Genomic DNA, 70,116 nt, shown 5'->3' on the forward strand with positions numbered 1-70,116 from the left:
GTGTGGGATGGGGGTCAGATTGTTTTGTGACAAAGAACAAAAACACAAATGTTAAAATGAAATCGTATACCTATGTCATGCACATACATTGTATATTTTCAGACTAAATTAAAAGCAGGTCATATCCTGTCTCTGCTTGCTGTTACTAGTCGGCTAGTAAACGTGTTGAAATGACCCCAAATGCTAATGTTCAATTGAATGCTTAGGTCTTCAGGATTGTCCCCTTTGTCTCCCAATTGGGAATGCCCAAATGTATCCATTAACACTCATTGCTGCTCAACTACTGAGAGAGGAGGCGAGCGTCTGCTCTTCACCAGAGCCAATGCGTGTTATCACACGGGGGGGTTTGCATTTTGGGATGGCATACACACAGGAAGGCACGCTATACGCATGTCAATAGGAAGATGTGGGCATCTGATCGACCAGTGCACAGGGATCGCTGGTGCACAATCAGACGCTGTTGTCCTTGGAATGAAACCCCTACCCTGGGCAAAGGCTAGCGCTCACTGCGCATGGCTGTGTTCTCATGTGTGGACGGGCCCCAGTCTGGTATCCATTCTAGACTGGCAGTGTGGACTGTGGCCAGCAAACCCCGCATGGCTAGTGTATAATTTGTACAACAGGTCATTTGCTAATGGTTCATTAGAAATGTTAGAAAGGGCAAAATGTCACCAATAAGATTTTCAGTAAATAGGCAAAATTCATAATACCTGTCAAATTACTTGAATCAGAACAGACACAGTTAAAAGCCCCTGAGAGCCATTAGCGTTGTTTGCATTGGTAAACCCAAGTGGAGTTAAGAGAACTGAAAGACAAATTGTAAACCAAAATCTCCCATAGAAATGCAGTCCATTTACCATTAGCAAGCAGATATCATATGCAATGACAGATGAAATCCAGAAGGGGGCAAATACTGTGGGGGAAAAAGACTTAAGACTCATCAGACCATTTCACTTTTTTAATATTGCTCCAGGGTCCAGGTGTTATGCTCCTTACATGCATGCATCTTTGCCACCGCAAATGATCTTTAAGAAAGTATAATAGCATTGCACATTGCACAATGGACACACCATGAAAATAAAAACAAGCAACGCTATTCTTAGTTGTTTTCCTGCCCCAATAAATTAATGAAGTTTATTGACCTTGGGTATTCGATAAGGGCATTCAGTAATGTCAGTATACAACAACAAATAGGAAATGTTCTGCAAACCTATAAAACATACAAATTAAGCACCATAATTCATTGGACAGTTAAACATATTTTGGTTCGGTACACTAGCACTATTTTACAGTTTAACATTACATTACATTACATTATTGGCATTTGGCTGACGCTCTTATCCAGAGCAACGTACAGTTGATTAGACTAAGCAGGAGACAATCCTCCTCTGGAGCAGTGCAGGGTTAAGGGCCTTGCTCAAGGGCCCAAAGGCTGTGCGGGTCTCATTGCGGCTGCACTGGGATTCGAACCACCGACCTTGTGGGTCCCAGTCATGTACCTTAACCACTATGCTACAGGCCGCCCCGAACTGTCAAATGAATTATGGTGCTCACTGTATTTTTGATGTGGATCATGCATATTTTGTACACCCCTGCAGTAGCACAGCCAGAGCGTACACAATATGCCGTTGCTCATCTTACGAGTTTGAGGTCAAACACGCAAGATGTTTTGTCAAGACACCGAGACTCTTCCTCATCCCGGCATTAGTGTGTCAGGCTTTCCTGTGAGTTTTAAGGTGTTGTTTCAGGTTGAAGGATTTCGTGAAGCACTTGCCGCACTGGGAGCAGAGGAACGGGCGCTTCCCCGTGTGAGTCCGCAGATGATGAGTCAGAGTACTTGACCGACTGTAGCTCTTCCCGCACTGCGTGCAGGGGAAGCGGCGGTCCCCGGAATGGCTCTGCAAGTGCTGTATGAGGTTGCTCGACTGATTGAAGCTCTTCCCGCACTGGTAGCAAAGGTAAGGGCGCTCCCCGGAGTGAATGCGCTTGTGTCTCGTCAGGTCTGAGGACGACTTGAAGCTTTTTTCGCACTGGGAGCACTGGTACGGGCTTTCGCCCGTGTGAGTTCGCTCGTGTCGAGTCAGCTGGACCTCTCGCCTGAAACTCTTCCCGCAATAGCAGCACTGGAACGGGCATTCCCCCGAGTGGATCGACTGGTGTTGCCTCAACGTAAACGCCAGGGTGAAGCTCATGCCACACTGGGAGCAGACGTACGGCCTTTCCCCCGTGTGGACATACCGGTGTCTCTTCAGGTCCGACTGAGACGCAAAGGTCTTCCCGCAGAGGGAGCAGGAATACAACTGCTCTCCGTGGCAGGACTGCAGATGCTCCGCCAGCTGGGATTCCAGCTGGAAGCTCTTCCCACAGTGGACGCAAAGGTGCAGGGGCTCACCTTTGTGAATTTGCATGTGGTTTTTCAGGAGTGACGGATACCTGAAACTGCCGGCGCACAGGAAGCAATTGTAGTTCCCCGGTTTGCCTGTACGGGAAAGCAATATTGAGGGGTGCCGATCCGTTCTGTCGGGAGGCAGTGGGTTCCTGTCCAGAGTCCTGCTGTGCTCCTCTGGGTGAGCCTCCTTAATGTGCTGCCGAAGGTTCTCTTCTTCCTCGTGAACAAATGGGCAATGGGAGCAGGCAAAGACCTGAGATGCCAGCTCACCAGTTGGTCCTGAGAGATACAGGAGACAAACGTGTATGAGGGGTATATGGATAACGACAAAATCAATGAGTGAAACATACAAGATAGTAAAAATAGTAACACACAATGACACTGGTTATAGAACCAGTGTCCAAGGTCATTCCGTGAAAAAAAAAAAAAAGTTAAATCAACCAGAGGTGTGGGAGTAGACCACTCCAATTTTCTCAAACTTTGTGTGAATATTCATTATATATTCCATGAAGAAGCCTCATTGGATTTGTCATTATAGAAATATTGGCTCTTAAAGAAGGGGGGGGGGGGGGTCAATCGCGTCAATTGTGGAGCATCATATCTTTGGCATTAAAGCAGGGAAGAACCTGAAAAAGAGTAGTCTAATTTCTGTCTAGTTTCAGATTATGCAATCTCATTTTCAGGCGAGTGACTTCTGGGATACCCAGCCCCCACACTCCCACATCTCTGGTTAATTTTTCACAGAATTACCCCTCTGACAAGAACCGACAGTCGACAGGAATACTCTAAACATCCATACATGTTAATAAAGTACCATGCGATTTCACTGAAAATATAGATCACCAGTGCACCTTGGACAACGGAGTACTTGCAAGTTTTATGAAAGGTATTAACAGTGCTTTGAGAGCCTGGGACAAAAGGCGCTACGTGACTGCAACTGTTTATTAGTCAATCAAATAATGTTGCATACAAAGGTGCATATATACAAATACAGTAAGAACTAGTCTATAGTTGAGAAATGCTAGCAAAAAATTATAACATTGCATTCTTAAAAACATAGCCGGAAAATTATGTAACCAATGTGTCTTGAATGGCTATCCATATAGTATTTCTCTGTTTGCAAGTTATGTGATGTTTTTTGGTTTAGGAAAAACACACAACTAGATGCAGAAAAGGGCAGCTGAAAATAACAAATGTTTATTGCTATAGTGAGGTGAACCTCCCACCCCCACCAACACAAAAAAAGCTCATACACACCTACGGAATGCCGTTTGCTGTCCGGCGACTCCTCCACCTGCCCCTCGGTCGTCCCGCCAGGCGGGTGGCTGGGGTTCGGGTCCTGTCCTCGGGCCGCCCCGGCTGGGGCGCAGGCAGGTTTGGGAGCGCCCCGCGCGTCCAAGCACCTGTCCCAGCTCCCGCAGATCCCCTCTTTGTCGGCGGGGCTCAGCAGCAGTGAGCCGGGGTGCTTCTGCCGGACGTGCCGTTTGATGGTACTGAGCTGTAGGGTGGCCAGCGAGCTGTGGCACACCATGCAGGTCATCTTGTTCTGCTGCGGGTCAAAGGCCATCAGATACTCCCTCAGCCAGTGTGGCTGGTAGGTGCGTCTGCGTTTCGGGCCCCCGTCCGTCTGCGAGTCCTCGTGGGGCGGGGGGCGATCGGAGCTGGAGGGCGGGGTGGGAGAACTGCTGGAGGGCTCGCAGAGGGGCGTGGTCCTGTCCCCTTGGGTACAACACACAGATTCAGAGATTCTACCAAACTTTTACCACAAAGTACAATTCATGCTAATGGCCCATGAAATGCATTGAATCTCAGCAGCTTCTGTACAATACAGGCTTGACGCAGGCTTATTCTACTCTTGCTTGGCTCTTGTTGGCCAAGTCAGAATGTCTGAACTTAGGAAGGATAGCAATAATTCGTATTCTTTTAAGAATTATTAATGATAGTAACCTGGCCACTATCCATCATCTTAAAACCGTTTAGCTGCACACCAATATCACATTAATATTTGATATTGAATTGTTAATTTAGGAATGGTTACCATTAAAAAACCATTTGGAATTCAGAATAAACCAATATGAGCCATCCTCATTAATAGTCAGACATTGCAGATCAACCAATGTTTTGTAGATTTTTCTCCTTCTCCATGTTTTGAAAAGGACCCACTGAGGCATTTTCTGATTAAATTGTAACATTTACCTCCATTCTGAGATCCACTGGAGGGTTCAGGAGAGGCACTGTAAGAGAATGACAAAGGCACAAAATTACAGTCAACCCAAGCAGGAGAAACCACTGCAGTCTACCACTGAATTTCTTACTCTTTCTTTGATGATTCCGAAAGTGATTTCTTTCTCTTTCGGGTCTTCACCTTTCTCTTCGGTTTCCGTGACCTCTTTTTCTTCACTGGTAAGCGCTCTTCCCGTTTCCATGTACCTACGAACGTCTGGGCCCCAACATTGGTATTGGGGTGGGGAGGTGCAACCAAAGAGTCTGTTATTTTGAGTTGGTGAACTAGTTCTCTAGGCTCATTCAGCAGACAGGTAGTGACTTGAAGTGACAGGTCTTCCTCTTCCTGTTTCACACAGCCTACTTTTTCACTATGTCCTCTGTCTGTTTGGAGCCGTTTTCCAGTTATATCTGCCTCACCCGTCTCTTGTTTTAGCTCCATCCACAGTCCACTGGCTTCTTCATTTCTCATACCATCCTCACTCTGCCACTCCCATTCTTGCTCCTCTTTTTTTACTTCGGATAGCACGTCATTTTCCTGCCTGCCCACTCCTGAGTCGTAGGAATTTTGTCCATCCTGCAGAAATTCTTCCTTCATGTCTACACTCAAAGAGGTGTGGCTATAATCTGCTATTACAATCAGTCAGCTCCACCACGCGTCTGATGACATTTAGTGGAGGAGTTTCTGGAGTTGGAGAGACAGAGGGAGACGTTTATTCAAAATAATCCAAATTAATCCCTGTTGAAGTTCTAGAATGAATATCTAGAAAATCCTACATACAGTATCTACTGCAAGTATACAGGACAAAACAATGAATTCATTTTCAGACCAAAACATTTAATATTATTAACTGTACGACGCTTACAGAACATTTAACGTTAGTGATAGCGGACCTATGGGCTTTTCTTAGCATTGAATCCACAAAACAAAACTAACGTTATACCTAAAATTTCGTTTTGATAAATAACCTTCCATGTCAAGCATTTTTCTTATTCCGAGAGAGCATATAACAACTATTATACTCACCTCGTCGCTAAATTCGCGGATAAAACAGAATGGAACAACTCGTATCGCTTCAATAAATAAACAGCGATAGTTTGACTAACGTTACCGATTGTAGTTAGTTAAATTATGACCGAAACAAAGCTAGCTTTCCACGGCTGTAAGCAACTCATTTCGAGCACGCTTTGATATTTCCGGTTAGCGTTTTTCAAAGTAAAAGTATATGTTACTCTGGTTTAACAACATTTTATAGATTTTATTACACTGTAATAATAATATGTACAATAATATAGGCCTATATGTCACATTATATAATTTAATAATACAGTCTACATTTATTTTAGCTGACGTAGTACATATAAATCATGTTGTTAATTTGCAACATTAAAAACAAAGCCATATGTAAATATATTATAAAGCCAGCATGTATAGTATATATTTCCTGGAAACACCACACATATTGTATCAATGAAAGGGAAGGAAAACTGGTAGCTTCTCCTATTACACTCGTATAACATTTACACCATACGAAGTATTAATAGCTTTTTCTGTGGCATAAAATGCTATATTTCAGAATATTTGCAAACGGTCATTGTCCTGACTGGATGCATGTGACTGTTTAATTCATAAATGAAAGAGTGGCTTCAATGAAAACAAGTATACACGGGGGGACACTGCTCAACCAGTTGTATTTTGGTGGGAAAATTTTAAATCAACTTGGAAGTGTTTACCGGAAATGGTCCCGGAAGTGTAGTTGTTACTGGATATGCTATCCGTCTTCAAGTTCGTGGATTTCAGGACTACTAACTACAAAATTAGTATCGGAATAACTTTTTTAAAAAGAGCGTTTTCTGAGCCTTGTAGTTTTACATACCTTTATATTAATACATATCTCCCGAACAGCTGGACAGACTGTACAATGGGACTACCAAAACTAGTATGGGGTAAAGTATAAGTACATTGGTAACTTAGCTGGTTTTCTACGTTATATTAGCTAGCTAGCTGTAGTGAGGATATAGCTGTTGCTAAGCAAATTCCACCACGCACACTTCAACCCAATCCTCAAATTAAGATAACGTTATGCCTCCCAGTAAACGCTCGCGTAGAGAAGATGCCACGGTGGAGCTTGTTTGCGAATGGGGATCGTGTCAAGCTGCGTTCAGTAGGATGCAGGAATTCTGCGAACATGTGGAAAAACATCTTCAATCCCTGCGACTGGAGGACGAGGAGCTGGAAACCCTGGGTGAGAATGATGGGCACAGTTACCCGTGGCATAATGCTTAATCTCTGCAGGATGGCACAAATTCTCACGATTTAATGCCAACAATATATTTAAATGTATTCGTGTGCGTATTCATTGTTTGTCTCATGACAGTTCGGAAGACAATGGCGTTGCTTATTGAATTAAATTGTAGCTAACCCGCAAGTTGTTGAAAACACAACTCAACCTGCCTTTGTGTGTTAATAGAGGGTAGATTGCGTTCAATGCCATGCATTGGCCGTATTTCATGTTACACAATGCTACAGTTTATAAAGGTGTTAATGGTAGCACACTGTTTTTTTTAAGTATAAGTATAACACCTGAACGGTTGAATGGCTAAGGTGTGGATGGTTCACACTGCTGCTGCGTAGGCTGATGCCCCCTGCGTGCGTGCGTGCGCATGTTTGTGTGCAGCCGAGGAGCAGAGCTGCTTGTGGCGGGAGTGCGGCTTCTGCTCGGTGGAGAGTCCAGGGGAGCTCTTGAGGCACGTGTACTTCCACTGCTACCACACCAAGCTGAAACAGTGGGGGCGGAACGTGCTGCAGAGTCAGCCCGAGCTGGGCTCTTGTGTGCTGGGCCTCCAGAATCGAAACATCGTCCCGGACATCACCGACAACTTCGTCTGTCAGTGGGAGAACTGCGAGGTGAGCGAGAGGGAGGGCGTTCTGCCTGCAGAACCCTCACACCGTTGGTCATATTTGAATATTTAATTACTCATTTTGCTTTTGTCTCATGCCTGATTTGCTTGCCATTTACAGTCAGGTCCATAAATATTGGGACATCGACACAATTCTCCTCTTTTTGGCTCTATACACCACCACAATGGATTTGCAATGAGACGAACAAGATATGCTTTAACTGCAGACTTTCAGCTTTAATTTGAGGGTATTTACATCCAAATCAGGTGAACGGTGTAGGAATTACAACAGTTTCTATATGTGCCTCCCACTTTTTAAGGGACCAAAAGTAATGGGACAATTGGCTGCTCAGCTGTTCCATGGCCAAGTGTGTGTTATTCCCTCATTATCTCATTTACAAGGAGCAGATAAAAGGTCTAGAGTTCATTTCAAGTGTGCTAATTGCATTTGGAATCTGTTGCTGTCAACTCTCAATATGAGATCCAAAGAGCTGTCACTATCAGTGAAGCAAGCCATCATTAGGCTGAAAAATCAAAACAAACCCATCAGAGAGATAGCAAAAACATTAGGTGTGGCCAAATCAACTGTTTGGAACATTCTTAAAAAGAAAGAATGCACCGGTGAGCTCAGCAACACCAAAAGACCCGGAAGACCACGGAAAACAACTGTGGTGGATGACAGAATAATTATTTCCCTGGTGAAGAACAACAGTTGGCCAGATCAAGAACACTCTCCAAGAGGTAGGTGTATGTGTGTCAAAGTCCACAATCAAGAGAAGACTTCACCAGAGTGAATACAAGAGGGTTCACCACAAGATGTAAACCATTGGTGAGCCTCAAAAACAGGAAGACCAGATTAGAGTTTGCCAAACAACATCTAAAAAAGCCTTTACAGTTCTGGAACAACATCCTATGGACAGATGAGATAAAGATCAACTTGTACCAGAATGATGGGAAGAGAAGAGTATGGAGAAGGAAAGGAACTGCTCATGATCCAAAACATACCACCTCATCAGTGAAGCATGGTGGTGGTAGTGTCATGGCGTGGGCATGTATGGCTGCCAATGTAACTGGTTCCCTTGTATTAATTGATGTTGTGACTGCTGACAAAAGCAGCAGGATGAATTCTGAAGTGTTTCGGGCAATATTATCTGCTCATATTCAGCCAAATGCTTCAGAACTCATTGGACAGCGCTTCACAGTGCAGATGGACAATGACCCGAAGCATACTGCGAAAGCAACCAAAGAGTTTTTTAAGGCAAAGAAGTGGAATGTTATGCAATGGCCAAGTCAATCACCTGACCTGAATCTGATTGAACATGCATTTCACTTGCTGAAGACAAAACTGAAGGGAAAATGCCCCAAGAACTAGCAGGAACTGAAGACAGTTGCAGTAGAGGCCTGGCAGAGCATCACCAAGGATGAAACCCAGCGTCTGGTGATGTCTATGCGTTCCAGACTTCAGGCTGTAATTGACTGCAAAGGATTTGCAACCAAGTATTAAAAAGTGAAAGTTTGATTTATGATTGTTAGTTTGTCCCTTAAAAAGTGGGAGGCACATATACAAACTGTTGTAATTCCTACACCGTTCACCTGATTTGGATGTAAATACCCTCAAATTAAAGCTGAAAGTCTGCAGTTAAAGCACATCTTGTTCGTCTCATTGCAAATCCATTGTGGTGGTGTATAGAGCCAAAAAGAGGAGAATTGTGTCGATGTCCCAATATTTATGGACCTGACTGTATGTCACCAATATTGTGTCAAAAAAAATAAAAATAAAATAAAAATAAAATAAAATAAAAAAAATCTGTCAGACTGTCCCATTGTCTTCACAATTCCCTGGCAGCATAGTAAACTGACAATTCCTTACACCATAATCTGTAATAATTTGGGTGTTCAGTCATGCCCTCTGTGCCACAGACATCCCTGGATAACCCGGAGTGGTTTTACCGGCACGTGGAGATGCACGGCATGTGCATGGATATGAAGTCCAACGGCAAAGAGGAGAGTGTGGTGCGCTGTGGGTGGAAGGGTAAGGCTGGAGGGGTCTGGTGCTCCGTATGTGGGTGAGGGGCAGGGCAGGGGGGTGGCTAGAGGGTGCTGTTTTGCGTCTGAGTGGTGGTGGGGGCGTGGAACGTAGTGGTTAAGGTACATGACTGGGACCCGCAAGGTCGGTGGTTTGATCCCCGGTGTAGATCCGCACAGCCGTTGGGCCCCTGAGCAAGGCCCTTAACCCTGCATTGCTCCAGGGGAGGATTGTCTCCTCCTGCTTAGTCTAATCAACTGTAAGTCGCTTTGGTTAAAAGCGTCTGCCAAATGACATGACATGTAATGTAATGTAATGTAATGGAACACCGTGGCTGAGGAGTTGGGGGTAATGGGGCTGAGTGCTGTGTACTCTTGTGAGTGAGATTTGGTAGGCAGGTAGGAAGTTATGAAGTAAGTTACTGAGAGAGCCTTGTTGAGAAACAAATGAGTTGACTGTTTCCAATACCGTTCGTCGTAATCGTTCAGTGTAAAACTTTGATGTGGAGCGGGCATCAAAGGCCCAACATTTCGGCACAGATTATGAGTGAAGCAGGAAAAAGGAACCACGGGCTCACTCTGCCATATAAATTATTTACACTACATTACATGTCATTTGGCTGACGCTTTTATCCAAAGCAACTAACTGTTGAATTGGGCCCAATGGCTGTGCGGATCTTATTGTGGCTACACCGGGGACCGAACCACCGACCTTGCGGGTCCCAGTCACGTCCCTTAACCACTACGCTGCAGGCCGCCCTGTTATTGATGGCGCTGACACTGACAGGCTGATTCCGCTGTGTGCCCTAGACTGCGAGGCGACCTTCAAGGCCCGGTTCAAGCTGCGTGAGCATCTGCGCAGTCACACGCAGGAGAAGGTGGTGGCCTGCCCGGTCTGCGGGGGCATGTTTGCCAACAACACCAAGTTCTTCGACCACATCCGCCGGCAGACCACCATCGAGGGTGAGACGGGGTCTGAGGCCGAATGTGTGCTGGGGAGAGGGCTTCTGCCTGTGTGCGGTCATGGCTTATGATGCCATAAAGGCAGGTTTTACTTTTCATGCTAGAGGTGGCTATATAGGCTGTGGCTGGTGCCTATTAAATGTTTGGCGTTTAGACTGAAAACCATTCAAACAAATTAAACAGGAAGGTCAGTAGACGCTTTATTTCCAAATGAAAATAAATAATGTTTTGGGTAATAAATAACGACTGATGCAGTAGTGTTTGTTAAGCTTTGGCTGACACCTCTCATTAGCCCCACTCTCTAATGTACTTTGCCTGTTGAATGTGCCTTGCTTGTTTGCTTTGCGCCTCTCTGTTTCACTCACCGTCTCGGTGTGTGTCTCTGTGTGTGTCTCTGTGTGTGTCTTTGTGTGTGTGTGCCTGTGTCTGTGCGCGTGTGCCCGTCCGTGTGTGTGTGTCTGTGTGTGCGTGCGTGTGTTTGTGCGTGTGTCTGTGTGTGTGTGTCTGTGTGTGCGTGTGTGTATGTCTGTGTGTGCGTGCGTGCGTGCGTGCGTGCGTGTGTGCGTGTCTGTGTGTGTCTGTGCGCATGTGCCCGTGTGTGTCTTTATGCGCGTGTGTGTCTGTCTGTGTGTGTGTGCGTGTGTGTCTATCTGTGTGTGTGTGTGTGTGTGTGTGTGTGCGTGTGCGTGTGTCTGTGTGTGTGTGTGTCTGTGTGTGCGTGTGTGTGTGTGTGTCTGTGTGTGCGTGCGTGCGTGTGTGCGTGTCTGTGTGTGTCTGTGTCTGTGCGCATGTGCCCGTGTGTGTCTTTATGCGCGTGCTTGCGTGTGTGTGTGTGTGTGTCTGTCTGTGTGTGTGTGTGTGTGTCTGTGTGTGTGTGTGTGTGTCTGTCTGTGTGTGTGTGTCTGTGTGTGTGTGTGTGCGTGCGTGCGTGCGTGTGTGTGTGTGTCTGTGTGTGTGTGTGTGTCTGTCTGTGTGTGTGTGCGTGTGTGTGTGTGTGTCTGTGTGTGTGTGTGTGTGTCTGTCTGTGTGTGTGTGCGTGTGTGTGTGTCTGTGTGTGCGTGCATGCGTGCGTGCGTGTGTGTGTGTGTCTGTGTGTGCGTGCTTGTGTGTCAGGCCAGCGGTTCCAGTGCTCTCACTGTTCCAAGCGATTCGCCACAGAGCGGCTACTGCGGGACCACATGAGGAACCACGGTCAGTGCCCGTTCTCCCCCTCCATTTCCCCTCTATACGCCCCGACCTTACCACCCTGAAACCTCTACACATGAACATAAGCAAATGTGTTTACATGGAGGGATGGAAAATGAATATTGAAGTTACAGTTACATTTACTTTTCTTACATTTGCGTTATGTCCATTCAGAACCGGCAAACCTTCAGTTCCCTAGTTTTATGTTTAGTTGAAAGTGACTTTCTTAAAAGTGGTCCCCCGAGAAAAGTGTTCATTGCATGGACCATGCAGAATAGTCTGGGTCGATTTATGAATGCTTTGTACTTGTCCCCTGTATCTCTCAGGACTGGTTGTTCGTATAAATGCCCTGTGTGCCTTTTAAAAGGTGATTGCTTGCAGCATGTTGAATACTAATTGGTTCACGTAGCTCTCCCTCTCTCTCCTGCTCAGTGAACCATTATAAATGTCCGCTGTGTGACATGACCTGTCCCTCTCCATCCTCTCTGCGCAACCACATCAAGTTCCGCCACAGCAATGAGAAGCCATACAGCTGTGAATACTGCGAGTACAGGTAGGGCTACTGCGGGGCACCTGTACTGTTGTGAGTACACGTAGGGCTACTGTGGGGCACCTGTACTGTTGTGAGTACACGTAGGGCTACTGCGGGGCACCTGTACTGTTGTGAGTACAAGTAGGGCTACTGTGGGGCAGCTGTACTGTTGTGAGTACACGTAGGGCTACTGTGGGGCACCTGTACTGTTGTGAGTACACGTAGGGCTACTGCGGGGCACCTGTACTGTTGTGAGTACAAGTAGGGCTACTGTGGGGCAGCTGTACTGTTGTGCGTATACGTAGGGCTACTGTGGGGCAGCTGTACTGTTGTGAATACAGGTAGGGCTACTGTGGGGCACCTGTACTGTTGTGAATACAGGTAGGGCTACTGTGGGGCAGCTGTACTGTTGTGAGTACACGTAGGGCTACTGCGGGGCAGCTGTACTGTTGTGAGTACACGTAGGGCTACTGTGGGGCAGCTGTACTGTTGTGAATACAGGTAGGGCTACTGTGGGGCACCTGTACTGTTGTGAATACAGGTAGGGCTACTGTGGGGCAGCTGTACTGTTGTGAGTACACGTAGGGCTACTGCGGGGCAGCTGTACTGTTGTGAGTACAGGTAGGGCTACTGTGGGGCACCTGTACTGTTGTGAGTACAGGTAGGGTTACTGTGGGGAATTTGTACAGGTAAGGCTACTGTTGGGCATTTGTAAAGTTGTAAGTATAGTTAGGTCTACTATGGGGCATTTGTACAGCTGTTAGTATAGTGTTAGGGTTACTGTGGAGCATTTGTACAGCTGTGTGTATAGTTATGGTTACTGTTGAGCATTTGTACAGCTGTTTGTATAGATATGGATACTGTGGGGCATTTGTCCAGGTGTTATTACAGGTAGGGTATGACAGTATGGTTAGGGTTGCTGCGAAGCCTCAATACACCAGCTCATTCAGGTAAATTTGGTTAACTGCAGGGTAGGACTGTCTGTGTTAATGTTGTCAGTACAGGTTAGCCTGTTGTGGGGTGCGGTGTACAGTTTGAAGAAATTTCCCATTGCTTCATGCAGTTACGGCAAAAATAAATCCTACATCTATCTGTACAATGCAATGGAAAATTCCAGTCGGTTTCGTAAGGTGAGCTTCAAAACTTTCATTTCTTTGCATCAAAGCGCATTGACCTCCATTCGTGTGTCTCTTCAGCTGCAAGAACCTGATCGACCTGCGCAAACACCTGGACACGCACAGCAGCGAGCCAACCTACCGCTGTGACATCTCGGAGTGTGACTACTCCACACGCTCCCTCCACTCCATCAAGAACCACTACAAGAAGGCCCACGAGGTGGGAGAGGAGGGGGCTTCAACTACAAACACACGCTAACTAAGTCAAATAGATTTTTAAAAGGGCTGAGGTTTTGTCATATTTGCAAGTTGGCCATTGTTAAGGTATCCAGATTGATGAAGCACACACCCCTGTCACCACAGGTGACTTGAGTCAACATGCTTCATATCAGTGGATGAGATCGACCTGTTTAATGGCTAGATTAAATTCATTTAATTATTTTAAAATGTAATTCATGCTATTCTCATTTTCTTTTTAGTATAAGTTTTAGTATAAATACATTTTTATTGACAATAATGTATTATTATTAATATTTCTCCAGGGAGATTTCATTCCCCGTTACAAGTGCCATGTGTGTGACCAGTGCTTTACCAGGGGCAACAATCTCACCTCTCACCTCCGTAAGAAGCACCACTTTAAATGGCCCTCAGGGCACCCCAGATTCAGGTACTCTCTTACTGAGCATTTCATTTCAAATTAAAAATGACCCTCTGACCGCAGTATATTAATGTATTTTCGAAAGCTTTTGAGGGAGGGCTCTTCCCAGTTTTGCAGGTTGGCATCCCAGAGAAACGGGTCTGTGGTCCCGACTTATATTATCTTCCCCCCTTCCTCTCTTCCCCTTTCCTCTCTTCCCCTTCTTCCCCCCTTCCTCTCTTCCCCTCTTCCCCCCTTCCCCTCTTTCTTCTACTCTCTCTCTCTCTCTCTCTCTCAGGTACAAGGAACACGAGGACGGTTTCATGCGGCTGCAGCTGATTCGCTACGAGAGCGTGGAGCTGACGGAGCAGCTAATGGAGAGGCAGGAGGGCGGGGACAGGGGCGGGGCTGGGGACAAAGGCCTGGGCGGGGACACGGACTCCCAGACGGAGTCCCAGGCAGAGTCCCAGGCGGACTGCCCCACGCCGGGGGCGGGAGGTGACGCGGGCGTGGCGGAGCTGAGGGGCATCGTGCTGGACGGCGTGCAGGCGGACGGGAGTGGCCTGGGGCCCGTCCTCCACGTGGAGAGCGGGACCAACGAGCAGGGCGAGAACGTGTTCTACGTGCTGGCCAGCGCCAGCCCCACCCAGGCGCTCCTCCTCCCGCCCTCCGGCCCTGAGGACGCGGGGCCCAGGGCGGACAGCGTCATGATGCAGCTCCAGGACACTGCGCAGGAGCTGGGCATGGAGGTGGTTTAACCCCGCCGGGATGCCCACGCCCACGCCACGCCCTTCCCTGAGACTGGGTGGAGCCGGGAGGAAACGGGCGAGCGCGCCCCGGAGGTTTTGTCGGGTTTGCACAGACGAGCGTACCTCCCGCACGAGCGTAACTGTGGCACTGAGGGAGTGGTGGAGTCAGTGGTGTTTCTCTCTCTCTCTCTGCTTCGGCCGTCAATGAAGACCCCGACATTCTGGACCAGAAATGTGTTTATTTATTTATTCCTCTCCAGGCCAACACAAGCTTTGCATAGAGGCCGTTTTCCACATTTTTTTATGCAGCTACCATGGTGTCTTGATTGTACTCGGTCATGAACATGGTACGGCACGAGAGATGTGACTGAGATGAGCACAGACATGACTGAGCCACTGGCCTTACAGAAATAAAGCAAGGGAACGTTTGCTTTCTATTTAAATGCGACCTTTTTAAAAAAGATAAATGGCTGTATTTTGTGTGTAAATATTTATTTTTGTGAGGAATTATGTGGCTAAATACTGGCCTGTCGGTGTGTCCAAAAAATGCAGAATGGACGTCAAACAGGCCTCCTACAGGACACAAAGTGCGGTAAAATGTTTATTTTTCAAGTCTAACTTGAATCTTATGTAAAGCTGACGGTTTATTCTGATGTATTTTAAGCAGCCTTTGAAATGGTATCCCTCAGAGTAAATGAATGAAGAAATGCTATGTAATGGTGAAATAAGTTTTACCACTAAATGGCAAAAGGGGGCATTATTAATTGTGCTTAACAATGCCTGGTCTTTGGTTTTGTGTTGTTGTTTTTAAGGGTGCCCATACGCTAATAATTATGTTTTCGGTTAACTTGGTTTCAACTTCAACGAAAGAGCCGACGATGATGGATGCTGCGGTTGTGTCGGAATGAGAACCTGAGCTGTGATCGGTGACCTCTGCTGGCTGGAGTTTGACACTGCAGTTACTCGTCAGCCCTGTGAAGGCAGGCGCACGGGCCGTTTTTCCCTGCCAGCCTTGAGCATTCTGCCATTCCTTTGCAGTGTACTGTGAATTTGATACAATAAATTATTGCTCTGAAAAACTTTATGGACTTTTTTTTAGTGATTTATTTATCTTTTCGAAAAATCATTCGCATTTTTAAAGAGGCTGAGTTTCCATTTATTTCGTTACAAAGGCACCTGTGTCTGTTCTGCACTCTCATCACTGACAAAAAGGAATTTGCATGGAGCTCGCGTTACATTTCTTGACAACAGAAAAGCTCTCCATGTAATAAAAGGTGGATCTGCATGTAATATGCACATTGTTCACCAGACTTGTCATTGTTCTGTAAACGCCTCCAGTCCTGCTTTGGGCCGGGTGGTGCGCCTGAGGATGATGTGGTCATTGGCTTTTGGGACATGACACCCGATTCCTGCATCCAGGGGGAAGAATATTATTCGCCAGCCACAGGTAATCTCAACGCTGTTATGCACACAATAAAACGGCCACTACTGGCTAATGGCAGTGTAACCTTATGAACTTTAGGGCCCTTCCCCCATCACACTGTGTATGTATGATGCCTGATATTACTGTATTTCAACAGGCATTTCCTTCATTATAAAGGGTAACTCATATTCCAGCCATAGGATTCATATTTCACTTAAAAACTACCGGTTTGTTTTAGATCAGGGATCATCAACTCTGGCCCTGAAATCCAAATCCAGCTGTGGTTCACTTTTCTCTCGGGCCATTAGTACTACTGATTGGCCAGACACTTCACATCCGACTCCCCAGTAAAAGGAGGGTGGAAAACCAGCAGTTCTCCACCCTAGAGGACCGTGAGTTGCTCATCCCTGTTAGATTATGGTAAAATGCGATTTGTATTTATACTGACCCGTGCTTATTCTAACCGTGGTGCCGGAAGACTCCAGCAGCACTTCCCAGTAGGTCTGGTCAGAAGCCGTGCCTCCCACACCGTTCACACTCTCGAGGAAGAGTCCAAAGTCTGGGTCCTCTCTGACTGTAAACCTGCGGAGACACGTGATTACGCCAAGCAAAGGCTGTGCGATACTGTTTACCTTTAACTGCAAGCGTGCGCCTTTCACCACATCCCTGTGTCTACATTCCACACAGACAGATTTAATCCACGATGCGATTACTTACAATTTCTGACAGTTGTGTCGTCAGGTAGTTCTCACAACACCTAACCCTATATACGATTGACTGAATTTGCCAATAAGTAGGATGATAAAGGGATCTGACAGGTAAGGGACAAAAGGGGGTGGGCCAAAAGGGTGGATTCACTCATTCCAGAGGGAGAACTTAGGAATGAATAAAGGCAGTACATATGGAATAATGTGCAATGCAATTGTAGACTGTTGATATGTCAAATATTTCCATTATCGCCGTACGATTATCTACCAAATTGTTTATTCTAAATACGGTATATCCAGGTGCCTCCAAAAGTATGGTAATGGTAGTTACCATAGTTATGGTAGAGTAACATTTGTTATCATTGCTATACACTTATGGCATTTGGATTTGAGATCAAAAGATCAATTGCCTGCACTTTTGTCTCAAATTCATCTTTTCATTTCAAATCCAAATTCTGTAAGTATACAACAAAACTTTTACTCTACTGTTACCATACTTTTTGAGGGCACTGTATTATTTTGTATCATCCTGTATAAATCAGCACAAACATTTTCTCTTTTTTTTTGCAAAGGATTATTGCTGGAGAAAAGCAGACAACTCTCCCCTTTAGTGCCCCAGAGGGTTTTGCACAACAAGATAACCTGTCAAACTGAAGAACCAAGAAACGAATCAACTACGCCTTTTGTCCCAGTACCGAACGCAGAACGCAATGCACTTATATCAAGTGGCACGAACTTGAAGTGGTCCTGGGTCTGCTGCAGTCTTCGCATGGCGCCTAGCAGGACGCCTCCCTCCACCACAGCGGTGTGATATGTCAGTACGGGAATGTTGGAGATGCTGTCTACCACAGAAAGCCTGATGGGCAATGCCCTGAGAGCATCTGCACAGAATACCAAAATCAGTCGAAGGGCACATGGTGGAGCAGCTCGATACAATATTACCTTTTTTCACATTTCAAAAACCAGTGTACACCGCGCATAAATTAAATCTCATAACTGATCTCAGGAACCATATATTTTACTTTGCTGAAACCTACGCTTGAAGGGGCACTCAATAAAAGTACAGATCTTGTTGAAAACATTTTCATCCAAGACACTTAACACTTCTCTCAGGAGCTTATTATGAGCTTATTCTGTGACATAAATTCTTTGCTGATGTGCACACAATGCCTACTTCTACATGAATACAACACAAGAAAGTGATATTGCGCCTGGGAACCCAGGAAAAAAAAAGAATAAAATGTCAAGGTGAGACATTTAGTTACCTCCATCTGCCGGGAGTCCTGAATCCAGCAGCAACAGCATCACAGAGAGGAGAATGGTCTCTCTTACAGTCATTCTGCCTGTGCTTTCAGGCCAAAACCTCTGCTTTCTGTAGTGTGTATAATAACACTCCTTCTTATCTCAGAACGTTAAATAAGACGTGTGCACTGCCTCTCAAAGATCTCAGTCACCCTTTCACTGCCTTTTATACCTGAATGACACAATGGCTTTGACGACATGCATTCCAGTGCTGGCTTCAAGGAGCCGTTGCTCTGTTCCGTCTGTTACATCACTGAATCAACAAGACATTTTTCTTCATGCATTATGTGAGAGGCTTTCTCACTGTCCTCCGTGTGAGGAATGTTGAAATCATGAAATGCTCGTTGTGCTCCTTTTCAGAAGTACTTCAGCCTGTTTAAAGGAAATATGGATGTCACATTTAACATGAAATAAAAAAAGACGGATCACATGCCATGAGTTCTGAGAGACCCAGGCCCCCTGTAGAGATGTGACATGGCAAATAAAAAATAATGGTCTCCTTATCCTTGTATAAACATCTTGAAAGGGGTCATTTATGTAATGAATACATTGAAAAAAAGAATTGTTCCAAGGAAAATTAATGGCAGTTTTTTTTTCCATTTGTCCTAACTTATGCGTCTTTTTATTCTAAAGTTTGGTTATGATTTCCTCACATGTTATCGAGACAAATGTATTCAATGTGGAGGCACGCTACAATAAATCATTTGTTTTTTCCTCATTTGTTTTTTCTCAATAGTTTTTGAATGAATCTGCAAAATGATACGTTAACTTTTTTTATATCAGAAGTCAGTGACAGACCCTTTAGGAACAAAACTTTTGAGCAATACAAAAGTTTCACTACTACACTAAAGTGCAATTTTATGCTCGTAATTATACAGGTAGGCCGGCCAACCATTTAAAAGTTGGAATGACCTATAGTAGCCTACGTTTTGTTTACATCAAACAGCCACGTGGGGTCGTTAGAGTGCTATCTTGCAGATACAGCACCCGTAGCTTTCGAACCATTATGGGCACTGGTAAAACGGACATCGATATAGGAATACAAAACGCAGAAGTCCTCTCCACTATTCCGTCCTCGGAGTCTTGGGCTTGCCTATTCACAGGTTTTCCTCCTCCAAAATCGATGAGAGCAAATACTGCTGTGTAATACTATCCTAATAGGTTTCACTGCAGATCTCTGCATTTTCCGGCGCACTGGCTGTTCTTTCCGTGCCTACACTATCACGCTTTGGCTGAACATGAATAAAAATAGACTCAACTCTCAATCAACCGGCGGGAAAGCCCGCTCTTCAATTTACGTCTGTGCTCAAGCAATACGTATGACCTAAGGCCACGCAGTGATGGGTCTCTACTGTTTTAGAAAAGACCGTCCTACCTAGAGTGAATCTTCGACGGGAAGTGTCTACTGTTTATGCAGACATCGTCTGCGTTGACTAGAGAACAGTTTCACGGACGTGAATTACGTTCGTTGCTAAATTATTTATCACTGCATGTTCTAATTATATGCCGTATACTGTAACCGGTTTTTTTTTTTTTTTTTTTACCCATCAAACTGTTTGTAGCTGCTTACCCTCACCGCCAAAGTATCCATTACAAAAGCCAAAGGTTTTTTTTTTGCATAATTTTTGCAGTTTCCTCGCTTTATGAATTTGACCGACGTAAAATTAACATTATTCCCGGAAAGTGTAATACTCCAAAATGTACCGTTATTACGGTTAAAAGGGCGGCCTTTTTCAACTCCTAGTCATTTACACCGCAAGTGGCCATCGAATACGCATAGCTGTCTTGCCCTATGGACAGCGAGGCACGACCGGTCTTCGGTAGCTTTCTGTGATTCACACCAAACATGCTTGTTTAACTATGCAACTACAGTCCTTTCTCAGTGTCATCATAAAATATCAGATTGGTTTTAGAAGGTCCAGGAATGTTTGGGGATCTGTTCACAAGTGATGCAGGGCGTCGGTTGAACGCTAGTAACCCCGAATGTTTCACCGAAAATAACCCTGCCACTGCAGCATCAGCATCAGCATCAGCGCGGAGGAGCGCGCGACACAGGTGCAGGCCTTAAAGTGAACGTGCACTTTAAAACGAGCAAGCTTGGAGAACAAGCACGACTCTGTTTAAAAATGTTATTCATATTCCTTGTCGCAATCATCTAGATGCACCACGTCGTACCTTATAGAATGCGTTTTGAATAAGTCATGATAATTTCGGCGAATTGCAATGACCTGTCACAGTGCTTTAGCCATGTTTGCATAGCACGTAACATGACATAATAATGAATACGGGAAAATAGATATTGGCTTGAATATTAAGAGCTATAAAGCTACGAAGTTCTCTGCGCCTCTTTCTCGACTCTCACAGTGCAGATACATCTAATTGTTGCGGTACGACGAGACATTTTTCCATTGGCACCGTGCCATTACTGATAAAAAGCAAGCAGTCTTCATTTGCGCGCCTCAGCGTGCGTGCGCGTACTATAGCCTATAGCCTACAAAGTAGCATACATCTCTTCCTTTGGGTCACGTTGTTTGTTTTCCTCATACCCAATGTGTCCAGCTCCGAATCACCATATTGATCCCGGGGGTTCAATCTGTAGTAATACTTTTTTTTAATAAACTTTGACTGATGGTGCAGACTGCTTGATCGTTTCATTCACCCCAAGCCCTGATTAAATCGAGCGCACGTGCAGGGTGGTGCAAAGGCGAGGCCCGCTCCACAATACACACTGTAAAAACCTGTCACTTATCCTCCGGAAGCCAGCATCCTCTTACACCAGCCTATGGGCAATTGCCTTTCTTCTTTTACGAATGGCAGTGACGAATGACCTCGTGCAAAAGCTCGGCTTTCGGCAAAACCCCTCTGCCCCCCCATGTTTATATCGGCATGTATAAACTGGAAGAGAACTGCGTTAACTCTTTAATCTCTGTCTAACACTGCAGTGTTCTGCGGTGAGGCGTGTGTGGGACAGTTTCAAGCATCGATGGGTGAAGCGAGAGGGGGAGCGCGGGGAATATCTATATTTGCATTAACTTTTTTTATTTGAATTTATTTCTTATTGTTGGACAGTGTTTCTGCATTGTTCGCGGTCGGTTGAACGCCAAGCCAAAGGTTTCGCCTGAATGCAGGGACGATAAATAAAAACAAGCACGGGCTCTTTAACGTCCACATTCAGAATGTGCCTCCTGCAGACATATCTTCAAAAAACCGACCAGTTACGCCCTGTACCGGAGACGGACTGGCGCGTGAGATGTAACTGCGAGTAACCAACAGCCTATAACGCGACTGAGTACAAAATAGGTCTAATCAGGGAAATCGAATGCTGACTGGCACATACACTGTGTTGTTGAAAAGTGAATGAATCGACTGTAATACAGCTGTTTTTTTTTTCATTACTGAAAGTAAAGCAACCTGCCTGCTTTTATGTACTCGCCCTGATTTACTGGGAACGGAATGAACTATCCGGATGTCATCAACATGCTGCATTTGTTGAATTATTAATTACAGAAAATTCTTCTTCTTCTTCTTCTCGGTCTGAGATTTAACATTTTCCCCAAACTACCGTATGTCGGCGGACAGGGATATGCAGCGTATGCCGGGAGACCGACGGGAGGACGAGCGTACGCTTTCCCCATTATTCTCACGCGGCGCCCCATAGACATGGATCCCCGAGCGCAGTGAATACCTCGACCTCTCACAGGACCCGTGCAGTTCCACTTTTTTTTTTTTTTTTTTGCGCCTTCAGTGTAATCTACTGTTTCTTTCTGTCAAGCGCGGAGGAATGAATCGGACTTGGCAGTAAAAGGGGGGCACAGCTGACGCATACGGGGTATCTCGGTTGCTCACCGCTAAAACAATCAAAGGTAGGCTATGCTAGTCTTTGTGTGTTTTTGTTTTATTTTTTTATTTTTTTTTACAAACATGGTATCTTTAACTCTTTATTTAGAAAAACATTGGAAATTGAAATATATGTTGTGAAATAGTGTGGTCCTTTAATGGCCGATGTAAAGAGTAAGGTCAGTTCTCGATAAAAAAAAAAGATGTTAGTTTCTTGCCTAAACATTATTGTAACCTGTTATGAATGCACCATTGCTACTTTTACAGCATTCAAATCACGCCAAGGACATTGCTTTACCGTAACAAGTGTTGCCGGTGCAAATAAATTGGATTTTATTTGCACTTCATAAGCAATGCTAGCGTACCAGAGGGCTTGGATTGGATAATTGCAGGGGCGGGAGTTGATTTATTTCCTTACGGCCACTCCTGGCGCGTGTGATTAAATAATTAGATTGAGATTCTTTGCCTTGTATGTATTGCGCGTGCTGAAATTGAAGGACCACCGTGATCTCTTAACTGTTTGATTTCAATTGTTTGTTTTTCTAGGCTTCTGTGGAGTCCGTCCTTTTATACCGGGTTGGCTTAATGCATTGGGTGGTCACGTTATTCTTCAGAACAAAGGCAGTGCATTTTGCAATGTGTTACAAGTATTAGACGTTGGTAGATTTTTGTATTGTTATACAGATGGTCATGGTCATCTGGGTTATTAGTGTTTTAGTTATTTTCAGTGTAACTATAACCCCCATTGATGCAAATTAATTATAACCCCCGAATTACGCAGAGTATACATGACATATATTTTTATGATACATATGATAATGTGTATGAAATAATGCGTCTGCCCTAAAAGGATCCTCTAATGGAAAATGCGTCTATAAAATCCAAATAACTTGATGGCTGGGAAGATGGAGTTGTGTGAAACAGAAATGATGTCATGGTTTTTTTCTAGTGGCCAATGTGTGGATTGATGACTATCCTGTGGAGATTGATTTACCCCTCTGTTTTCCTTCCTGCAATGCACATTGCACCGCTTAGGCCCTTATGCAGTTTTAAGTTTTCTCATGGAGATGAAGAACCCACTTAACTGTGGTTTGTGTGTGTGAGAGTGCACTCCCATCCCCTCCCTCACCTCTCCGAGTCTGTAGGTGTAGGTTCTTACTCAAGTCTTCCTGAGTAAAGATTCAGTCCTTGCATCCTTTGCTGAAAGGCGCTTTGTTTGACCGGGGGAAAAGGTGTGTGGTTTCCGTTGGACTGCTGTTTCATTTTCACTTAAATGAAGAAGCTTACAGTCAACAAGGCCTGTTTATCGAGGTCTGTGTGGGTGAGCTAGGGGGATTCACGCTGTTTTTATATAATGTTGCATGCTACACCACCCAGAGACGATCTAGTTCTGGGTGTAGAACGGGTCTGCAGTACAATCAAAATATTTTCTGTTTCTGGGCAGTTTGTTTGATGGCATGCAACTACTGGGCTCCTAACATAATGCAGTTGTAGCACCTATCAATTCCGGTGTACGTCACACAAGTGGCACGGGTTGCTGTCTGTTTGAAACAAAGGAAATAAGATTGAATGGGGGAAATGAGATTGAACTGATTGCGTTCTATTCATAAATATTATACAGAAATGTGTTCAAACTGTACATAATTTTACAACGACTTCCGTGGTGTTGTTTCTAACAAGTTCTGTGTCACAGCAAGTGAAGGCATTGTCACTGAGTTCTCGAGAGCAGCCGGTCGGGCGGCGTGTGACATTCCATCCCTATGCATGGGCAGAATTGTGAATCACATTGTAGCGACAGTGGAAACCAGAGGCTTGGACACTGGGAGGCGGCTACGCTAACCGAGCCCGTCCCTTCTTGCTGGCTCCGTGCTGCACGCAGACCTGACTACACAGCCAGGGGGGGTTAGTGCACCTGTTTCAGTGTGGCTTCCCCTCCAGCTAGATCAATTTTGTAATCTTAACAAAATAGGTGAAGTAAATTTGCCTTTGGTTGCCCGTAGAGGACTTGTTTCAGGAAATGTTTTAATTTTTCTTGACAAAAAGTCAAGAGTGTCGGTGTTGTTTTTTTCCTGTATGTGTGTCTTGTTTAACCAACTCAACTGCAAATAGTTCACATTGTATCTTCTCAACTCTAACTGTATGGCCTTCCATTCGCACGTCTCTCAGATCAACCACAGTTTGTCTCATTATTCTCTCACCATCACCCTTGAGTCACTTTTTCCTCTCCTGCTGAATAAGCATTGGTCTTCCTGGCTTTAACACCCCACATGAAATTTACATATTTAAATGTTTATACTCTTTGCATTGGAAAATTGTGTGATTGATGGATGAATTATTGGTGCCGTGCCAGTATTCCTCCTGGCCGGACTGGGCCCAGGCCCTGGCCTTCTGTAATAGTTGTGACGGTATTACAGGGGTTTTGGTCGGGGCGGGTGGGGAAGAGAAAAGGTTGTGTGAGACGCCTGCTGTTATCCTCCTCGTGTTTCCTCCTCCTGCAGTAGCTTGTGTGGCTCCCTTCCCTTCTGGCTCAGGGGGATTCTCTGCTATCCAGACGTTTCTCTGATTCAGCACAATGGCGCATCTCAGATGAAACGGGATCTGCCTCAGAAACAACGGGCAGAGACCGCAGACAGTGCAGCGCATATTCCCACCGTTCTGTAGATCTGCATTGTGCATATGTATTTGCATTTTTGCATTGACATTTTGTAAAAAAAAAAACCTTGTGTTCACGCTAAAAGGGTGTATCACATGTTTTGATTAATCCCATTAAGAAATGGCTCAAGGAAGCGGAAAAAGGTGCAGGTTTGAATAGTGTAAAAGGCATTTCCAACACATCCTTGCGCGTCAAAAATGTTTCTGTGAATATTCAGCTGTAGAAATGGTTGTGTAATCTGTGCCAGTATTATTTCGACAGCTATTATTTCTGACGTTTAATAATAATGAACAATAATATAATACTGCTTGTCAGGCCACTGCACAGACTTTTAATGGGGCAGGTGCTCAAAAAGGAGAAATGGAACCCCCCTTTCTTTCCGTAAGAAGAAAGCCGCAGCCAGCTAGCAGCGGCTAGCAAAAGTTCCACGCCACGACGCTAAGTGAAAGCGCCCCTGCATGCAACTGCATACATTTGCTGCAATAGAGGCTAAGTAAAAATGCAAAAGAAAACAACGCAATACAATTGATAGATATCCTGTCAGGATACAAGAATTCAGATAGTACTCTTGTGAGCTCATGATGGTGTCTGTCGAGAACGGGCAAGTTCAAAATGGGAGCAATGATATTTATACAGGGGACTCGAGGGAGGGACCATGGTTGTGTCTAGTCCACAGGGTGTGCTGGCTTTCGTTGTTACCCAGCACGTAATTGATCAATGAAAGCAGTTCATTGCATAGTTAACTCACCTCACCGTGTGTCTTGGGTCTGAATCAGTTTTTATGAGAAAAAATCCCCAGCAATCCCTGCATCAGGGATGCGGACCCCTGGTCTAGTCATTGCAGCTTTAAGATCCTGTTTGTTTCAGCAATGAGCAGATTCAGTTAAAATACACAATATATTTTCTGACCTTTCTGCATGGAGTTTCTTCCGAATAGTTTCCTCCCACAGTCCAGAGACATGCAGGTTAGAGACCGCAGATGAAAACGAGCTCATTAGCTAACTCTGGCACATTTACATTGATGTGGAAACTGAAAATGTTGATTAATGTGTACTGTCCCCAGGAAATGGAAAATAAACATAATTCATTATAAACAACATCTAACTGCGGCTCACCCACCCCTAAACGTTAGTATAGCTAACTAGCTAGCTTCTAAGCTGCCTGGCATGCCTGCTATCTAATCGGCTAAAACTTCATGATCAGACATCAAAAAGCCAGCAAGAATGACAGTCGGTGTCTACTACTATTGTTGATTTTACTTGACAGACTTCATCTCAACAACTCTCTTCCTGTATTTTGCCTCTCGTCCTGCAGTCTTTTGCAGATGACCACTCTTTTGTCAGTTAGTCAGGAGGACGTAGCGTGGGGAGAGGACGTCATGATGAAGTAAAAAACAACGGAGCATGCGCTGTTACCATAACAGGGGAAGGTGCCCTCCACATGTAGAGCAGGGCAGAGAGCGACTGCTTTGGTTTGGCAAGAGAGAAATAACTGAGAGAAATTATGTAGGCAGAAGGCGCTTTCTCCAATTAAGGCAATTGGGCAGGTGCTTTGGCACTGGCTGGCCCCTATGTGTGCATGTGCCTGCTGCTTATATTATACTATATACTACGTAGTAAGGTCCTCTAAAAATCTGAATTGATCAAATCTGTCGGGGCATAGAAAATGTGTTCACAGCTTCCACATGACCCAGAGTAACAGTTTCTCAAAACATGCTGTTTCAATACAATTTTTAACCAAATGTGAACCAATATTACATTACATTACATTACATTACATTATTGGCATTTGGCAGACGCTCTTAACCAGAGCGACATACAGTTGATTAGACTGAGCAGGAGACAATCCTCCCCTGGAGCAATGCAGGGTTAAGGGCCTTGCTCAAGGGCCCAACGGCTGTGCGGATCACATTGTGGCTACACCGGGATTAGAACCACCGACCTTGAGGGTCCCAGTCATTTACCTTAACCACTACACTACAGGCCGCCCAATATGTTAGGACCAGCGGATACAAAGAATTAGTATTTATAATTAGAGTCTGGTATGCTGGGCCAACCTTCAGAGCACCTTTTGTACTTGTGTACTTTTTGATGTAGAAATGTGGTTGTTGTGTAGGATTTTGTTTTAGAGCCAAATGGGCTATCTGTTGGGCCTTGTCTTGTATGACTGATTGGCCACTATAATAGAGGCAGGGAGGCAAAAAGAGGGAATAATAAGGATTATTCAGATCACCTTACAAAAGAGGTGTTGTCTGGGATCAGGTGTTGTGCTGTGTGGTGCGAAAGGAAGAAGTGACCCGTCACTGGTCTGAGTAAATATTGTACTGAGCCATAGCTCACTGGGAGTGAGAGAGGGGGGGGGGGGGGGGTGGAGAGAGAGAGAGAGAGAGCGGGAGAGAGCAGGAGAGAGAGAGATCAATTTGAGACAAAAGTGCAGACAATTAGTCTTTATATTATGGTATTTACATGCACATATGCTTTACCATTTTTACCTGTGTAGTACACAAAGCTATATAGACCTTCAGTGTTGGCCATTGTTTGGCTTTTTCTGGAGGGTTTTGCCAACATTCTAATGGTAAGAATAGTTGCGATCTAAAAATTGAAGTGACATTAAGTAAAGCATGGTGCAACGCAATAGGGGAGTGCAGGTGGTGTGTTTCTGAAATGAGACGTCGTTTCAGAAAAGCTTTTAAGACCCATCCACACCAAGAAAGATAACTATACCTATAACAATAACAATCTGAACATCCACAATGACGAACGTCCTGTTGTACTTACAGTTGTCTCTCAGCGATGTCAACTGCCATTTTGCATTTGCCGCTCCGTAAATCTGGTTGGATTTTGATTGCCTATCAGTGTTTTATCGTTCTTGCAGCTGGAAAAAATTGCCGTGATCCCAAAAACATCCTTCCTTACTTGTCATTGTCATTATAGTTGTAGTGCGGACTCCACTTGTTATAGTTATTGTTATGGTTATCATTCACGGTGTGGAGGGGTCGTCACCTGGGCAGGGCTACAGCCAGGATGTGCTGACATGCAGTGTGAACATGGCACCAGTTGTGTGTGTGTGTCTGTCAATGTGTGTGTGTGTATGTGTGTGTGTGAGTGTGTTGACTTTGATTTGTCGGGATTCCACACCTGACTTCATGATCCTTGGAAACACTGAGAAACACTTCTTTAGCAGGATGCTCCATTGGACAGACACTTCCGCAAGATATGTGAGACATGCCTGTTTTTATCTGCTGAACTTTACCAGGGATACATTTTGTATTCCAAAGCGAGGTGTCCTAAATATGAGATATGAGTCAAATTTCGGTTCCCACTGTCTGTTTTTATGGCTCCTGCAGTGACCTCGTATTGTCAGCTGCAGTTCAATACATTACATTGCATTAATGGCATTTGGCAGATGCTCTTATCCAGAGCGACGTACAATAAAGTGCATACCCATAACCAGGGATAAGTGCGCTGAAAGACCCTAGAGGGAAGTACAATTTCAACTGCTACCTGCACAACAAAGATTTTTTAACATAAGAGCATAAGAATTTTTTTGCATTTTTTTTTAAACAAACAAATAAACAAACAAACAACAAAGCAAAAGTGACCAAACTTAACTATCCAAACACTGCTTACCTAGCCAACTAAAAATACCGATACACAAAGTAAATCACAGAAAGACAACAATTAAGGTTCACAGGGAGGTAGGGAGGGAAGGGGAGAGGTGCTGCTTGAAGAGGTGCGTCATCAGTTTGCGCTTGAAGGTGGGGAGAGATTCTACAGTTCTGACCTCAACGGGGAGTTCATTCCACCACCGTGGAGCCAGAACAGACAGTAGTCGTGAGCGTGAGGTGGAGGTTCGGAGAGGGGGAGGTGCCAAGCGGCCTGTGGAGGCTGAACGAAGAGGTCTGGCAGGGGTGTAGGGTCTGATGATTTTTTGTAGGTAAGCTGGGGAATACCCCTTAACTGCTTGGAAGGCTAGCACCAATGTTTTGAATTTGATGCGAGCCATGACAGGCAGCCAGTGGAGGGAAGTAAGCAGGGGGGTGACGTGAGTATTAGGGTAGGTTGAAGACCAGACAAGCTGCTGCATTCTGGATAAATTGGAGGGGCCTGATGGCGGACTCTGGGATGCCCAACTCTATTTTTTTAGTGGATCAGATTAAATGTTGCTGTATTGCTAAAACTAATAATAATAATACGTGTGAACAGACAATAATATAGACGGCCATAACATGAAGAGAGCTGTAAACACGACAAAACACGTTCTAGCCGGCTGCACTGGGCGACAGCACCCACAGGGCACTTTTAACGCGCTCCCTTACTGCATCACACAAGGGGCTGAGCAGGCTGCTGTGTGAAGCGGTTACGCGTGCTCGATATAGTGTCCCCACAGTCTGTAGATGTGATGGGCCGGCCTGTGACTTCCCCTTGGAGCGTAATGACGGTTGACCGCAGCGGAGCGTTTCTGCCCCCCCCCCCCCCCCCGTCCTGCCTGCGTCTGTGCCCTTGGTGCTTGTCTGAAACGCCCAGACAGAGCCTGGTTCTGGAACGCTGTTCCTCGTTTCGATCATCGGCGAGATAACCAAAGCGTTTTAGCCAAATTGGAATGCTCCTGCCATCTAAAATTAGCCTCTGTGTTTTTAAGTGTGAGATGTAGTGTGGATGTTTTTGTGATTGTTTTGTCGATGCTGTGATTATTGTGTGTAGGTGCTTTCTGGGTGATGTATGGAGTCTAGGGACATAAGGCCTTATATGAAACTGGAAGGGGGATTGTAATCATTTTAGTTCTGAATTAATATTCACTCCATCGTGTCTTTTTCCAGGTATGCTTATTCCATTTATGCTTATAGAAGAACAATCTATAACTTAGGTCTCAATTAAATAAAATACTTCAACACTATCATTGCTACTACAGGACTGACAGTGTTGGCAGGATTAAAAATGACTACAGCCACGCATAATTACCGTGTCCCATGTACTCATTGGTCACACAGAACCCTGTAGAAAAGTAGAAAATAAAATGGCCTCTGTATAAAGACCACTCCCTGTGTGTCACTCTTGCATTGTGACTTTAGACTCTTATCTGGGGACTGTTTTCCTTTATCTTGATGCTCCATCACTGATGTGCAGCTCCCTGTTCTGTAGCAATGCTCTGGTTTTGGCATCTCTTGTGCTCTGGCCTGTCAGATATACGTATCCAGCCTTACAGCTTTGTAAGAAACTCTGGATAAGTGCATCTGGCAAATAGATAAATTATAATGTTATCCACCAGAAGCAGGGGAAACATAAGAGCATAAAATCAGGTTGTAGCTTTGCTTATTGTACAGATTGTCTTTTCTGTCCACCCACACTCTGCCAGATAGGACTATATTGCTAGAATTAGGCAAATTCTTAAGGCTTAACATGAACATCCATGCACATCCCTTAGAATAAAGGTAATATGTGACAATATTAATTTTTTATATACTGTAACAAATGGTCACATTTGTCATAGAAGGAATTAACATGAACTAATTTAGTTGTTAGCATTAATTAATTGATGTACAAATACCTTAAGCATTAAAGTAAATAAATTAACTTTTCATTAGTTAATATATTTGTTAACTACTAACTAATATATTAGTTAAATTAGAGACTTTATATTTGTAAACCAAAAAATGAATTGTAGTTTAAAGGTAAAAAATGCATGTTGAAACTGAAAAATAACTTGTTAAACCAAAAAATATGAAAACATGTCATGTTTGACCGTATTTTAAACTATTTTGTATTAATTTTAGAATTTTCTTTGATAAAAAATTTTCATTTTCGGTTTTTGTCACGCCCTTACAATGTTTTTTCACACTTCATCAAGTCAACTTTTCTTTCGATCGAAGTTTTGTCTCTCTTCTTGAGGGGAGGGTGGTATTTAGAGGAGAGGGGCACTCCTGCCTCTAAACACGCATCTCTAAAAACATTTGTCTTATTAGTGACAAACATACAGTTACTAATCTGGTGGATAGCCTGCTGGCAAACGTGATTAAATAAACTCTATAGCTTCATAGCTAGCAGGCTAGCTAGCCCACCGATATCCAATTTCATCAGAATATATAGAATAGTTCAGTGAGACACAATGAATTGAGCAATATTTATTGAGGTTTAATGTAATGCAAACTTTGGTGTCAAGGCTCTCCCTATTGTAAGCCAGCCAGAACTACAGAGAGTGATTATAAGCCCGCCCTCTCATTGGGGTTTTGAGAAACAGAGCCCACAGGTAGATGCTCGAGTTGTCTGCCCGGACTACCTCCACAGACTTCACATCATTTGCTTTGCTAGGAAACACCTGGGGGCTTTAAGAACTGCATTTATGAACTGTGCCAGCAGGATACCAGAGGCTTCTGGCACGCCCTTACTGCAGTCACTTTTGTTTGTAAACAACAATTTGGTGAAAACAGAGGCCATAAACAGGATCTGAGCTGCTGATTTTCTCCGATAGCTGGACATCTATCACGATTGTTTTGTTAGCGACTTGTAGCTTCAAAATTGAAATGGTGAGAACTTTTGAAAAGATATACTATATTCATCACTCGGTGTTAAAGACAAAGGGTTCCTTTGAATCCAGGCCATTGATCTGCTGGCGTTGTCCTGCTTACAGGTTCAGATGTGTATTTCTACTATAAGCTTTGTTTGCAGTAGCATCCATAAAAAAAACATACATGGTCGTCTTTTTCAGTTATTTAAAAAAGAACGCAAAATTAAAAAGTTGTCCCTCCCCCCCCCCCCCCCCCCCCTCTTTTTAAGCACGCTGGTATGGCCGAGAAGTCGTTGGAACCCGGAGCGGTCAGCATCCCCATGGAGGAGACCATTCGCAACGGGGGTGCACCGGAGCCGCCCCTGCTGACGCACCTGAAGAAGGTGGAGAATCACATCACGGAGGCCCAGCGCTTCTCCCACCTCCCGCGACGCTCCACCGTGGACCTGGAGTTCACCGAGCTCTCCTACTCCATCCGCGAGGGTCCCTGCTGGCGCCGGAGAGGTAGGGCGTCCATCTTGTCACGTTCTCCTCTTCCTCTCCACTTCCTTTTCCGCCTCTCTCCTGGCCTCCTTCAGTTTCCCTCTGCCTCGTCCTTGCCACCCCATCTTGTGAGAAACCCTACGACAAGTAGGGAGGGCAAAAATGGGGGGCGACATGGCTCAGGCAGTAAGCGCAGTTGTCTGGCAGTCGGAGGGTTGCCGGTTCGATCCCCCGCCCGGACTGTGTCGAAGTGTCTGAGCAAGACACCTAACCCCCAAATGCTCCTGACGAGCTGGTCGGCGCCTTGCATGGCAGCCAATCGCCGTCGGTGTGTGTTTGGATAAAGGCGCTATATAAATGCCAACCATTTACCAAAAATGGAGCTTTAGAATCTGGACTGCGGTGTGTGCACGTGAACTCAACGGTGCGTTTCTCACAAAACAACATAGTTCATCCACTTTTTTCACACTTACACAGCAGTAGTGATAAAAGTGAGTCGTGCTAGGGAGTTGTTAACCATTATCGAGCCCTGTGTGACGTTAGCATGATGTAGCTAACACAAGCCAACAGCACTAACCAGTGTCCAGTGAAAATATTGACCTGGCTATTAGTGAGAATTCTGTGAGTTCGAACTGGCACCAACTGCCATAAATGTGCACGTGAAATCAACCTGTTTGAGCCCTTATTATTTCACCATTCCTGATCCCCATTCCCGTGTAAACAATGGAAATGTTCTGTGAGATCTGTCTGTTTTGGGTGCTATGGGGGTCCTGCTCTTATCATTTATAAAATGGCGAGAGAAAGCCACAAAAGCGGTCAGTTTGTCATATTATTTCCACATAATTTTTTGTTTGTGTTCCCTGCAATAAGTGCTGCTAGTTTAGGAGTGGCTCTCTCGGGGGTGTTTGAAGCAAGGCTTGATGGATCCGGCAGCACGTCAGGCAAATAAACTAATTATAGAAGGCTAGCTTCATGAGCTTTTAATAAAGCACTTTTAGTTAAAATGAAGGAAGGTTTTCAGCTAGACACAGGCAAACACACACACACACAAACATGCATAACCAGAGGTAGTTTGAAGTGGTAATAAAGAAATAAGGCTTATAGAGCATAGATCATGTCATTGTCGCTGTGCATCCGTCTGTCTCACTCGCTATGATTTATGAAATGATTCATGGATGGATTTGCGTGATATCTATGGGGCAATGGAGTCATGTTGAGTTTTTAGGGCATTTTAGGGTGATGGAGCTATACACCCCATTTGTGTTTTGCTAGTTTTTTTTGTTTCCCCTTTCTGAGTATAATCAACACATACAGGACTCTGGAGCGTTCCATGTTTTCATGTTGTTTGGGTGCCGTAGAAGTGTCTGGATCTGGTGACAAAATAGAAAAGTTTTTGAGCCCTGTTTGGTCCCCATCTCTGCCCCACCCCACAAGCTGCAGCCTCAGTAAGCTACCTCGTTCTGCTGTGGCTCAGAGACTGGGCAGCCACGTGCCACGTGATTTATTGCCCCACTATATGCAGGAGCAGGGACCCTTCCTGGAGCGCATACGTCATCTGAAACTCGTCATCTTAATTAAAAAAGGAGACTCGATGTCTCTCTTCAGTTCCTTCCCTCTTTCTCAATCATGATATCTGCCTTTCTTCCAGTTTTCTACCAGATTACATTTCTCCCTTGGGGCGAGTTTAAAAAAAATGTAATCCATGATATATTTTATCTTTTTGCTCATCATGATCTCACACAACACAGAATGCACTCACAGAAGCATACAGGCATTATACAATACACATATAGGACATTACGAATAATATGTGTAAGTATGAATAGTCTTCTGTATTTTATTTTGATTGCTTATAAACACTTTGTTCAGCACTTTTTGTTATGTCATGTGTGATACATTGCAGAATATTAAAAGTGTGATTCTTTTCGTAGAGTATATTACGTTATGTACAGTACATACAGTGAGCTCCATAAGTCTGTACTCCACAATTTACACAACAATTTGTAATTAAACAATTCACGTCATGGTTAAAGTGCAGATTCTCAGCTTTTTATTAATATTAATTTTTTATACATTTTGGTTTCACTTTATAGAAAATACAGCACTTTTTTAAATGCAGTCTCCCCGGTTCATGCACCATAATATTTGGGACAAATAGCTTTTCGATTAATCGGGTGTGTTCAATCACTTACGTATATAAGAGCTTCCAATATCTAGCCTTGATTCTAGGATTTTGATTGCCTTTGGAGTTATTGCCATTTCTCAATCGAGGACCAGAGTTGTACCAATGAATGTCTCAAGGAAGCCATTATCAGGCTGAGAAATGAGAAAAAAGACATAGGCCAAAGAGTAGGCTTACCAATCCCCCCAGAAACACCTGTCCAAAAGATCAGAAACACTCTCCAGGAGGCGGGCAGGGATGTGTCAGTGACAATTGTCCGCAGAAGAATTAACACAAACAAACAAGATTACACTGCAAGATGCAAACTAGTTAGCCACAAACACCGGATGATCAAGTTACAGTTACAGATACTGTGGAGATGAGACCAAGATGGCGAGAGCAAAGTGTGGAAGCCAAAAGGAACTCCCAAGATCCAAAGCACCCCCGTCCCCCCACATATGTGAAGCATTATGGTTGGGGGTGTTATAGTTTGGGCATGTATGGCTGCCATGGGAGCTGGTTCATTTGTTTTCATTGATAATTTAACTGCTGATAGAATTTTGAAGCTCTGAAGTGTACAGAAGCATCTTGTCTGCTCAAATTCAACCAAACGCTTCCAAACAGTTTATTTTGGTACGTTTGTTCTTTTGCCGATATCTATATCTATTTTTCTTATTTCTCAGCCTCATAATGGCTTCCTTGACCCTTCATCCTTGGTCGTAATGTTGACAAATGACTCCAAAGGCAATCACAAGCCTAGAATCACGACTGAAAGCCATCTTGCACTTGCACTAAGGAAATGATTGAACATACCCGACAAATCAAAAGCACATATGAAGCTATTTGTCCCAAATATTATGGACTATGTACTGGAGGTGAAACCAAAATGTAATCTGCACTTTAACCAAAATCTGTTTGATTACAAATCTAAAATTGGCTACAGAGTAAAAAAAAAAAAGGTCTTTGTCCCAAGACTTATGGATCTCACATCAAATAAGACGATTCAAAATATACTTAAAATGTCTGCCTCCGTGTACCTCATTTTTCCTCTGACTCGTAGTAACCCCTTGGAGCCCCGCCCCCTTCGCCACTGCACCTGCTTTGCTTTGTGACATCATCATAACCTTGTGCCACGACCAGAGGCCTGTTCCGGGGAAACACTACATCACCACCTGCCTCTCCTCTAGCTAGCGCCTCGCTGCTGAGGCCAGGCGATGAAAAGTGGAGCGCGTTCCCTCTGCAGACGTTATAGTCGTTGCAGGAGTGCGCTCCGTCGACGCGTTCTCCAGAGTGCCCGAGCCCCCCCTGCTTCCCGCTCCAGTGGGGGGGGGCGGGGGGGGGGGGCTATGTAGGTGGGTGGACTGTGGAGCTCTGAGGACCAGATCTTATAAGCTCGGGCTTCCTTTCATCTGCAAAGTGGGGGAAAGGAATAAACACTCTCCGGTTCTACTTAAAGGGAAAAATAGCAACGGGAGGCATTCTAGCTCCCCCTCCCCCTTCTCAGTGCTGCAACCACTTCTCTCTATCGTTCCCTCTTTCCCCTCCTCATATTCTCACACTCCCCGTCGTTCATCGTTTGTTCATCCCCTCGCTCGCCGTGCCTCTCTCTTCGACGTAGACGCGAGCTCACGTTCGATCGTAGTGTGAGAGTCCCCCCTGTTAGCACGCAGAGCCCTCTCTGTCTCTGGCCTTTGAGGTCACCTTGACGGCTTGGTGGCACGTGCAGTTTTTTTAACCCTTCTTTGGCTCTCTGCCTGTAGGCGCGCGAGCAGCAGACTTTGGGGGCTGCTGCCTCAGCATAGCGGATCCACATTGGACAGTTACCAGGGGTTTCGTTCTCCATCGGACACACTCCCCAGCCGCTGAACGTTTCTCCTGCCACCGCGTGAAAGCAGGCTGTCTCTTTCACTCTAGTGGAGGAGGAACATTATATTTGACACACAGTAGTTGCATACATCTGTAGTTGAAAGCAATAGAAGTATCAGGCATGTAGAACAGGGGACCCAGATGCAAGACCAAGACAGAGGATTCTTTATAATAAGAGTCTTTATTATTAAGCAGCAGGTCAGACAGGTGAAGGTCAAACAGCAAACAGATACAACAGGGATCAGGCAGCTCGTAATAGATAGTCCAGGCAATAGGTCAGAATTCCAGCAAACAGGTGTATCAGGGATAATCCAAAACGTTATCGTGGTCACAGGCGAAGGGTCGAAAAACTAAATCCAGAAACAAAAGTCGAGGTGCAGAAACAGGTCGAAAAGCTCCGGTTCAGAATCAGACAGAAGGGAGAAACAAAACACAGAAGTCGGGGGCGAAACAGGTCGTAACGGGTATCAATCAGGAAACGGTGCAAGGTATGATGAAGACACATAACAATATGCCGATGAGACATCTGCATACCGCTGTTGTAATGTGTGGTTATTTGGTTACTGTCACATTCCTGTCAGCTTCGACCAGTTAACAAGGCGTTTTTGCCTGCAGAACTGCTGCTCACTGGATGTTTTTTTGTTTTTTGCACCATTCTCTGCTAAATCTAGAGATACGCAAACCACCCTGTCTGGCACCGACAATCATTGCACAGTTGCAAAGTCACTTAGATCACATTTCTTCCCAATTTTGAAATTTGGTCTGAACAACAGCTGAACCTCTTGACCACACCTGCATGCTTTTATGCATTCAGTTGCTGCCACGTAATTATCTGATTAAATATTTACATTAACAATCTGGTGTACAGGTCTACCTAGTGTATGAGTACAGAACAGTATACATCTGTGCCAGAATTATGGGATTTGAACACTATGAGTGAAGTGGGTGAGGCCACAGGAGTACAGTGCAGTAAATACTCTTTAAATCCTCAGAGTTTGTGCTTAAGGTAAATAACTGGGACCCGCAAGGTCGGTGGTTCGATCCCCAGTGTAGCCACAATAAGATCCGCACAGCCGTTGGGCCCTTGAGCAATGGCCCTTAACCCTGCATTGCTCCAGGGGAGGATTGTCTCCTGCTTGTCTAATCAACTACAAGTCGCTTTGGATAAAAGCGTCAGCCAAATGACATGTATTGTAATGTAATATAAACATCATGCAATGATACTTAAGGCCCCATTGTACTGTAACACAGATTGAACCTTCCCTTTGAGATGTGAAGAGGTCATCGTACTGATGGTAATCCGTAAATGTATGTTGATTTCAGAAGGAAGATCAGTCGGCCACAGGAACCGATGGGCCGGGCCAAATGGCCCAATCTTTAGTTTTGCAGATATCGAACCGCTCTTAGTGCCGCCGTCAATATAACTCAGACTGATAATGCCCTTCACTCACACGTGGCATTAATGCATCTCTATCGCTTGTGTTCAAGCGGTGCAGTTTGTGCCTTTTGAAAGTACAGATCTTGAGTCCTGATCTCCTCTTTACCTGGGATGAGTTGGAAGTGCTGCGGTGGAAGAAAAGAAGCATTTTCTTTTGAAACAAAAAGCACAATATGTGCTGCATTGCATATGACAACTATGCGTCAAAACCTGCATTACAGTTCATGAATTTAATAATTGACACTTTCATTCATGTGCAGACTTCATAATATAAGTGTATTTTTTGGGGTCATTTCAAAATGCAGTGTACCCCCACATAACCAACCTCATTGTGACCACAGAGGCGGTGGAAGCTGGAAAAAAATTAGCCCAATAGCTGCACTTATTCTACTAAAAATGTATTCATTCATCAAACCCAATTTGTTCATTTTCTTCTTGTTTTTACAAAATGATGAACGTAGGCAGTCAAATTCATTCAGTGTAGGAGGTACAGTAGTTGTATGTTGCACTGGGAAATCGAGTATGAACGTACTGGTAATGCACTGCTCCTGTCAAAGTTGGGTCTTTGCCAGCCTGTCAATCTTGATGTTAAGATTAAAATGAGGTCGTCAAAATATCCGATAGGTTGTTTATGTGTGAGGTGGCTTTGCCGGAGTTTAATGTACATGTATATTTCCAAATTTATAGTTTAACATGTTGTGCTTTTTATCCGTATTTAAGCAGCCAGCACATGGAGAAGAACACTGACACTTGGCAGACTGCCCTTCAAAGTTGTAAACACATGCTCTCCCTTCTCTTTGCCCAATTGGGAGTCACTGCTTATGCCTTTTGCATCTTTGCTGGGATCTTTGCTGGGCTCCTGTGCACCTGTGCCGGGGCCACTACAGTTGAAATGTGAGCATTCCTACAATGTAGTCTAATACTAATGTGAAGTCTGTAGTAAAATCTGAGAACGAGTACCGGTTGGAGGAGATGCGTTTGTCTCGCCGAGGACAACCGGTGAGCTAGCCTGTGGCTGCTTGGTGCATTGAGACCGTTAGCTGTCCAGGCTGCATTGACATCAAAGAGCTAATGCAGCAGTAACCTGAAGAGTCCTGGATGACTTAAATCCAGCCTATTCCCAGTGGGACAAAACTAATTATATCCTGTCACTACAGACTTCCCTTTATAGTTGACTAACGATATAGCCTATGTCTGAACCTGCTGTGTCCGTGCTACAGGGCCACGGGGTTAGCAAGCGAGTTGCTGAAAGGTGCTTTTTTTTTAGACAGGACTCACACCAGGAACAGATTGGAGACTATCCATGCGGAAACATAGTTTATTACCTTTTCCATTCCATTGTTGCCCTTTCTGTATTGTAAACAATTTCTTATACCTACTGTACTATACGTCCAATACATTGTAGTAAATATTGTAGTTCACTTCTGTAGGTAAACACTTCATCCACCCGCTGCACGCTGCTATTGATCTCAGCGAATAATTTCCAGTGCAAAAAGGTGTAACATTTAATTTCAGAGGGACAGTGGGCGATGTATCACAGAGATGAGATAAGGTTTCCTTTTATCCGTGTACTATAGATTTCAGGCGGGGATATAGTCATGTCCCGATGCGTTCGTATTCGTGACAGCACGTACGCTGGAAAGGTTCTGCACCCGGCTCCTGTGCAAAGTCAGAACTTTTTGTTCTTTTTGTGTTCGGCTTCCCTCGTAGCTCTCGTGGGCGGTGACGCTCAACCTGTCACTGGACTATAGAATATCCCACTCACGGCCTGAGGGTGGCGCTGGGAGTTGGGGGCGGAGGGTACGGAGGGAGCCGGCCTCCGGCGGGGAACCGGACGGGGGGCCGTCGGGCCGCCCGACTTCCCAAGGCCGTGGCAGCCTGCACGCTGCCAGGAAATGCGAGGAGGAGATGGCTGAGGTCATCAATAATGGAAGAGATAAAATGAAACGTACAGGAAAAAGGGCTTAATGGAGGGGCGGGGCGTCCGCGCGCCCTGGCCGCCGCGCGGCACGGCCGCCGAGCGTGGGCGCGACCGCACGCGGGCGTCCTTTTACAAAACACGGGCGTTCATCAAGAGCGCTCTGTGTGCTTAAGGCCTGGGGAAAGGCTCCCGTTTTCTCGCAGTTCTCAGTTCGTGTATTTATCGTGCGTGGGGCCATCGGGCGAAGTCGTGACGCAGAGCCGTCTGCAATGCAGGAGAAATTCTTTTCGGGGCGGCGTTAATTACGTAATACTTAAAGTGTGGCTTGAGAGGGGGCCTTAAGTGGGAGAAACAGGAAAGGGAGGTCTCAGCAGTTATTGGGGTATGGGAGTTAGAGTCGGCGCTGCGGTTGGCTCTTAGAACGTACTCGACACGACGGCCGGCAGCAACACGGCGGGACAGAGGGGGGGTTGCGGGGGCGAAGGTCAAAGTCCGCCCGCTTCCGTCAGTCTGTGTGGAGGGACCTCTGTTTGGAACGCAGTGTCTCAAATGTGCCGTATAAGATCTTACAACTTGAAATTTAGAACACGTAGACATTATATTGTACTTTTCCGGGCAAACAAAGAAAAGGCTCCCTTGGTGGCTGGGCCAGATTTTCCGTCTAATGCACGCCGCTCTGTCATGCTCCAGTTTAATCAACTAAGACGCCTCCGTCATCAACTGCGCTCGTGTGTGTGGGGTGTATTCTCGTGCAAAGATGGCTGCCAGGCCATCACCCTGTGTTACACACTGCTGTACCACCCATGTATTGCATGTAGCACACTCCCTCTCTCTGCTATATATATATTAAATACACTGAGTGTGAGGTCGGTGCTAATAGGTCCGCAGGAGGCTATAGGTTGGATCTCTAAATCGGGCGTATGCTGTTTTTGGACCGTCTCTGTCTCAGAGTTTCTCTCATTTGAGCCTTTGTTTGAAGTCACCAGGTGTTCCAGGTGTAAATCAGCCCCTAATTGGAAGGTAAACAGCAGGACTTTGAGCCTCCCGGCCTGGGAGTGAGCTTCCTGTTCTGGGCAGAAATGTAGACTTGGCCCTTAGATTTGGGAAGGCTGGTTAGAATGCACAGGGCTATAGGGCACACGTGGGAAGCTTCCCCCAAAGATGGCCAGAAGGGGAGTGGAGTCATGCAGGGTGTAGACTCACCTCTCATTTAGCCACTGAATTACACCCGACAAAAACAAGCTCAGCTAATGTACAATCTATGTCTGCCCTCACAATGTTTGTAACTACTCACAACATAAGCACACCGTGTATTTACTCACATTCTCGTACAGTATCGTCTGAAAGGTGGATCATTAAACTGTGTTCAATTAAACTTTTGTCTTCCAAACCTGATTGATTGTTCCCTCAGCATATCTGTGCCGTGACATGCGCCTCACAGTCTCTGCCAGCAAAATATTCAGTGAAACAGTCGAGAGAGACATCGTCACCTGCAATTTTAATGGAAACTGCTGTGAGTGGTGGCAGGATCTGATTGGTTAATGGTCATTTGGGAAAGGGGCCGAGCTAGAGGAAAGCAATAAATGGGAGGAGCCATTTGGTTTCACTTCTGTTTCAACACATGCTCCTCTTGCATAATTTACATCAAACAAGTCTCACCGGATACTCCAACAATGGACCTCCTTAACTGTTGAACAGTGCATTACATTATTGGCATTATTGGCAGACGCTCTTATCCAGAGCTACGTACAGTTGATTAGACTAAGCAGGAGACAATCCTCCCCTGGAGCAATGCAGGGTTAAGGGCCTTGCTCAAGGGCTGTGCAGCTTATTGTGGCTACACCTGGATTACAACCACCGACCTTGCGTGTCCCAGTCATTTACCTTAACCACCACGCTACAGGCCACCCTGCATCTGACACAGAGAACATCTTTAAGGAACAGAAAGGAACACAGAGTACTTTGTCCCCGTGGTGATTAACGATGGGTGCGGTTCTTCAGTGCAGGGATCGTGCCATGCTCTCTCGGACTATTTGGTCACTCTGGAGGCAGGAATTGTGCTCAGGGGTGATAAATCTTCCCTGCCGGGAGTGCTACTGACATCACTGAAGTGATTCATACCTACGCCAGCGTTCCCACTGGCATTTGTTCTCACAGCCCTTGGGACCTGTTGGTGTGGGGTGGGCCTGTTCATCAGAAGATCTGACAGAATATATGACTAAATATGCCCTCGTTCATTTTTATTCAAAGAGCTACAATGCTTCTAATGTAAACATACATTTTTGCTTATAATATTATGTCATGTAATATAGCTCTTCATACACCCAGTAAGCACTTTGTTAGGTATTTATTAGACTTATTTTTTAGACTTAAGTCTTCTGCTGCTGTAGCCTATCCACTTAGAGGTTTGATGCATTGTGTGTTCAGAGATGCTCTTCTGCATACTATTGTTGTAGTGTGTTGTTATTTGCGTTACTGTCACTTGGATATAATACAAGATCAATGGAGCATCTTATATTACTTACATTTCTTCCCCATTCTGATATTTCATCTGAATAACAGCTGAACCTCTTGACCATGTCTGCATGCTTTTATGCATTTAGTTGCTGCCACATGATTGGCTGATTAAAATATTTGCATTAAGAAGCTGGTGTACAGGTCTACCTAATAAAGTGCTCACTGAATGTACACATGTGCACACATGCACACTCACACATACACACATACGTAATTTTGACCTAACAATTTGTAGCAAAAGTAAATACCAAAAGACACATAACCGATCTTACAGGGATAAACTTTTTATAATTTTCCTAAAAGCAAATACAAAGAAAGAATGGGTAGCTAAAAGGGGTCATGATGGAGTCTGAAAAAAGTGCATGTTCTGTCTGCGTCAGAAAATGAGTAAGCTCATCCCACCACTAGGGGGCCAGAGCAGACAGGAGACAGTCTGACGATCTTTTACAGATATAACAGAACGTCCCTTTAGCTGCAAGATAGGCTCACACCCAGGTTTCGGTGCGGTTTGATGCCGGCTGATATAGGTAGCCAGCGGAGGGAGATAAGAAGGAGAGTGACTTGCTGGGTTCTGGGAGGCTGTAGATCAGACATAGCAGCAGGGTTCTGGTTGACCTGCGCGGGGAGACCAGCTAGCACTGATTAACAGTAGTCCAGACGGGAGATGACCAGTGTCTGGACTGAGAGCCGGGTTGAGTAGGTGGTGAGTAAGGGACGGATTCTCGGCGATGTCGACATGCCGCACAGGAAGAGATTTCACATCTTGCACCCTGCTCATGTCTCACTTGATTGGTTGCCTGTTTCTGCCTGCGTTACATTTAAAGCCTCGGTGCTTACAGTTAATGCAGCATGCGCATGTGCCATCCCTCCAATCAATCTTCAAGCATTTTACAACCGGCCAGATCCCTCCCTGCAACACTCGTGCCTTGTAACAGTCATAACCTTTGTGTTAGGTTATTGTATTTGTTAAAATATAGTTTTAGGTTTTTCTCCTCAGGTTTATTCTAGATCAAATGTATATTTTGGGTTTTTTTTGGTTCGGATAGTTGAATTGGCCCAATTGCTTTTGTGATATGCTCAGTTGCATATACTCACTGGTCTGGGAATGTTATATACAGGGCTGGGAAAATTGCTTGTATAAATCAAACAGGAAGTGATGCAATGAATATAGCTCCATTAGACTGAGATGAAATTAAATTAAATACTTAATTAAATTAAGTAAAATTGTATTGCCAATTCCACTTTGTTTGATTTCATTTAAAATAATTGTTAGGGTGCCAATGATTTTAACACCTATGGTTGTCAGAAAAAAGTGAGATTATTGAGTAAAAAACATTGAAACATGAGAATAAGATACATATACTGAAATAAAATGATTTAGCTTTCCTGTATGTTTGACCATATATAGATTATTATATCTGTTGTTTACTAAATACAACAGGTAATTTTTATCAAGGGTGCCAATAATTCTAGAGCCCACTGTACAATGCAGATTGGGACTTTGTATGCCAATATTTATTTTAATTTACAGTTAAAAGCCAGGAATGGAGCTCATAGTGTACAGACAGCTTGCCGCACCCAGAATTTCTATAAGGGGCCCAGACTTGTTATTCTCCTGTATGCTGTATAATGGCTGTAACAGGATGGGGGGTTGGCAGGTTGACACGGAGAGCTGAGGAGGCGTCTGTGCTAATAGGAAACCTGAGCTCCCAGGAACCCTGGATGACCAGCGTTGCATCATGGGTCTCGACACACATGCAGTCACGCTGCTCAGTGTAACCTAGGCAAGTACATGCTGCATAGTAGGGGTGTCAGGGCCGCAGTGTCTGCTGGGATTTGCGGTTTCCTTTCAATCAGCAGCCAATTAAGGCCTAGGTGTGTGGACTCTTTAGCCAATGAAAGATTTTGAAATGTATCTCTCGTGCTGAAACACACCAAAAACCAAGCAGACACTGCGGCCCTCCAGGACTGGAGTTTGACACCCCTGCTGTATAGGCAGAAGAGCTTGTGCGCACACAAAGTGATCAGGTGAACGTAAGTTTGCCGTTCTCCACAGCCTTAAACGACAGCATGTTTAAAATGCTGTGTCGGCAGAGTGTAGGGGAAGGTTAATAGACAGGCAAGCCTCTAATGCTGTTTAATGTTCAGCCCTTAGCCTCCCCTCATAGTGCTTTGGAGATTACACTTCTCCTTTCCATATTGATCACCACTCCTCCATCTCTCTTTCTCTTTCTCTCTCTCTCTCTCTCTCTCTCTCTCTTTCGCTTGTGAATGTGGAATGCGGCTTTGTATGTCTCTCAAAAGTTGTGGTTTCAAAGTGACCAACACTGAAAAACAGGGATGTGTCTTGAAGTTATGGATAGGCCATAATGTAATTACATTTATCTGAAGTACTTACAGGATATGCAACAAAGTACTAAACATGACTACTTTCATTGACATACATTTCATGTTCCAAACATTATAGTGCCCTAAAATGGGGGGACAACACTGCTCTAATTTCTACATTGTGAAACCAAAACCCTTAATTAAAATCTGACGAATCTAAGTGCAGAGGCAAATAAATGATGGATCTTTGTCCCAAACATACAGAGGGCTCTGTATTTCACCTATGTTTCTATATTTTGCTATTTGTTTGGCTTGTGTGGCTTAAGACCGATAAATGTAATTCTTTAGCATTGAAGGGTTTTCCCTTTATATTTTTTGTTCAGTGCATACTTAAAAGATTAATGAGAAGGCTCACGTGTTTCAGCACTTAGCATTTGCCATTTCAGATTGGAATAAATGTAACCCATTATTTATTTATTTTCGTGCAAAACAAAATGATAATGTTTTGTGGTTCGGCAACACGTACCATATTATTTCATTAATAAAGGCTAAAGATGAACACACAAGAACCCTGTAGAGACCAGTAGATGATAGTCGCACAGTTCTAAATTGCTTTCCTTCTGGGTTGTCTTGTGTTCTGTGTCAGGTATTACATTACATTACATTACCTGTCATTTGGCTGACGCTTTCATCCAAAGTGACTTACATTTGATTAGACTAAGCAGAAGACAATCCTCCCCTGGAGCAATGCAGGGTTAAGGGCCTTGCTCAAGGGCCCAACGGCTGTGTGTGGCAACACAGGGGATCGAACCGCCGACCTTGCGGGTTCCCGGTCACGTACCTTAACCGCTACGCTACAGTGCCCGGCGCGGGCGTGGCAGGTATGGGAGAGCTGTGTGGTGTCAGTGTGGCACATCGGTGTGACCCTCTGACCCTTTACGTCCCTCTGGTCGCAGGGTATAAGGCCTTGCTGAAGTGTCTGTCGGGGAAGTTCTGCAGCCGGGAGCTGATTGGCATCATGGGGCCCTCTGGAGCTGGCAAATCCACTCTGATGAACATCCTGGCGGGGTACAGGTGAGTCACCGAGTCTGCCAGCGCGCTCAGTGAGGTAGAGAGTTATCTGAGTGGTTCTGTGCTTCAGCTTGAGTCTGTATGAGCTTTTGGGCGATTTAGGCAGTAGGTACACTGCCTGGGGGTTGGAACGGGCGAACATTGCTGGGCTGAATGGCCTGTTGTTACCTTGTGTTATGTTATGTTGTGTATTACACCGTAAACTTCAGACATTGCTGGAAACCATCCTACCTTGTACGTTCAAAACCAGTTTTTTTCTTGTTGTCAGTCTCAAGAGGTGATTGTGAAGTGGTGAAGGCCACTGCAAAGGTAGAAGGACACCGTAGCCGGCTAGCCGGGTTGGGGGGTGGGCGTGGGAGGGTGTGTGGGTTGCGGGGGAGGACGACTGGGACCCCGAGAGGGAATGGAGAGGTGAGAAGGGAGAGGTGAGAGAGATGACAGTTAAAAAAGGGAGGCTGGATGAGGAGTGTGAGCGCTGTGGTTTCACTGTCGCTATGGAAACCCAGTACAAAATCGTTGAGTTTCGTAAAAAGGGTAGCGCCGCGTCAGGGCACGGGCGGGCAGAATGACGGGCTGACGGCCACCTTCTCCCCCCCCCCGGGACAGGGAGACGGGGATGAAGGGGCAGGTCCTGGTGAACGGGAAGCCCCGCGAACTCCGCACCTTCCGGAAGATGTCCTGCTACATCATGCAGGACGACATGCTGCTGCCTCACCTCACTACGCGCGAGGCCATGATGGTAAGGTCAAAGGTCGCACTAGGCGGGGGGGGCTCAGTGGACAGTGCCTCCCTTGGACCTCTTCCCTCCGAAACTGCCGTATGTGGTCAGTCAGTTTTGTGTCTTGTGAATTCCCATTTGTTGCTTTCAGATTCTGGCTGTATTGTGCCTTTTGATTTATGCCAAGGAAGCATATTTAAATTAAATTAAAAAGGGGACAAGCATGCCAGATCATCCCTGTGAGGCTGTCTGTGTGTGTATGTGTGTGTGCGCCAGGAATGGCATCGCCCTCTAGTGGTGACTAAAGCCAATACATCTTTTCTGTTCACATTTATTTTTCAGAAGCCTTATGAAACCGGGTTAACTTTTTCCCAACTGGTGGTCAGCCTTCATTTAATTATTGATCTGGAGGGACAACACTGACAGCTGGCTGATTGTCGGGGGAAGCAGAACATGTTACTCCAGTGTAAATTAAAGACTGGGTTTAAGTGTGTTGACGGGCTGTTCCTGTGTTTGTTCAGGTCTCGGCCAACCTGAAGCTAAGTGAGAACATGGATGTGAAGAAGGAGCTGGTGAGTGGACAGAGAGCAGCGACCAGCTCAGCCTTGTGTGCAGAAGCACTGCGCAAATATCAGATTGGTTAATGAGAGGGCACCGTCCCACTTAATGCCTCTTCTGTGTGGGTCTGTGTGTGGGTCATTCACGAGTTGGTGTATGTGCATGTGTGCTTTGCCGTGTACGTGCGTGTCACTTTTGTTCCTGTGTGTGTGTGTGTGTGTGTCTTCCAGGTGGACGAGATTCTCACAGCGCTGGGACTTCTGGAATGTGCTCACACTCGAACCATCTCCCTGTCGGGGGGCCAGTGCAAGCGTCTTGCCATCGCTCAGGAGCTGGTCAACAACCCCCCTGTCATGTTTTTCGACGAGCCCACCAGGTGCGAAACTGAAGCCTATTATCTGCAGTATCAACCGGCTCTGCTACTAAGCATAAGTGTTGTCACCGCTGTGCTGGGTGTGTTTTCACGTGACGTTTTTCACAAACCAAGCTCTGCCCGGGCTTTTAGACCAGACCTCTGCTCTACCCGGTTGGGGCCCGTATGCATGTCCTCGCTGCTACAGCGTATAAGGGAGCGTGACCCGTGTCTCTTGTTCCCTGTCTCTGTGTCCCGCGGCGTGCCAGCGGTCTGGACAGTGCCTCCTGCTTCCAGGTGGTCTCCCTCATGAAGTCTCTGGCCCAGGGTGGGAGGACCATCATCTGCACCATCCACCAGCCCAGCGCCAAACTGTTCGAGATGTTCGACAAGGTGAAGGAACGTCCTGCCTCATCTTCCTCAGGTCAAAGGGCACCGCGCTGGTCAGGGAGACCCAATGACTAAAGGGGTGCACTGGATCTGCAGTGTGATGGTGTGGTCAGGACCAGCAGAGGGTTCTGGCTCAAATGCAGCCATGGGCGTTGTGCTTACCATTTCATGTTCTGATCCGTATAGAACAGTGGTCCCCCCGACCCTGTTCCTGGAGATGTACCGTCCTGTAGGTTTTCAGTCCAGCCCTAACAAAGCACACCTGATTCAACAGTTAGAGGTCTTGTTGACCTGCTAATCTGGGGCAGCCTGTAGTTTAGTGGTTAAGGTAAATGACTGGGACACACAAGGTCGGTGGTTCTAGTCCCGGTGTAGCCACAATAAGATCCGCGCAGCCGTTGGGCCCTTGAGCAAGGCCCTTAACCCTGCATTGCTCCAGGGGAGGATTGTCTCCTGCTTAGTCTAATCAACTGTACGTTGCTCTGGATAAGAGCGTCTGCCAAATGCCAATAATGTAATGTAAGTGTAATGTGTAATGTCAGTAGAATCACGTGTGCCAAATTAGGGTCAAAATTAAAACCTCTATCTCTAGGAACAGGGTTAGGAGCCACTGTGATATAACTTTACCAGCTTTTAGACTACTTTTTTTAGAGTATGTTCTATAGCGATGTTTGTGTCCAGCCTTGTTGAATGATTGATTGATTTGTTTGGTTGTAATCTTGGCAGATACGGAATATGTTCTGTGACTATGTTTGTATCAAGCGTTATTGAATGATTGATTGCGGTTTTGTAATCTTGGCAGATACAGTATGTGTATGCTCAGGCCTCTGTGTGTAGTTATCGTTGTACAAACTCGGCCTCTTTGAGTCCTGGCTGTGGCTGGCCTGCTGCATTCAGTTGACTGATGGTGATTTTACTACATTAGATAAATATGTAAGAACTCCTCCTAGTTGCACAGTAATAATTGCGCGGTTACAAATTTCCCTACGATGCATCCAAACATCAATGATTTTGTTTAGCCTCTTTCGCGTTTGGATTAAGGTTAGTACCTTGGGATTGTCCCACATTATCACAGACAACATTGAGTGATCCTAACGTGAAATTCTGTCTGCCTGTTGGTTGAGCAGTGAATCATTACATTACATTACATTATTGGCATTTGGCAGACGCTCTTATCCAGAGCGACGTACAACAAAGTGCATACCCATAACCAGGGGTAAGTGTGCTTTTTTTTTTTTTAAATCAACAAATAAACAAACAAACAACAAAGCAAAAGTGACCAAACTTAACTATCCAAATATTCCTTACCTAGCCAACTAAAAATACCAAACACTACGCAAATCACAAAGACAACAATTAAGGTTCACAGGGAGGTAGGGAGGGATGGGGAGAGGTGCTGCTTGAAGAGGTGCGTCTTCAGTTTGCGCTTGGAATCATCCACCACTTCTGATTGCGTGAGTTGCTTTTTACATGTACTGTCTGAGTTTAGTTTACTGCTGTCAGCAGATGTGCGTTCATGCCCCGTGAGGGTGAGCAGGGCCAATCGTGCTGAATATTAAACAGGCTCTGGGGAGACAGTGTCGGGACGTGTGACGAGGTGTGAGTCTCACTGCTCTCCTCGTGCTCTGTGGCAGCTGTACATCCTGAGCCAGGGCCAGTGCATCTACAAGGGGACTGTCCCGTACCTGATCCCCTACCTGAAGAACCTGGGTCTTCACTGTCCCACGTACCACAACCCGGCTGATTTCAGTGAGTTTCTGCAGTGCGTGTGTGTGTGTGTGTGTTTGGGAGAGAGTGTGTGTGTCTGTGTATGCGTTGTGTGTGTGTGTGTGTGTGTGTGTGTGTGTGTGTATGCGTTGTGTGTGTGTGTGTGTGTGTGTGTCTGTGTATGCGTTGTGTATGCGTTGTGTGTGTGTGTTTGTGTGTGTTTGAGAGAGAGTGTGTGTGTCTGTGTATGCGTTGTGTGTGTGTGTGTGTGTGTGTGTGTGTGTATGCGTTGTGTGTGTGTGTGTGTGTGTGTTTGGGAGAGAGTGTGTGTGTCTGTGTATGCGTTGTGTGTGTGTGTGTGTGTGTGTGTGTGTGTTTGGGAGAGAGTGTGTGTGTCTGTGTATGCGTTGTGTGTGTGTGTTTGTGGCGTCTGAGCCATTCCAAAATAGTGATGCACTGTTAATGGCTCTAACAGTGTTAACAGTTTTTTTTTTTTTTTCTGTAGATACTGTACTTTACTGTAAGTCAATCTGGATGAGAGTGTCTTCTAAATGAATGTGGTGTACTGTAATGCTGTAATGTGATTTGTCTCTCCCCTTGCATCCTCCCCCAGTCATTGAGGTGGCGTCTGGCGAGTATGGAGACCTGAACCCTGTACTGTTCGAGGCCGTGCAGGGGGGCATGTGTGTTCTGGACTCCAAGAAGAACTCCACTGACAAGAATGACCCCGCCTCTTCCTGTCCGTCTCAGCCCCACAGTGTGAGTGCCCCACAGGAACATGTGCATGCAAACACACAAACACACACACACACACACAAACGCACACAAACACACACACGCACACACACACACGCACACAAACACACACACACACACACACACGCACACAAACACACACACACACAAACGCACACAAACACACACACGCACACACACACACACACGCGCACACAAACACGCACACGCACACACACACACACAAACACACACCACACACACACAAACGCACACAAACACACACACACACACACACGCGCACACACACACACACACACACACACACACGCACACACATTTTTACACATAATGGAACATGCACACACATTATAAAAAGCTGCGCAACCTCTCACTGAGGTTTCGTGTCCAACGAAGTCCAAATTTCCTTTCCACTATAGAAGGATAACTTATAAGGGAAACTATCGCCCCCTAGTGCTAGGAAACCTCAAAATAATACCTGCTTTGAAAAAAAATGTTTGAGTAGCTCTAGAAAGCAAGAACAAGAGAAAGCAAAAATCAGATGTGTGATCATCAAGTGTGATGACTCTCAAACAAAGTCAACATTTTAGGATGCTTCAATTAATGCAGGATGGTCAATAGTACTCTTAATGCACTTTATTCTATGTTTAACAGATATCTCTGTTCTTGTCTGTCTGTGTGTCTATACAGGACTATGGGCTTATTGAGAAACATACCTTTGCCACCAGCACATTCACCCAGTTCTGCATCCTGTTTAAGAGGACCTTCATCTCCATATGCAGGGACACGGTATGCTATCAACGATGCTCTAACTGTCCTGAAGCTGAAGTGTAGGCACCCTTCTGATTCACTCAGTCCTGCAGGCCGCACAGTACTACAGGAGAACTATCGCTGCTTTGAGGAGAGGTGTACCTCTCACTTTTGACAGCTGGTTTCCTGTGGGTGCATGATATAACAGTGGGGAAAAAATTCTACTGGCAACCCAGAGAGTCTTAGAAATATCTCTGAGAACAATTTCTGGACTGCTTAGTGAATTAATAATTAATAAATAGATAAAATTATGAATTAAAGAATTATTAATTCAGTTGTTTTGTGTGTGTGTGTGTGTGTTCGATCTCTCTGGTTTCCAGGTGCTGACACATCTCCGGGTGATGTCACACATCTGTATCGGGGTGCTGATTGGCCTGCTGTACCTGAACATTGGGAATGACGCCAACAAAGCCTTCAACAACACTGGCTTCCTCTTCTTCTCCATGCTCTTCCTCATGTTTGCTGCCCTGATGCCCACTGTCCTCACCTGTAAGCAGGGGGTCAGGGGGATTGAAGATGGGAAAGATCTGTTGACTTTTTTTTGTTGTTTAACCTAAAGCGCTTTTTCATAACACCCACTGTATAAATGAGCAATGAGTCAGATCTGTGAAATGATCTGTCATGTAACTTAAGCAGCTAGTGCTAATAACAGTATCACTGTCTATAGTAAACAGTCTGTGTTATACTGTCATATACTGAGTTCTTTCTCACTCTCGTGTCTTATTTTTTTTCCCACAAAGGATTAGTATGGGTGCCGGCTTTTGTTCCTTCCGACTTATAAAACATATGATGTGTGTTCAAGACAGTGAACGTTAGCTAACATATTCAAACGTTCTTGCCAAGAACATTAGCTAAAAGTGTGTAGGTAGCGGGGAGCAGACAAAAATGCCTACCAATGGGGAAGATGGTGAGAGAATACAGTTTGACAATAATTTGGCTGTTAGAATGCACTTTAATCAGTGGATTAACTAAATGGAATGTTAATTTAGAATCGTTCAACAGTATCTGCTTGCTGCAAACATTTTTAATATTCAGAAAAAATTGATTTCTCTGTGTCCTACAGTCCCTCTGGAGATGTCCGTGTTTCTGAGGGAGCACCTGAATTACTGGTACAGCCTGAAGGCCTACTACCTGGCCAAAACCACGGCAGACATTCCCTTCCAGGTGAGTGAGATGAAGCTCTGTGAGAATGATTGGCCGTGATCAGGCAAACAAGTGGACACTCAATAAACCTCAGTTCACTGACCAAACAGGCTGGCTGACACGAATGCATCTGACTGTGCAACAGTCATCTTATATAGCACTGGTATGCAGAGCCAGCATATACTGTCTATCAATAATGCAAAATGCACTGTGCTGTCTAAGGTCAATAACTCCTGTCTGCTTGTATTCATCAATGACAACTCCTCCTATTTGTATGTGCGTTTAATGATAATCTCTTTGAGAAGTTCTGGTCAGGATTTCTTCAGCAAAATTGTACCAAAGCCGCAGCGCTTTCCATCTCCAATAGTGTGTTGAGTGCTGCTACTGGGGAGTGCTTGACCTTAGTGCTGCTTTCGACAGCATTGATCATGCCGTGGTAATAAATAGACTGAAAGAATGGGTGAGTTCCTCGGGGTCTGCATTTTAGCGGTTTGTACTGGTGCTCAGCACATCTCACTGAGGGTTCAGTAGTCCCTGGGGTCCGGGCTCCTGTGTGCTTCTGTTGATGTCGGCGATGAGACTTGTGAGCACCTTTTGCTCTGGCTTGCTGCAATTAAACCGTCTGCTGGAAACCTTGGCTTTTTCTTCTTCTCTGCTTTAATTTTGTGCGAGCAGTTGTTAAATCTTGTTTCTTGCAGATCCAGGTCATGTCTAAGATTAGACCTTTTCTCGCAGTCCCAGACTTTGAAAATGTGATTCATGCTTTTTATCACCTCCTAGATTGGGCTATTGCAATTCTCCATATTTTACACTGAACCAGAAGGCCCTTGCAATTAGTTGAGAATGTAGTGACAAACCTTTTAACTAAAACCAAGATTCCAAAGCACATTACCCATATTTTAGCAGATTTACACTGGTTCCCTTTCAAATTATGCATTGATTTGAATATTTAATTATACATACAAAGCCCTTTGTGGTCTATCTTAACATCTGGACCTAAAATCCAAATCCTGGGCCAGGATCTAAAAAATATATATAAATTAAAAAACGCTGTCACAAAAGGGCATAACAGATGATGTCAGTTAATGTCAAATGATAGAAGGCTGGCATAATTTTACCTGTAAATGTTATAACAGATGTTACTGTCATGCAATTTACCAAAGAAAAGTATGACAGTGTTATGCAATCATCTGTTATGCCACCTTGAGACAGCTGTTATGCCATGTGTACGACAGTGCTATGTCAGATTTATGGTGAGGGGTTTAACTAAAGTGTTACCATTACATTACATTACATTACATTGCATTAATGGCATTTGGCAGACGCTCTTATCCAGAGCGACGTGCAATAAAGTGCAAAGTGCATACCCATAACCAGGGATAAGTGCACTGAAAATACAATTTCAACTGCTACCTGCACAACAAAGATAAGGACCAGGGCCTATTTGATCAGCAGATTTTTATTTCTTTATTTATATATATTTTAAGGTATTGGTAAGAAATACTTTATGTAAGAAATAGTGCATGTCACAAAAATATGCGTATCAAAAATAAACTGCAACTCTGTCATTACAATATCACTGTATCAATAACTTACACTCAATAAGCTGCACTGTGTTTAGTTTTGCAGTATTTCAAATGGTATGTAAACCAAACAGAATTATATTCAGTATTAAGAATGCCACTGATCTTTCCACCATTTTGCCACACCATTGTACAGTGCACAGACCTATGCCTGGTGCCCTGTATCAACAACAACTTTATGTGCAGCTCTGCGGGGCGATTTCAACCAGCTCATGATGTAATTGGGAAAAAGCGTAATCATTCCTCACTGCCTCAGTGAGCCAGAGGAACGGTTAAGCTCCACAGCGCCCCCTGGTGGTGAACCGTGTGCTTTGCCTCTCTCTTCACGCCGCTCCCAGGTTATCTGCCCGATCATGTACTGCAGCATCGTGTACTGGATGACTGAGCAGCCTCCCGAGGCGGGGAGGTACCTGCTCTTCATGGCTCTCTCCACCTCCACTGCCCTGGTGGCTCAATCCCTGGGCCTCCTGATCGGCGCGGCCTCCACCTCCCTCCAGGTACGTACGGCACACCTGACGGGGCGTGAACGGGGGTCCTGTTACAGCAGGGGTGGGCGATTGCGGTCCTGGAGGGCCTGGCGTGTATGCAGGTTTTTGTTTCCACCAGTTACCCTGGCTAAATGAACTAATTGGCTGCATGCTCCAACACTGGTTCACTCAAAGATTAGATCACAGTAAAACGGCGGACACAAGAGCAGTTTTCCGCTGTCGTTCATCAAGAAATGTACTGTAGCTAAAATGTCAGATGGCATAAAAGGCTAATTATGTAATTAAGGCCAGAAGTCGGTATGAAATCCAGAAATGGATACAGCCCCCTTTGCCCACCTCTGCATTACAGCAACATTACAACACTGTTGTGTGCACTGCCGTGTTCCAACTGCAGTGGCATTCTTATCACGGTATTATCAAAATCAGTTTAAAAACGTTTTGGCACCCCCTGGGTGCACTTCACCTGACTCAGTTTAAGGCTGGAGGGCTTTCTGTGCAGGAAGAGTCGGTGCGTAATTCTCTTTGTGCTTGACGTGTGGTCTGGCTGTCTCCATCTCCTCCTCCGTCCCGCAGGTGGCCACCTTCGTGGGGCCCGTCACTGCCATCCCTGTGCTGCTGTTCTCCGGCTTCTTCGTCAACTTTGACACCATTCCCAAGTACCTTCAGTGGAGCTCCTACGTGTCCTACGTCAGGTGGGTCCCACCGTGCGAGTCTCAGCAAGAGCGGGGCGCTACGAACCCCTACGCGGCCTGTAGCGTAGTGGTTTGGGTACATGACTGGGACCAGCGAGGTTGGCGGTTTGATCCCGGTGTAGCCACAATAGGATCCGCACAGCCGCTGGGCCCTTGAGCAAGGCCTTTAACCCTGCATTGCTCCAGGGGAGGATTGTCTCCTGCTTAGTCTAATCAATTGTAAGTCGCTTTGGATAAAAGCATCAACCAAATGACTTGTAATATAATGTAATGTAATGTAATGAGGTGAAGGCCACAGTCAGTCTGAGGCATTAAATTACATTTTATCATTCACGTTATTGTGGAATGCAGTATCACATTCACAAAGACCCTTGAGGTTTTGTGACAGCAAAGACAAGCACGTTTTCCTCTGAAACCTGCTGAAGACGTCCTGAGATTTCCTGATAGAGAATAATGAAACAGCCTGGACAAGTATTGATCTGGTCAACTGAGTGTCCTTGGGCATTGCTACTTGCACCATCGTAAGCCATATACATTACATTACATTACATTAATGGCATTTGGCAGACGCTCTTATCCAGAGTGACATACAGTTGATTAGACTAAGCAGGAGATAATCCCCCTGGAGCAATGCTGGGTTAAGGGCGTGGCTCAAGGGCCCAACGGCTGTGCGGATCTTATTGTACAGGTATAGGAGTTTCCTTCTGTGACTGAAGCCCAAGAAAGTCCGGTCCCTTGAAGTGTTATAAGTGCTTTTTCCACTCGTCTCCTTCCTGCAGATACGGGTTTGAGGGCGTCATCCTGTCCATATACGGGATGAACCGCTCGGAGCTAGACTGTCCAATGAAGGACTGCAAGTTCCAGAAGCCCGAGGAGGTCCTGCAACTCCTGGACGTGGAGGACGCCAAGCTCTACATGGACTTCATCATCCTGGGCATCTTCTTCCTCATTTTGAGGCTGGCTACCTACCTGGTTCTCCGCTACAAGGTCAAGTCTGTGCGATAGGTTCCCAGAGCCCACCCCCGCCCCCCCGTTCAAACGAAACAGTCAAAAATACAAACAAACATCAAACACGCACATACACACAATCGGCACAAAAAAAATACACGTTCCAATACTACTTAATACCTTAATAAAGTGAAAATCGGAAAGGTGTCCAAAGGTGTACATTCCCTTTGGTTAGTTTCATTTTAGGGCTTTGGATGGTTAGCGTGGTCAATACAAAAGGGTTGTCCAGTTTGAAGCAATAGAAATAAATCTTAACCTCAGAAAGGGCCTCTCAATTCTAAGCGGTCATGGGTCCAAGTACCACTGCAAATTTGGCTGTAGCAAAACCTCCGTGGAACTAACCTGTGGAAAGACTAAAAATCCAGTTACAAAAACCTGAAACGGATTGTTCAATGTTTACACAGAATGTTGATATCAAACAGAATGTAGTCTGTGGCTCTCTGCCAGAAAGCCGGCATTGAATGTTGATATCAAAGCGATTGTTTACATGGAATGTACCTATGACCCCCTTTACACCTGGCATTGACATGCATCTTGGGTGTTCGGATTGTAATCGGATAACACTCAATCACATAAAAGAGGTGTCAATTTTGTGATTTGATCGCCCAAACCACCTCCGGAGGTGGGCTGGGACCCGTTGTGACCACGTGGAACACAAGGGCAAATAAAAATGCATTTGCAGTCCACATACAACAACTATATAATTGGAAATACGTGTATAGATGGCTGCCATTGCCACTCAAGTGACCGTTGCGTTAACCAACATGAAGCATGTTACAATATCTTTCAATGGACTGGAAGTGAGATCGGATGGTGATCAGATCTCAATGTGGACAGTGGAGAGGCAATATTAACACCAGGTGTAAATGTAATCTGGCGAAATATAATATCTAGATGCAGTCTGGATATGAGAAGTGTTAAAGCCAGGTGTAAAGGGGATCTATGATTCTACACGCAACAAATAATATGCAGTCTTACATTTGGAGGGCCACAGGGACATGATGGTGGGACAGTATAATTAGCCAATTAGAATTTTCCTCCAAAATGTTAGGCTCTGTATTACTTGCATTACCGAATCGTTACCTCTTCACTGATGTAACGGATGGAGCGCATAATGTACTTGAACTCAAACTTTATTTTCAGGTCATGATGTTTGTGTTAGCCTATTAGAACAGTAAATAATGTTACCCATGTCTCGGTTTTAGTTCCTCAATAGGGACAATGGCTTTTAAAAATTAGTACGTGTATTTTCTAAATATTCCAATTATTGGTCATTTTAAATTAGATAGTTCAGAATATGTGTTTTAACATTTAGATTAACGTTTAGGTTAATTTTACGTTTGCATCTTGCACAGTCCACATGTACTGTTATTGATGTTCAAATAAATCCCATAGTTAAACTGACAACATAGAGACAACCCACACCGCTGGGAGGTTTCACAGTCGCAGTTGACTGAAACAAGGGGATTCCTGAGCATGTGTCCCCTGCCACCATAGCTGCAATCTGCCACCCCCTCTCTCCTGTATCACCCACCTCCTAATGCAGCATAGGGTTCCCCCTAAATGGCTTCTTCCAATCATTGCTGCTCCAAGATCTATGAGGAGGGACCGGCCATAAAGGTCAGAGGCGGATCACCGCTACTTAAGAAAAATCTAGTTTGGTCTGTGCTCGACACTGAAAGCCCAGCACAGACCTTTTGCTTTATAGCAAACACGTTGAGCCAAGGGAAACCGACACTATTGCCCAAAATAAGGAGGTAGCTGGTGTTGCTGTGCTGGCCTTTCATACATCAGAGAGAAATGCTTTACCATTATAGACTGTCCTTTGACTAAAAAGGCTAGAAAAAAAATAATAATAATAATAAAATATTAGTAATAAAAACAGGGAGAAAGAAAAAGAGACTTTTGGCTCTGTTCCTTGCATTACTTGAACAGAGTCTTCCCAGCATGCTTTATGCGCATGTGGAGACTGGTCCGCCCACATGGAATCTTCCCCTTAAACTGCAACTAATACAGGAGTTCCGCCTTTTTCCCGAACGTCGGCCAGAGGTGAAGACTGCGGTGCTCAGATGGAATAGAACGGGGTCTTTTCTAGAAGATCCCTCGTTCTCTTGCCTCCAGTTAATGACTTTTTTTTTTGCAGACTTTTGAATATTTCTGATGCTTCTTGTCTTGAGATCCACTGAGATGAGATCCACACTGAGTGTTGACGCCATTGGAGGAAGAGAGACACTGCTTCTCCGCGTGTGAAATTAACCTTGGTTCTCTGTGGCCTTGGGAGGATGCGTCCAGTCTTTTGACCTCTTGTTTCTTCATGAATCGAGTAGGCTTCTACTTCACAACGGATACTTGTAGACAACATCAATATCTGCTCAGACCTACAACCCTGGATATAAACTGAACATCTAATTTGCATTAAGAAAAGAAACAACCACCATTAAGAAACTCTTATGTTGCATTGTGATGGATCAGTCTTAGAAGTAGACATGCTCTTGTAAAAAAAATAATAAGTACCTGCAGTAGAAAGCTGCAACTCCTTGCAGATTGTGTCAAATTAGAGATTGAAAATGTGGTAGAAATTGTTATTATGTGTACATTGGCATCACAGTGTGCACAGAACCCTGGGGATCTAAGTTCCACTGGTATTTGGACTGATCAACAGTGACTGCTGACTCCTAGAACTTAAAGGTACTGTAAAGGAATGTAAGCTTGTAATCTTTTATTTCATTTTTTTATTCTGTGTGATTGCGCACTATTGCAAAGACTGGCAGATGTATATATGTCAAGAACAGCAAATGTTGCCTGAAACAAAAGTTAGACGGATTGTGTGTGCCACTACTGTTGACTGTAGAATCCTCAACCTGCATTGTTTGCACCCTTTACCTGTTGCACACTAACCCTTGGTTGAATTCCTCTCTACTACAATGTACCCAGAACATCTTTTGTTCTACTAAACTTTATTGCTATGAAAAGAAATCTAATTCAATCTATGCTAATTACTATTCCTTATTATAATTCAAATAATCTCTATATACAATTGTACAGTGATTGTGTTATGCTGTAAAAATGTACATAGGCGCTATTTTTTTGATGTGTGTTTCTTGAATTTGGCCTTTATTACTTTTTTCCTTTAATGATATTGTAAAATGGTGTACACTGCTGACAAAAGTTGGTTTGCCATGATGTTCCAACATGAGAGACGCAGTGAAATATCCTTGTACACAGTAGGAACTGTCTGCATTTTGTGTCTCATTCATTTTGCTTTGCATAAACATTTCATCCTGTTGACCAAAACATCTAATTAACTGATTGATGAAGAATATGCCATATAATGCATTATAATGCTGTCTTCTGTTTTTTGATGACTGGGTCATTGAAATATTTTACTCTTGAAATTCAAATGATAGTTTTTCCCCTTCCTCATTATGACACTGCCAGGGTACAAAGTAAAGAAACTAATATATCTGGTTATTCTAACTTTCTCTTTGTGTCTCAGTTTGTTCTCCCCAATATAGAAATTTATAAGGAGCCACACAAAAACCATACATTTCTATATCAGCCTAGTGCACTCATAAAACAACAATATAGGCTTAGCTATCTATAGATGTATTTCTATTTTTTTTCTTCTCATTTTAATTTGATCTTTTTCTTGTGGCCTTATGGGATTCTAGGTAACATACTTTTGCCCCCCTTTTCACTCTTTGTCTTGCTGCTAAATGTATTTGGAAGCTGAAATGAAGTATTGTGTTCAATATGTAACATTTGAAGTGCTATGATTGAATGGGTTGTTCGTGGTTTAGCTGTCAACTTCCTGAGAAAAATGAAGACAAAACACATTTTTCTGTATACAGGCATTTTCTGTTCCGGTACATAGAAGACGAAAACCTGTCCATATGCAACCTGGACGGAAGGCAACCTGATGTCTGTTATCTCCAAAAATAATCAATTGCTTGTGCAATAAAAGTAAGAGTGTAGGGGCGTTCACTTTGTATGTCATATGGTATAATTCAGTGTCCATGTATTCTCTATCAGTGTACTCATCAGTTCAGTCAGACAACTCATGATCCATTAAGCAATATTTATTATTATTATTAATGTAAATGCAAACTTTGGCGTAAAGGCTCTGCCCCGCATCACTCCCTGTGCAAATGGGGCTATAGCATGCAATATGAGCAGCGGCAGCATTGGACCGACAGCATACCAAAACAGCGCAGCGCGGCAGAAAGAGCCAGGCAGCGCTATGGCTTTAGTGTGCAGAAAGAGCCAGGCAGCGCTATGGCTTTAGGGTGCAGAAAGAGCCAGGCAGTGATTTGGCTGTACCGTGCAGAAAGAGCCAGGCAGCGCTATGGCTTTAGGGTGCAGAATGAGGCAGGCAGCGCTATGGCTTTAGGGTGCAGAATGAGGCAGGCAGCGCTATGGCTTCAGGGTGCAGAAAGAGGCAGGTAGCGCTATGGCTGTACCGTGCAGAAAGAGCCAGGCAGCGCTATGGCTTTAGCGTGCAGAATGAGGCAGGCAGCGCTATGGCTTTAGGGTGCAGAATGAGGCAGGCAGCGCTATGGCTGTACCGTGCAGAAAGAGCCAGGCAGCGCTATGGCTTTAGTGTGCAGAATGAGCCGGGCAGCAGGGCAGCTTTTGCATGGTTTCCAGTGCAGGGCAATTCGAGCAAAGCAGCTGCAGCTAGCAGGCAGCACGGCATGGCAGAGCCACATGGACAAGGGCCTGATCAGGTAAGGTTGGTGGCTTATAGAGCCCCTCCCATTAGACATAAGCATCTTGTGAGGGGGGGGCGGCACTTCTCGAGTTGTCTGCCTGAACTGTAGCTCTGCAGGCCGTACGTAATTTATTATTTTTGAAAGAAAATGTGACACTTCCCCTCGTTTCTGTATGTAAAATATTGATGTTTCGATCTACCTGTAAACATAGATGTGACATGCAGAGGTTTTGCGCTGTGATCCAGTCGGTTCTGCAGAGCTTCTCAGCTCTGGGTCAGCAGGCTCACGCTTAGGTCCAGTCAAGCGCTTAACGAATGGATTGCTATTGAGCTCTTCCTGAACTCTTCATGTCTGGATTTAACTCATTCTTATGTTCTGCAAGCACTCTGAGGAAACAACTGGGCTGTTAGAGATTACTGTAACCAGTGTCGATGGAAGGAAATAGAGATTCACTTGTGCCCCTTTGTCTATATAGTTTGTAATACAGATGCCTATCCAGCCTCATTGCTTGTGAGTTGTTCTCTAAGAAATTGAAGAACAAACAATTGAGCTTCGTTGAGACTGTTAACCGGAATGTGTTTAATTAACGGGCAAATGTTTTTGCAGACACTTGTTGAATGAACGCCTTAGCAGGGCTCCCACTGTTTCAGTAACACTGACACTCCAGCAGCTCATACTTTTTGGACGTATTTCAAAGCAGATAGAAGAGGGAATGGCTGTTAAGTTCAGTTAGCCCAGTCACACATAATGAATGAACAGCAGCAGGGAGTATTATAGCCCCAGGACCAGGGCTTGTAAATACTTCTGTAGAAGGCCCGTGTGTCAATTGCATCTCTTATAAAGCCATTATAAGGGTGACACTATTTTTCATAGCCGTTTGTCACTATAATGCATAGTGAAACATCACAAACAATGTTTATACTGCACCAGCTTGCACTAATTTGAGTCGTTTTTCTGTCCCCCCCCCCCCCCCCCCTTTCCTGCACTTTAACAGCTGAGAACATCTTGGAATTCATACCACTCTTTCTAAGGATCTCATCCTTTCAATTTAGTAGATATATAGATATGCAGGATTACCATGTTTTATTTACTAGCTATTTTACCCAGAATTAATGTACAGATCGATGTACAGATGTCTCCAGCTGGTTATGAGACACCATAACGTGTGACAGGATTGTCATTTGACAGAACCCGGCAAACTGTTAGAGGTAGAGAAGAACTGTTACGGATCTTTCCGGAATGGAAAAGGTAGTCATATTTAGGAAAGCTTGGTCACACAGTGGCGTTTCACTTCCATTCTTGCGCGCATCTTCCTCATATCTGTAAGACTGTGTCTGACCCTTGTGTGTTTCTCTGTATTTCCTGATGAGCAAATCTTTCACCTATCACCTGAAACAAAATGGCCGGCTTGATAACCCAACCATAATCTTTACGGTTTATAATGTAATGCGGCGATGCAAATGATTGTAAATAATGGTAAATAATTGTTAACAGGGTATTTCCCCCTGGGCCAGGTTCAGTGGGCTGCAGTTAGACAGAAGCAGGTGTTAACGCAGGTGTTTTCAGGAAGCTCAACATTAAGCTTCTGTTGTGGCTCCAATCCAGTGAGGCTCCTTATTATAATTTATTTTGGTTGATGCACCCAAAGTGTCACCCAATTTTTGTTTGTTCTGTATATCGTGACACCCAATTCATTCTATCTTGACGGGCTGTGGCATCCAAGGTTTCTTAATGTGAATCAGAGACATGGTGCAACCATTCAATAGTACAGTCCAACCACAAGCTGCATGCTTAGATGCTCAGGCAGCATGCGAGAGCCTAGTCATCCAATATTGGTGTGCTGTGCTATTTCTATAACAATTAAATCAAGAGGGCAGTCTCCCAGATTAAGGTTTAATATTGAACAGGAAGTGTGGCTCCTGATTAGTGCTTTTCTGAAAAACGCCAATGGATACAAGGACCCTTTTCTGCATTTACTGCACGAATCTTCCAAGTATAGTATTTTAACCAGAATTTTTTTGGGGCATTGCTTTCATTGGTTCAATTTAATTGGAAGGGAGGGTAATGATAATAGAAGCGTAAAATTGTAGGACTACAAAACCTCTGAAATACTCACACTTCTACTGCCAGACAAACACCCCCTTTCATAGTGATTGTTTCAGGAACTGTCTTACCGAGAGGACGTGGACATTTTTATTAACAACTGTTTAACCTATAAAGGCTTTTCTCTTGACCAATGCATAAGAAACTCCATAAAGATTTTGTACATGTGCGATGACTCGGTACTTTTTAAGTGCCGCCAGGCAAGTTTGTTAACCTGATATTTTATGGGACACTCCTCAGAAATGTAAAAATGTAAAATCCCAAACTCAAGACGTACTGTTTTAGTATATGTCAGAATATTCTGCAAATATTAAAGGTTATACATTAAAGATACATGTAATGTCAACAATATATTGCATGGAATTGCTTATATGACAATGGAAATGAGTGATATATTGTGAAGCATATTATGCAATATATTTTTACATATATTAAAAAATATTTGCCTAATATTTTGGATTTCATATTTTACCTGTGTGTATGTGTGTAAGAGATAGATAGATAGATAGATACTAGTCTTTATGTATGTAGGGGCATAAGAAAGTGAGTGAGAGTGTGTGCGTGCGTGCATTTTTGTGTGTGTCTACTGTCTAGTCCACTTGTTGCACTAGGATTACCTGGACTGCCTCGGCACACCCCCGTTTTGATTGGTACGCCCAAAAATCGAAGGCCCCCCCCAGTCCTATACTCCCATCTGCTCTTCCAGTATTCCCATGACTGGAATACTAACCCTGCTCGGCCTGTAGCGTAGAGGCTGAGGTACATGACTGGGACCCGCAAGGTCACTGTTTTGATTCCCGGTGTAGCCACAATAAGATCCACACAGCCATTGGGCCCTTAACCCTGCATTGCTCCAGGGGATGATTGTCTCCTGCTTAGTCTAATCTACTGTACGGCGCTCTGGATAAGAGCGTCTGCCAAATGCCTGTAATGTAATTTATGTAATGTAGTCTCTTCCCCTCATTATACTCTCAATTACTTTGTTCCCAGTGTTCAGCCTCTATTTCTTAGCTGCTTATTTATCTGTACTGAAACCTGTTCAAATGATCCCAATAAAAAGGATTTATACAGATCATACAGTTATGGATATTTATTGCTAGACCTGATTGCTATGATTAATGTATTACTATGTATCTGATTACCTGGTCAAACCAATTGCTTGCCGGTACAGGATTGGTCCGTTTGGCAAGACTTAAAAACCATCTTTCCTCAGCACCACAACACGCCCAAATGGAAGAAATTGTTATATTTTGATATTATCCTCACAGTTTATTATGCCTATTTTGTCCTTTCTCTATTTTGAAATGCTGAAAAAGTGGGCTGTTTGTGGGCATGCTCTTTCACTGCAATGCCCTCTGTCAATTCAGGAGAGCTTAGGCAAAAACGCTTCCCTGCAACTATTTATTCTGCTCCACTAATTGCGCCGCCCTGCTGTTCAGCCAGAGGACTGCACTTTCTCCATTGCGGACCCAGGCAGACTGCAGGTGACCCATAGACCAGCGGGCAGTGATGTGTAACTCTGCCAACAGAAACATTCCTTCCCTGGGCAAGGCTACAGACAGTTATACTTTACCCCGTGAGACTCCCGGCCTCTGTCGTCAATAGTGTGGTCAGGATTTCATTCCAAAGCGTGGGAGGCACCTCTGCACATTTTTTGTTGTTTATTGTGATTGAAAATGCAGTTGTGTGTTTCACCTGTAGATACATATCCTCGGGATGAACACTGCTTCACATTGGTTCTTTTCAATTTCCTCCATAGACAGACGCAAGCAATATACTATAGTATTATATAGTATTATAGAGTATTACATAGCAGAGTCATAGGTACTCTGTTTTGTGATATGACGTGTCTGCATGTGTGTACGTGCGTACATATCTGCACAGTGGAATATTCATTGTTAATTGCAGATTACAGACTCTAGTAGGGATCAAAGGTACCCTGTCAGACTAAAATACTGTAAGACACTGAAGGCTTTATCTCTATATGCGCATGTGTGGATGTGCTTGTGCATGTGCACACTGCATGAATCTGTATGCATGTGTGCAAGTTGCATATATGTGTGCTGTGCAAGGGGCAATCTTCGAATAGGGAGCACAAGGTTTTTCTTTTCTTGTTTAAGTATTGTGTGGTGCGAGAGCCAGTCAAGGGAGCTCTCGCTGTTTCATAATCTTCCCTTGTGATAATAAAATTATTTGTGACAGTAAGATTTTATAAGCGGGTGGACTGGCTTCCTCACTGGGGACAGAGTGTCTCACACTTCAGATTAAACATTAAACCCAAACGCCATCCCTTTGCGAAGGAAGGAGGCAGGGAGGGAGGAGTTGCGGAGGGCAGATAAAACACTTTAAGTCCCGCTTCTGCACTGCTGCTCAAGCCTCTCTCCAGCTTCTCCACACCACCTGGGACTATGAAGGAGAACACAGGTAACACTGCCAGTGCTGTCATTTCCACAAAATCTCTCCATCTGTGCTTAAAAATGTCATTTCACAATAGCAATGCAGTTTCAACTGGAAACAGAATAACTGTTCAAGAGGGTCAAATATGTGTACTGTGTAATATAGTGTGTGTGCTATATACATATTTGAAATATATACATAATTTAATTTGATATAGTTTTGGAGCTAACAGTTTGCATGGCTTTTCCCATGTTGCCATGTTTTGGAATGTCAGACAGGGGACTGGTGAACTGGATACTTCTTCCCTGCCCTGGTGTAAAATCCAGCGATGACCAGCTTGAAATACCAGCCAGCAGCTGGTCAAACCATGTTGTGTATAGAGCTGGTCTAAAGTGTTCAACCAGCTACCGGCTGTTTCAAAACCTAGCTTGAGCTGGTCTAATGTGGTCAACCAGCTACCAGTTGTTTCGAAAACATAGCTTGAGCTGGTCTAAAGTGGTCAACCAGCTACCAGCTGTTTCGAAAACATAGCTTGAGCTGGTCTAAAGTGGTCAACCAGCTACCAGCTGTTTCGAAAACATAGCTTGAGCTGGTCTAAAGTGGTCAACCAGCTACCGGCTGTTTCAAAACCTAGCTTGAGCTGGTCTAAAGTGGTCAACCAGCTACTGGCTGTTTCAAAAGCTAGCTTGAGCTGGTCTAAAGTGGTCAACCAGCTACTGGCTGTTTCAAAAGCTAGCTTGAGCTGGTCTAAAGTGGTCAACCAGCTACTGGCTGTTTCAAAACCTAGCTTGAGCTGGTCTAAAGTCTAACAGGACGCATCTTTACAGCACAATAGATCCTGAAAGCAATGGTCTGAACGTAAAGAATGAATGGAAGGAATGGACAAGCAGCAACGGGAGGGAGGGCTGGAGGGCGGGATGGAGGGATGGAGAGAGGGATGGAGGATGGGGAAGGGATAGAGGGGGAATGAAATGGGAGAAGGAAAGAATGAGGAATGGAGGGAAGAAGGGATGGAAGGTGAAGACTTGCTGACTGAATATTTTTTTTACTCCTATATTATTGATCATTGTTTTACCTTTTTTTATTTGAGTTTACGTGGTGATGCTGAAAGTGACATGGCTGAAAGGCACAATGTGCCCTTAAAACACTGATTTCCAATCCGCGCCTATCAGCTGTGACGTGCTGTCGGTCCTGCAGTACGGCTGTGTGCAGTTGTACACATGCACTTTCACTTGCTATATTCCTCTTGTTATCTTTTATCTTAAATTCAAAGCAAAATATGTTACAGCTGCTTTGTTTCTTGGATTGACAGCATTAACCGGTACTGTTAACTTTACTGCGGAAATACATTTAATATTTGGTACATTAACGGCTGGTTTCAGACAGAGTCCTGGACTAAATTGTGTTTTGTATGTATCTCCATTCAAGATTTTATTTATTCCAGGAATTGGCTTAATATGTGTCTGTGAAGACTTTTAACTTAAGTAATATTTGAATGGGTGGATGTGTGGGTGAAGGTTTTTCCAGTAAGGTATCTTTCCATTTATTAGGTACAGCTACATTTTCCAACACAGAGAATACAATGCTTGAACAAAATAAAATAAACTCAAACATTGAAAAAAAAAATTTGTTTCATTTGTTGAACATCCGAATCAATTAACTGACAACGACAACGACAGTGCAAGGTGGGTGTTTTGAGAAGATTTACAGTATTTTTCCAATCAATATTTATCCCTGATTTATCCTCTGCTCCCCCGATATAGAACACCTCCTTGTATTTGTTGGCCTGGTTGTTTCAGTGTTGCAGCATCTTCTGTGGGAGACGAGGCAACCAAGCCCCTGCTCTCCGCTCCTTCTGTCCGCTTGTCCGCTCTGCGGCCCACCCAGCTGAGCTGTGCTGTAATCGTGTCAGATTAGTGTCCCTCATACGCAGCCGGTGCTGGCAGCCTGCAGCTGGCCAGGAGACCCGTCAAATGACGGAGAGACAATCACGCTGACCCGATTCTCTCCTCTGCCGAGGTGGATATTCCGGGGTTCAGATAGTAAAAGTCCTGCCGTGCGTTTCTTCCGGTTGTGAAATCAACCACTACGCTACAAGCGTTAAGGTTCATGACTGGTTTGATCCCTGGTGTAGCCACAATAACATCTGCACAGCCGTTGGGCCCTTGAGCAAGGCCCTTAACCCTGCATTGCTCCAGGGGAGGATTGTCTCCTGCTTAGTCTAATCAACTGTACGTTGCTCTGGATAAGAGCGTCTGCCAAATGCCATTAATGTAATGTCATGTAATTTCATGAATTGGTTCCACCTTCTGGCTGTAGAATTGTGCTAATAAGCAAACCCAGGCGACTGGAACAAACTACAGTGGAGGACTTTTACTTTCTAAAACCTGGATTAGACTAAGCAGTAGACAATCCTCCCCTGGTTAAGGGCCTTGCTCAAGGGCCCAATGGCTGTGCGGATCTTATCCCAGTCATGTACCTTAACCACTACGCTACAGGCCGCCCTGCATCCTCTGCGTCTCCTTGTCTCAGTGATACTGCTGTGTAACAGCAAGGTTCAGTGCTTACTGTGCTGTTATGCCATCTATGGATGTCTTTCAGATTCTTTTATAAATATCCACGATGAGGCAGCAAATCAGAACGCTAAGCTTCAGCAAGCTTAGTGTCCCAGGCAGACTCTTCGCATTGTAAGCAGGGAGAGAGAGTCTCTGGTCAGTGTGTAAAACACCTGTAGCGCCCTGGGCGCTGTTTACAGAGTTCCACAGTTTCTAAGCAGAGTGGGGGTAGGCAGACGGCTCATATGTTGGTTTTGTGATTGCGGCCAGCACACGGCCCACTGGGGCTGTAACATTTATAGCCGGGATAAGTAAACAGCAGGCTATAAATGTGAACAGCCTGTGTGTGAATGTTTTAATCAAGGCTTTGTTGACCCACGCATTGATTCGAAAGCATCTTGTCTCATAACTGGGAGAATGATGTCACCAGAGCTATAGTTTGCATTGGCGCACAGGTACTGACCACTTTCCGGCGATGAAGATCAGCATTTCAGAAACAGGTTTATCATACACAGGGATGGCATCTGACCTGGTATGCTGGCAGGGTGAGTCGATCTTGAAAAAATATTTGGCAAGTTTTTTTTATACAGTAATCCACAAAAAGTTACTTCATTTCTGTGGTGAGAACACATTAGTGATTTAAAACTGGATTAAAAACTGTGATTTGGGCTGCAACCCTACATCTCTCAAAAGATCTGAGTCTTTATATATTAGCTTTTTTAATATTACAAATACATTAAAAAAAAGAAGGTTTCAGCATGTTAATCAATATTTATATCATATCACATGTGGCACCTGACCATGATATGGCTTTTACCGTGAGCTTTCAATTAGAATGGATGGGGAAAGAGCTGGATGGGGCTATATACTTCAGATAACGTGGTGACCCAATCTTTTAAGCATAAAAGTGTGTAGTATGAGTTGATATTCAATTACTGTTTCATTGAATATGGATCAAATCCACACTTTGGCACTCTCGAATGTTTGACTAATGACAGGTGCTGATATTTAACATCCATTGTGTTGGGTCTGAAGAAAAGCCAGCCTTTCCAAGCTCCGGCAGTAGATACAATTGCTGACAGATGTAATAGCCTACCCTTTGATTTGGATGGTATCGGCTATTATGCAAAAACAAATGCATACAGGCACGTGTCAGTTTATGTGTCAGAGTACAGCTGCTAGCACCAAATGACCTCTGCCTGTAAGGAAATTACGAGCATTATTGCACTTTGGACATATTGACTTGTCATTACCGAGACGTGCAGTCGACACACGGCCCCAGGTATTGGTGTACATACATTCCCAGGTACGTATTTGCAAGAGGTAACCTGATTCTATCCAAATCTATTTGGTATTAGGTATCCTATCGGGAAGGCACACACATTGTTGCTTTTTAACTTTTTTTTTAACCCTAAAATAGCTATAGTCTTTCTTGTCTAATCTACTCCGGTACTTTTCGATATCCTAGTAATTTGCGCTACGTGTTGTTTGTCTGTTGTCTGTGATAATAATAATAATTATGATGATAGTAATAGTAATACACGCTGCTCTGAGGGGAACACATCCGCTTTTCCTCGTTTCCATTATTTCCACTGACTTTCCTGATCTTCCTGACTGGGGTTTTTTAGATCACGCTGTTACATGTGCGAGAATAAATGAAACAAGTACACTGGTCAGCCTTTTCTGTGACGCAAACCTGTTTGACCCGTTTTCTCACTAATGACTCTTGTTGCAGGATATGGGGACATCATGGAGCTGACAGAGTAAGTCACAATATGGTTCTGACTTTTAAAGCACTCGCGCTTTCCACCTCACATGCAAGGAGCTATCCTGCGCGAGGGGTTCTTGCGAAGGCGCTGATGGTGAAACAGGCGGAAGTTTCTGCCCCTGAAGTTTATGAGTTTGCCTTGTTTTTCTTGGCACTGATAAGACTTCACATGGCCTGACCAGGGCTCATCTCTCTGACTCGTCGTAGAGAAGCAGTTGTGTCATTCCCAGACACCCGTACAGAAATGCAACACTTGATCCAAGGTTAAGGCTGAACTCGAAAGAACACAACGTTACAAATGAGTAAAAATAGACTATTAGCAGCTATTGACATCTTTTTGCATGTCATTTCATGCTACAGATTGGAAAGGATATCTTGTAATGCTGCAAATTGTACAATGTATCAGATCTCTAATCAGTTGTATGATATATTAAAGCTCAGTTAAGTCTAATGTCCCGAATGAGATTATTATTTTTATTTTTTTTATTTTTACAGGAAATTCACTTTCAATCCAAAAGAGGGGATTGACAATCCAGCTCTGGTCATCTCGGATGATGCAGGTCCAGTTCCCTCCCTCTCTCTTTCTCCTTCTATCTCTCTCTCTCTCCCCCCTCTTTAAGATGTTGAGGAACGTCTGCATGTCAGCCATAGATCTTGCTTTCATCCCTTTTGAATGTGATTAAATGATAGATATGCTTTGCTTTGATTACTTATCTGACAGGAAACCAAAACATATATTTTTGTTTTGGTATATACTTATTTTTCGAGTCAGAGTTTTGATTGTTTCTGTTTTTGAAGCTGAAAATGATCAGTAGCTATCTCTTTGGAATCAATAACAAAATCAATGTTGCATTAGTATTCAGTCTTGGGTTTTCTTTCTTGAAGCTGTTCAGACTGAAAGAGCATCTGTGTTTCTGTCTATACTCTCAGAAATAAAGTGACAGTGACGGTACATTTTGCAAGTTCAAATTTATCTATTTATCAATTTCACTTCCGTGACTTTGCGTCTGAGAGTGTAGCAGACTGAGGCAGTACAGCAGCTCTTATCTGTGCACCTACACTGTAATGAAATACCGGTGTCCCCTCACCCGCCCCCCCCCCCCCGCCCACAGCACCTGCTCCAGGGCCGGAGCTGCGCCTCTGCGTGCTGAAGCGCAAGGCGGGAGAGAGCTACGGGTTCCACATGCGTGTAGAGAGCGGCTGCCGGGGTCATGTGATCCGGCAGGTGGAGCCGTGGGGCGTGGCGGAGCGGGCCGGACTGAGGGACGGGGACCGGCTGCTGGAGGTCAACGAGACCTTCGTGGACGACCTCGAGCACCTGGAGGTGAGAGAGGAACCCCCCGGTATCCGTCTCCTGCCACTGTACCCAAATCTGTGCTCAGTGCCTGTGTCTGTGTCTGTGCTCAGTGTCTGTACCTGTATCTGTGCTCAGTGTCTGTACCTGTG

At 44.6% G+C, this 70,116-nt stretch overlaps 6 protein-coding genes across 8 annotated transcripts in view; 4 read left to right on the top strand and 2 right to left on the bottom strand.

The window, feature by feature from the left end:
- The window catches only part of dpagt1 (dolichyl-phosphate (UDP-N-acetylglucosamine) N-acetylglucosaminephosphotransferase 1 (GlcNAc-1-P transferase)), a 5,919-nt gene extending 5,788 nt beyond the window's left edge, over positions 1-131 (top strand). The window contains exon 9 of the mRNA XM_061248845.1: positions 1-131. This exon is cut by the window's left edge and continues 988 nt beyond it. The gene's annotated coding sequence lies outside the window, so the exon portion shown is untranslated.
- Positions 132-950: 819 nt separating this feature from the next.
- Positions 951-5,298, bottom strand: LOC133133758 (zinc finger protein 497-like). The gene is made up of 4 exons (XM_061249949.1): positions 4,705-5,298; positions 4,586-4,623; positions 3,647-4,108; positions 951-2,668 (listed from the first exon to the last, which is right to left on the bottom strand). Exons 1-4 carry the CDS (start codon positions 5,208-5,210, stop codon positions 1,713-1,715), a joined length of 1,962 nt encoding a protein of 653 aa, XP_061105933.1. The 5' UTR covers positions 5,211-5,298; the 3' UTR covers positions 951-1,712.
- Positions 5,299-6,371: 1,073 nt separating this feature from the next.
- Positions 6,372-15,768, top strand: hinfp (histone H4 transcription factor). Of its 2 annotated transcripts, XM_061248756.1 has the most exons (10): positions 6,372-6,559; positions 6,707-6,858; positions 7,291-7,520; positions 9,434-9,545; positions 10,349-10,501; positions 11,615-11,692; positions 12,119-12,239; positions 13,415-13,553; positions 13,876-14,000; positions 14,269-15,768. In XM_061248756.1, the coding sequence occupies exons 1-10, from the start codon at positions 6,555-6,557 to the stop codon at positions 14,726-14,728; spliced, it is 1,575 nt and encodes a 524-aa protein (XP_061104740.1). In that variant the 5' UTR covers positions 6,372-6,554; the 3' UTR covers positions 14,729-15,768. The 2 variants fall into 2 exon arrangements, with proteins under 2 accessions (XP_061104740.1, XP_061104739.1); XM_061248755.1 differs by having other exon boundaries at positions 6,372-6,858.
- A 99-nt stretch (positions 15,769-15,867) lies between these two features.
- tcnba (transcobalamin beta a) lies at positions 15,868-19,581 on the bottom strand. 2 transcript variants are annotated; one of them, XM_061250552.1, is made up of 5 exons: positions 19,527-19,581; positions 18,115-18,523; positions 17,586-17,730; positions 16,591-16,724; positions 15,868-16,128 (listed from the first exon to the last, which is right to left on the bottom strand). In XM_061250552.1, the coding sequence occupies exons 2-5, from the start codon at positions 18,185-18,187 to the stop codon at positions 16,034-16,036; spliced, it is 447 nt and encodes a 148-aa protein (XP_061106536.1). In that variant the 5' UTR covers positions 18,188-18,523; positions 19,527-19,581; the 3' UTR covers positions 15,868-16,033. The 2 variants fall into 2 exon arrangements, with proteins under 2 accessions (XP_061106536.1, XP_061106534.1); XM_061250550.1 differs by lacking the exon at positions 19,527-19,581 and having other exon boundaries at positions 18,115-18,634.
- A 2,314-nt stretch (positions 19,582-21,895) lies between these two features.
- abcg4a (ATP-binding cassette, sub-family G (WHITE), member 4a) lies at positions 21,896-55,132 on the top strand. Its single transcript, XM_061248407.1, has 15 exons — positions 21,896-22,014; positions 31,415-31,649; positions 44,816-44,933; positions 45,537-45,669; positions 46,170-46,220; positions 46,437-46,582; positions 46,828-46,951; positions 48,583-48,697; positions 49,269-49,414; positions 50,102-50,200; positions 50,542-50,710; positions 51,285-51,385; positions 53,286-53,444; positions 54,009-54,127; positions 54,907-55,132. Exons 2-15 carry the CDS (start codon positions 31,424-31,426, stop codon positions 55,130-55,132), a joined length of 1,932 nt encoding a protein of 643 aa, XP_061104391.1. The 5' UTR covers positions 21,896-22,014; positions 31,415-31,423.
- Positions 55,133-64,358: 9,226 nt separating this feature from the next.
- The window catches only part of nherf4b (NHERF family PDZ scaffold protein 4b), a 12,670-nt gene continuing 6,912 nt past the window's right edge, over positions 64,359-70,116 (top strand). The window contains exons 1-4 of the mRNA XM_061247978.1: positions 64,359-64,374; positions 68,638-68,665; positions 69,166-69,230; positions 69,783-69,994. Of these exons, the coding sequence (XP_061103962.1) occupies positions 64,359-64,374; positions 68,638-68,665; positions 69,166-69,230; positions 69,783-69,994 (321 nt within the window). The remainder of the gene's footprint in view (positions 64,375-68,637; positions 68,666-69,165; positions 69,231-69,782; positions 69,995-70,116) is intronic.

This window comes from Conger conger, chromosome 7, assembly GCF_963514075.1.
Source record: "Conger conger chromosome 7, fConCon1.1, whole genome shotgun sequence".
NCBI lineage: Eukaryota > Metazoa > Chordata > Actinopteri > Anguilliformes > Congridae > Conger > Conger conger.

Coding starts and splice junctions, on each gene's coding strand:
- LOC133133758 (XM_061249949.1), bottom strand. CDS start 5,210: ATGAAGGAAGAATTTCTGCAGGATGGACAAAATTCCTACGACTCAGGA. Junction 4,109..4,585: donor CAGTGGATCTCAGAATGGAG/GTAAATGTTACA, acceptor GTTGTACCCAAG/GGGACAGGACCACGCCCCTC. Junction 2,669..3,646: donor CAGCAAACGGCATTCCGTAG/GTGTGTATGAGC, acceptor TGTATCTCTCAG/GACCAACTGGTGAGCTGGCA.
- hinfp (XM_061248755.1), top strand. CDS start 6,696: ATGCCTCCCAGTAAACGCTCGCGTAGAGAAGATGCCACGGTGGAGCTT. Junction 7,521..9,433: donor GTCAGTGGGAGAACTGCGAG/GTGAGCGAGAGG, acceptor TCTGTGCCACAG/ACATCCCTGGATAACCCGGA. Junction 10,502..11,614: donor CCGGCAGACCACCATCGAGG/GTGAGACGGGGT, acceptor CTTGTGTGTCAG/GCCAGCGGTTCCAGTGCTCT.
- tcnba (XM_061250552.1), bottom strand. CDS start 18,187: ATGACTGTAAGAGAGACCATTCTCCTCTCTGTGATGCTGTTGCTGCTG. Junction 17,731..18,114: donor AGGACTCCCGGCAGATGGAG/GTAACTAAATGT, acceptor TATTCTGTGCAG/ATGCTCTCAGGGCATTGCCC. Junction 16,129..16,590: donor CACGGTTAGAATAAGCACGG/GTCAGTATAAAT, acceptor CCCTGGATGCAG/GAATCGGGTGTCATGTCCCA.
- abcg4a (XM_061248407.1), top strand. CDS start 31,424: ATGGCCGAGAAGTCGTTGGAACCCGGAGCGGTCAGCATCCCCATGGAG. Junction 46,952..48,582: donor TGTTCGAGATGTTCGACAAG/GTGAAGGAACGT, acceptor GCTCTGTGGCAG/CTGTACATCCTGAGCCAGGG. Junction 53,445..54,008: donor CGGCCTCCACCTCCCTCCAG/GTACGTACGGCA, acceptor TCCGTCCCGCAG/GTGGCCACCTTCGTGGGGCC.